Below are 72,089 nucleotides of genomic sequence, written 5' to 3' on the forward strand. Positions count from 1 at the left end.
CAACAGGTGGTGCGTTTTGACCGGCCTGGCACCATCATGACGTGGTACGCCAAAAACTGCAGGTTGACGGGCGGCTGACGGCGGAAACTGCTGCAGGTACCACTGTGGCGTACAACGGTGATGGTAGGGGAAAACTTGGCGAACATTATTCAATGTCCACGAAGGTTTGACAAAAGCAAACCCTGCGTGCCACGTTCACCAAGGATTTCCAAACGAATTTTTTCGTTCTCTTCCAGGCAGACTTCCGCCGACCAACAGACCGCGCTGCAGGGTTTTCCGGGAATTCCGCGGGTACCGGCGGGTCAGACTTCACGCCACCGTACACGGGTGACTGGATTTGCAGCTCAGAAGACGACCGGAAATGTTCGCGCCGCCGTATCGGTAGCTGCAGGACAGGCGTGGGAGTGATCCTACGATCGACGGCCAGGTCCAGCGCGTCAATCAATGAGATTTCCCTGGGTGCGTCCGTCTTTGATGTCACACAAAAATTTGCAGCAGGCTCCGATGATGGTGCAATTATAACTACGTCCTGCTGGTATACGGGTGACTTTATTATTCTCAATTCCGGTGACGACCGCGTTCTCTTCTCTGCGGCGTGTCCGCTGTGCAGTAACGATGTCTCGACCGCGGCTGTGTTCTTGAGGTCAACTGCCAAATCCAGAACATCTACTACGGATCGACCCTCGTTATTGGCATACGACTGTTGGCATACGACAGTTCTCGATGTGGCGTCCATCTCTGTATCGTCCTGCTGGTATACGGGTGAGTTAATTATTCTCAATTCCGGTGACGACCGCGTTCTCTTCTCTGCGGCGTATCCGCTGTGCAGTAACGATGTCTCGACCGCGGCTGTGTTCTTGAGGTCAACTGCCAAATCCAGAACATCTACTATGGATCGACCCTCGTTATTGGCATACGACTGTTGGCATACGACAGTTCTCGATGTGGCGTCCATCTCTGTATATATATGACGTGTGTTGGACGGGCGAAAAGGATGAGAGCCAAACACTTAATGACGGTTTTCAAAAAACTATTTGTTACCGAAAAAAAAAACTATAGTAGTAGACAGTAGTATTATATTGTGGCCAGTATAGTTTGCTTGTGGCCAGCTAGTAAGTAGCAAATAGTTACAATTAAATCATATACTCAAACAATATAGTTTTATCAAGTAAAACCTACGAATGTTTTAAAAATGCTACCGGTTTCGGCGTAATCGGAATCGTATTACATTTTTACATGTACCTATAATACGGCTATGCATGATTTAGATTAATGAAGTCTAGATTAAATATCTACAAACTTTTTTTAAACAATTATATTTATTATTTGTAGATATTTTAGAAGCATAATATATACGAGATATTTTAATACAATTGTATGTACGCTGTACGCGCCTATCAAATAATGTTGACGTGGAATGGTAATTTCTTCTCTGTAATAATACAAATATGTTGATACTTCAAAAGTATGTATCATGATACTGACCAACTCTGAAAATTAGTAGGTAATTACTAATCGTGAGTACGCGACAAGCAGAAAATTAATTAATATCTAGTTGAATCTATATTATACATATATGTTCACCTAATGGCTAATATTATATACCCATTACCTAGGTAAAATTAATGAACTCTATATACTACTCTATGTACTATATACATTGTCAACTAAATAATGTGCAGTTCATTTTTTAAACATTTGACAATTTTGCAATACATTTTGATAGATTTGCCAAAACTCAAAAGTCAAAAGTTATGAAATCTAAATCAATATTGTTTTTATATTATTTCTAGCTTACCTATAATTATTTAATTTGTGTGTTATCAAGTATGTGATTGAAATACGCATAGACGTAGAACCAAAATTTAATTTTAATAAAATATCTTAAGATTGTAATTCCATCAAGAATGTAGCAATTCAGTTAGCTAAGTAAAATTGTATTAAATTATATAAAATAAATATAGTTTATTTTATACATTGTGTACACTGTACGTATAGGCAAAAATTTATTTAAACGTTGAAATTTCAATTGTATGAAAAAAAAGTAAATACGTTTGTTCTAATTATATGTTAACAGAAAATATATTAATACCAATATTATGATAGTGGTTTAGGTAGGTTCATTGACCAGTATTTTTGTTGGTTGCAATGAATTAATACATTTATACATATATTATAAGTAATGTTATCTGAATTAGATTTCTACTAAGATTTGCACGTTTATCGGTTAATTGTTTTTATCTTATATACTTAGTATGTACCTTCACTATTTACGTTTAATGTTTCATTTCAAGTCATATTAAATATTTTGACATTCGTCCATATTCCACTGAACAAGTGTTTCATTCAAGAATCAAGATACTTCGATTCATAATTAATTTTCGTATTTCTTAATTCTTTGCGTTCTGTACAATTAAGGTTAGTACATAAACTGGTATATATATATTTTTAATAATTTTCGTATAGAATTAATTTGTTTTTAGTTTTGTAATAAAGAATTTAAAAAAAAATGTTAAATTAATATTATCTTAATCATTTTTTAAATTATCAATCTTAAACGTTAAAATATATTCTATGTTTTTATTAAACTATTGTCTATTAATGGACAATAAAAATAAAATTTCATATTAAAATATTCCGACCGGGGCATGGCAGAAACCTACAGGTGCCCCATTAGAAATTCTGCCAAACACAACACACACGTGTAAAAACCCTATTGTTACAAACCCTACTACCTACAATCATAAAAATCCCACAATCAGCTAATAGCCATAGTCGCCGGGCTTAAAGATAAAAAAAAAAAAAAAAAACCACTGAAAATAAAATCCAACAAAGTCTAGGAGTCTTAGGATCAAACAATGTCCAATAAGTTGTCAACAAATTTCTTGGATATATCCCATAAGAGTCTGTTATGGTTATGCAGCTAACTTTAAGTGGGTGAGAACTTTGAGGATGTGTTTTTTAAACAGAAAATGGTGTGAAGTTGGTACTAATTTAGTACCAAATTTATGATTTTTTATAATACCTATGTCTAAGATTCCCATTCAAAATAATTGATTTTCCTTTGATACCTATTGATTTTATGTTCAACATTATGAAACTGTTTTATTAATTTAGTTAATACTTTTAATCACCGCGAAGATTAGTGACTAACCAAAAATCTGAAAAGACAAAGTATAACCTACCAACGAATTCTATTTTAAATTTTTATCTGTTCTTTTTCCATGAACTTTAAATTTTTACTCTTCCAAAAATCACTTCATTCAATTTTCTGTAAGTGTAAATAAGAATACTAGGTTTAAGAACTGTAGGTACTCCTATACTGTTATAGTGTTTCGTAGAAACTGACAAATGTAGGTACCTAGTGGCTAGTATATTATTTCTTAAATTCACTAATATGAATTACAATGAAATTGCGTATTTTGTATACATCGCTAAAGGTGGGTACTACGCTAATCAAAATACTTTCACTTAAAGCTAAATTAAAAAGTAATTATATAGCTGAGTTAAATTCATATTTTTTCAGGTGTTAACTTAAAACTTATGAGTGAAGTATAATGATTATTAAATCTTAACTTATAGTTTTCTAAATGTTGACTTGACTTAACTTAACTACCTAACTAAAGTTAATTTTTGCTCACATTTGCAAAATGGGAGTATAGGTACCAAATATTTGATATAAAAACTTATTTTCAATATTATGATATACCTATACTTTTAATACTTAATTTAAATGTTAATAATGTAAGGTAGTACGTATAACATAAAGCACTTAATGCCATAATGGTAATATGGTTGTATAGCTAAACAGCTTAACACCTTCATTATAATATTATGTATGTCATAATTATAAAATAGATAAATATTATTATATAATATTATATTATTATTTATATAAAACTATTAACTTAACTGAGTTGAAAAAAAAATTACGACACCTAACTATTAACTTTAAATTTATTAAAACATTTTCAAACAACTTAACTTAACTCAATTAAAAAATATTATCATTAACTTGCCCAGGCTTACAGTACGATCATCGCTTCTCGCGTACTTATTGACAACGTGCCTGAGGTTAATGCGATATATTACTGCAGTAGCCACAGTGATCTTGCTTCTCTGGCCTGACCTATATTAATAATAAATTAAACATCTTAAGATGTAACCCACCTTATAATTTTATATTGATGACCGTCTATAATATACCATTTTTTTGTACGTAACGTTAATTCGTTCATATTAGTCAAATGCGTATTGTACGTAAAATGTATAATTGTGTACAACATAGGCCATAGGGTGTACAGGAAGACCTGACAAATGGAATAACTTTTGTTCTTATCAATATTTAATGATTTATTTTGTATTACATCTTTAATATCTTAATACAGTGAAACCTCCACAAACGGACACCTCTCAATAGCGGACACCTCCCAATAGCGGACGTTTTTTGGGGAACGGGGACATTTTCACTACTTTTCAATAGGAAAACCTCCAAATAGCGGACTCTCCGAATAACGGACATTATTTTATTAGGGAATTTTTAAAACAATGGTAAATTCCTAATCATTATTTGAAAATACAATCTGTAATATGCCTATCTGTTATACGTATTCACATTCGTATGCGCTCTTGTAATAATGTAACATAATTACGATAACATACTCGTTATGAGACGATACGATTATGACAAATTCGGTTATCGGTGAAGCGATTATGTGTTATGACAAAATTATGTTAGTTAGTGACGGTTTTCGACGCGATGACTACGTTAAAACAAAAGCGGTTGTCGCTTCGCGAAAAAATTGACATTTTAGATTACCGTAAAAACAACGGAAACGTAGGAATTCGTGCACTCGCAGAAAAGTTTCAAGTTGGAAAAACACAGATCGCAGATATTGTTTCTAACACAGAAGAAATTTATAAAGCGTGGGTTGAAAATGGAAATGAAGAACGAAAATTAACGAAACTAAGAAAATGTGAAGGCAGTGTGATTGATAAAGAACTTTTGGTCTGGTTTAGCAAAACTCGAGAAAAAAATTTACCAGTTTCCGAACCAACAGTACAAGAAAAGGCTAAACAACTTGCTGAAGTTCACGGATTAAACGACTTTAAAGCTTCAAAAATCTAAAAATGTAATAATAAATAATAAATAATAATTTTTGATTTTGATTGTAAAAATATACTTTAAATAATAATATGTAATTTGTAAAAATATAAAAATGTAATAACTTACAATAAATAATAAGTAAAAACATTACATATATGTACATACATAGTACATTATTATACAAATAAATTTCAAAAATTTATCCCCTCTGAATAACGGACACCTCCGAATAACGGACAAAATGTTGGTGACCAAGAGTGTCCGCTATTCAGAGGTTTCACTGTATAATACAAATATTACTATTTAATAGCAGTTTACAACATAAAAAAACATAAATTAACAGCGTCTGTGACTCGTAAAGATTTGGCTCTATGATTACGTATGCTTCCACGTTTTATATTTTTTAACATAAATAATAAAGTATAAACGTTAAAATAATAAAATGTTTTACCTTTAATTTATTTTGCAACTAACTTAGTTACTTTTTTTCCATACATTTTTAACCATAATGTCATAATATAATATAAGTAGGTACCAGTGGTGTAACTAGAACTTCTTTTGCCAGTAGCAAAATAATCCAGCGGGCCTCTTGTAATACAAATGTATGGGGACATCCCTTGCAGAGTTATAATAATCATAGTTTTTTTATTTGCAAATGTTTTGATTAAAATCATGATCTTGGATAGCTGTATTTACATTTTAAATACTTCCAAATTCTTAATTAAAAAAATTATTAAGTAATACTATAAAAGTAATGAAATACATTTATGTAACAAAATACTTTACTACGATTACAGCTTATTATGAATATTATGTGCAAAAATATTTGACATTTTTTTAGTCAATATTAGTACTATATTAACAGGTAGAGAAAATAGATTTTTAAGGCTTTTATCAAAGAATTAAAATATGTGTTTAGTAAGTTATGATTAAAAATTATATAAATAGTTTATTTATATCAAAACAATCGTAATTAAATATTATGAATAGTTAAACAATAAAATGTTCAACAAACTTATATAAGTGCTTATCAAAAAATTGTATATATTTTAATGATTTACGCGATAAAAAAACAATTGTTATACTGGTTTAATTTATATACGACGACGATGTTCATGGTTACTTTTTCAGCGCCCATTTTTGGTTTTTGGTTGGTTTTTTGAGGTGTAAAGTGAAAACTGCAAGTAGACAAAAAAAAATTAAATTAAAAATAGAAAACACGAACAATTTAAATTAATATAAAGATCAAAGAAATTTTGTTTCTCGTCAGCTATATACTCACAGAATATTATATTTGCACGAAAATTGCGTTATGCCGGAACGAAGCTTTTATACATCAGTGGCATAGTGTGCAGAGCACACTGGCGGGGTGGCGTGACCATAGCTCTGAAAGGTGATTCGAGTAACTGATTTTGTACCTACGTCGGACGACGTCAAATATAACTATTTATTTACATATTTTACCATTTAACTTTGATAACATATCCATCGAGTATTGTGTAAACGGCTCAATTAGTATAGCTAAATCTGCTTCTAAAATATGTCACTAAATAATAGTGGGAAAATAGTGGACATTGTGATTCCCATATATTCCAATTTTGGTTAACGTCTACAATATATTATGCCCGTCAAGTTGACTTAAATCATAAAAATGTTTATTGAAATATAGATTCCTTTATAAAATATTCCACCAAAAAGTATTAATTAATCAGTTCCTTGGCTTGAATTATAGTTATTTCAAAATCCGATTTGAATATCGATAAAAATCATTAAAAATCAAGTGATATAAATTTTTTTTAAATGGTATCCAAATGTCGAATTGAAATCGAAAACAATTTAAATCGATAATTTATACCAAAATAATAATCGTCGTGGTTTCTTGTAGTTAGAAATCAAAATTTAAATCGTTAAAATGTAAAATTTATATTTTTAATCGAAAAAAGTACGTTTAAAATCTAATAAAAAATCTTTATACAATAAATTAAATCGACCACGTGAAATAGTAAATAAATAGTTAAATTATAATATTAATATGTTTTTTTTTTAATTGAAATCAAAAAAAGCAAATATGTATTTATAAGTGAATTGAAATTAAAATTGAATATTTTGATTTTGATTTCCATCACTGAATAAACCACAATACAATAAATATGAATACCTTAATATTTTTTTTTTTTTTTTTTTTTATTTAAATAAACAAATATACAGTTTTACATTAATTGTACATTTGAATTATCTATCTTCAGTAAGCTAGGCTTGTGGCGAAGATAGAGAGTTATAAATTGATACATATCATGCTTAAAAACTAAAAAAAGGAAAAACTAAAACACTATTATTGCGTAATTATACAATACAAAAAGAGATAAATAAAATATAATACAATAAGGTTAATCTAAGTTTCATTTAGAGATGCATGTAGCCAATCATTAATTAATTTTTTAGCGTTATGATATTTGTAATTAATATTAACATTCTTCTTTATAGAGAAAGGCATAGAATTGTAATATATAGGACCTAGATAATCAACAAATTTTTGACCAACTGATTTTTTACAAAGAGATGTTTTAGCATCAAAAGATCGAAAAGCTCTTTTGTTACTAATTTCATTTTTTTCTACCCATTGATCTAAGTGTTTGATCACCCACATAATAGCCATTTTTTTGAAAACAAAGTTAACTGGTAATACATTGAACTCTTTAAAATTAAGACCAGTTGAACCAACATAGTTTGTTTTTTGTAAACATACACGCACTATCTGTCGTTGATGAAGCAGTAAAGGTTTTAGAGCGTTATCCGAGAGCCCTCCCCAGATTAACAATCCATACTGAAATATTGCTTGATATAGAGCTAAGTATACAATTCGCATGACATGAACGGATATAATTTTACGTAGCTTATAAAAACTGTAATTTAAACTTCGTAGACGCATAACTATGTTATTCACATGAAGATTCCATCTAAGGTGATTGTCAAACGTTAAACCTAGATATCGGGTACTAGATACTCTAAATATTTTTTGACAGACTGTGCCATTACACAAAGTTCCATTATCACAGAAATGTAACGTAAGTTCATCAAAATTATCTTTAACATCATTTATCGAAAAGTTCATAAACATAGTTTTTTTGAAATTGATAGATAGACTCCTAAGTTTTAAAAATTCCACAACAATTTTGGATTCTCGAGTTGCTTTGGTACTAACATCGCTCCAAGAGTCTCCACAATAGAGTAAGCAGGTGTCATCTGCATATGTAACTATTCTTCCATCAATGTCCAAATTACACATATGATTTATGTACAAAATAAATAAGAGTGGACCTAAGACACTTCCTTGAGGAACACCGCAGTTTATAAATAGATCATCACCTGTAATACCATTAATACGAACAGTTTGCTTTCTGTTTTCCAAGTAGCTTGTGAACCAAATTAAGCTTGTTACAGTGATACCAAAATTAGGTAAAATATTTATTAATTTTTTATGATTAACAGTATCAAAGGCTTTGGACAAATCAAGAAAAATCGCGATTACTTTCTTACTGTTGTCTAGAGCGTTTTTTATAAAGTGTGTTGCACTATATAAAGCATTCTCCGTTCCCAAACCGGGTCTAAAACCAAACTGCTGTTTCGAAAGGAGTTCATGTTTTTCTAAAAATGTTATGAGCCTGTTTTTAACGATTTTCTCTAGAATTTTCGAAAAATTGCTAAGCATGGAAATTGGTCTATAATTGTTTATGCACGTTTTATCCCCATTTTTATATATTGGTTTAATTATAGCTAATTTAAGTTTCTCGGGAAAAATACCATTTTTAATACTTAAGTTATATATATATATGTCAGAGGGCTTATAATACTGTCTATTACAAGTTTTAAAATCTTTACCGAGATACCATCAAAACCCACAGCAGTATCATCTTTAAGTTTATTTATCATTACTCGAACATCAGATTCTTTAATGTTTTCATTAAATGTACTGTTAAATGATATAGGAGTAATGTTCTCCTCGAACTTAAATGTTGACTCCTCAATATTACAGGCTAGATTGTTGCCAATATTTATAAAGAAATTGTTAAATGTATTTGCAATATTTAGAGGCTCATTTTTGACATCAAGAGTGTAATCATCTATTTTAATAACTTTAACATCATCATTCTTATTATTATTCTTATTTAATATCTCATTAATTACCTTCCAAGTTAGTTTTGGACTAAACGAGAACTTCTGAAATTTGTTTTTATAATAATTTATCTTTGCAGCTCGTATAATAGATGTTAATTTATTTTTGTATTTATTATAATATATAGCAAGTCTAACATTATTTGGATATTTTCTAACTTTTAAAGATAATTTTTGTTTAAAGTGCACCGAGCAAAGAAGACCAGCTGTCATCCATTCTCTAATCCTATTATTTTTAGAGTTGAAAACTTTTTTTGTTGTTGACATTTTGACAAAAGTATTAATTTTGTCTAGGAAAATATCCATACAACTATTAACATCATTGCAGTTAAAAATATCCGCCCAACATTCATTTTTAAATAACTTTTCCAGATCATTATAGTTGATTGTCTTAACATTGCAATTAAAGACACTCTTTTCTTTACTAATTTCAATTGCCAAAACCGTGGAGAAGTGATCGGTAATATTTGTCTGAATAACACCTGCTTTTATTTTGGAGTTCAATGCATTTCCCGATTTAATAAAAATATGATCCAAGCATGAGTGTCTTTGGCCAATTGGGGTTCTAGTATAAACATTAATTAGTGACCTAAAACCTTTTTCAGATATAGTATCAAGGTATTCATTTTCATCACAATCAGAGCCAATAATATTTAGATTGATATCACCAATTATTATAACATGTCCATTTATACACTCATCTTTAGACAGAATACTATTAATAATGGTCAAAAATTTGTTCTTATCACCAGAGGGAGATCTATATATACAATAAACCCTAAAAAATACATTACATAACTTAAACGCGACTTTCATAATATTAGCCTCTATGTATTCGTATTCAAAAATATCAGTACATAAATGAGTTTTAACAAAGATTATAACACCATCATTCTGGTTTCTTTTAAGTTTAGAAAAGTACATATTATACCCTTGTATAGAATAATTACAAAAATTAACATCATGCCAGGTTTCAGTTAAAATAATTAAATCTAAGTTTTTACTATGTATATCATTTTCCAAAAATAACAAAAATTCATCAAAATTATGCCTTACACTTCTAATATTGCAGTTTAGTACATTTAGAGTTGTATTATGAAATAGATTGAATTTACATATGAATTCAGATATAGAATTAAAATATTGCGTTTTATAATCTAGAAAACGATTTAATAAATTAGAATTAAACATTAGCATAACTAAAAGAAAAAAAAGAAAATATATTAATATATATGATTTAGGAACTATAAATTATTATTATTATTCTTATATATTATAATTTAATTGTTGACAAGTCAGTCTCGTCGTATATAATAGTGGCTTTCGAGGTTTCACTTTTTTTGATAAAAATTTTACAGTCATTATACCAGACAAACTTAAAGTTATTTTCTTTAGCAAACATTCTACATTTAAAAAATAGATTACTATTATATTGTGTAAGATAATTATTAACAAAAATACCTCCATTTCCCCAGCTTTCATTAATACTACATGCCTTTACTTTTTTCTTTTTTGCGGACTCCATGAGGGTTTTTTTCTGATGCGTTGATGAGAGTTCAGCTATGATCTTCATCGGTTTATTAGGTATTTTTGATCTTATACTGAAAGCCTTGATTACTGTCACTGGTTGACCCATTACAGCTGCAATATTTTCAACTACTTTTTCGCAGTTTTCATTTTTCAAATCTGGTACACCAATTATCTCAACATGATTTAAGATTGATTTCTGTTCAAGTAGATTTAGTCGCTTGGATAGTTTGTAGATATCAGAGTTCAACTTAATATTATTTTCCTTTAACACATTATTCTCTTCTTTAAGTTCTTTAATTTTATGTAGCACTTCATTCAGCTGCTTACTAAAATCATCAAATTTAGCACTCATAAATTTAACAGAATTAGTCAAATCCGACAGAGTCTCGTTTGATCCAACAAAAACGTCTTCATTTTTAGATTTAGTATTGCTAGTAAGACCCACATTAACTTTACATTTTGCGCATGAAAATTTTAGTTTGGCTTCATGTGTTAATTTCCTAAATGCCGTTTCTCTAAAACTAGCACATGAGAAGTGTAAGTAGTCTTTACAGTTTTTACATTTAATTTCATCACCGTCGTAGATTTCATCATTACACACTAAACATAGCATTGTAATAACGAAATGTCGATAACGAAATGTCGATAAAATCGTACTAATATTACAGACTTAAACACGTTAATTAAATACAATGCGTAAAAACACAGATAAGAGAACGACGAAGACGCAAAAACGACCGTACAGGCCAACGAACAATCGATAACTATTAATATTATTATACCACTGTAGTGGTATTATAAATATTATTATACCACTTTGTGAAGAGAACAAATTACTATTGTTACCATCATTATATTTTCCATGTCATATGACCACTATGAGTGTATTATTATTTAATTCATATTATTATGAAATTTTCGTTTTGTAATTTGTATACAGGGTTGATAACCAACCGTTCTATGATTTTTAAATTTTAATTAGGTTCCTCCTGTAACGAACCCAATAATAAACATACTATATTATTGTGATCGTTTCGCCTTAATGTATATTAGATAACATAAATGTTAGATAAAGAATAGTATGTAATTTAAATCAGTGCCATTAATCTTATTAAAATACGCTGTAGATATACAACGAGAATGCCTTGGTGGTGACGATCTACGACTAGATGGCCGAGCACACATAATTAATATTTAGAATACATTAGTTAAACCATAGTACGCATTTCTGAACAACTATATAAAAAAGCCTACAGTAGAAATATGAACAATATCATAGTCATGTGAATATAATATATAATTTTTATTTATAATTTATATATAATGTATAGTATCTAAATATTAATGGAAGGCGTATACCATATATTGTAAATATGATAATGGGATACGATTCTTAGAATAGACAGGCCTAGGAATGTGAAGTGTGATCCACCGTCGAATGACGTTAAACCGTAGGTATTGGTGTTAAATAAGCAACACGTAGATTACGTATACTAAGATTACCAATTTATTAAATTAGACACTTGTTGTAATAATGTATATAATGCTTTTATAAGTTGATATTAATACTAAATATTTCAATTAAACACAAAAGAATTAATGTATATATAATTAATGTAATGAATCTATATAAATACTGACACTGAGAGAGGTTCTGATTAAAACCATATGAGGCTCTGTAATAAACTATAAAAGATGCTCTGACCAGTAACACGGGTGTTACTCACTCTTTCGACCTTACACGACTGCCGTCCGCCGGGCGAGGCCCGCCGCAACGGTCCGTCCAGGCCTCTAAGAATGTGCTGACCCAGCCCTTTCGGTCACGTAGACCATCGTGAGAACCGAATCGGTCACACACTCGTCTTACCCCGAGTCAACACATTAATCCCTATATATGTATTACATACATACATATATATACATAGTACATACATACATACATACATACATACATACATACATATACATACATACATACGCGTGCATGCATATACAACAAATGCATAGATAATAATTTGAATCACGTCCTGTGGGGTCCGCGGATATATCGATGGACCAGGGGGAAGGTAAGAGAGCACTAGGCATTAAACAACCAGACTTAAACGGCCTGTAGATTAGACGTGATTTGCCATCGTACATGCGAGCACCTTCACGAGAGACAGTATAACGATTTTGACTTAATTTTAATCAATTTGGACTAAGAGTGTTTTATGAAGAACAATTTTAAATATACAACTTAAACTTTTCAACAAAGTTTAATTATTTATCAACCTACCTAAGAAATCCTCTACCAACGGTCTTGCTACCTGCAACTTATAAGCTAAGCAATTAACCCAGTTGCTAGTTTATAACACTCCCTATATTTTCAAAAGTTTGATATTTATCCGATGTCAGTCGTAAACTGTGCTGTAATAAACTCCCTTTACTTAACGGTCTTTACTATTTTACCAAACATTTTTTATTATTTGGACTTAATTCACCAATAAACTAAAATGAAAAAAAAAAAAATTGTGTTGTGAGTTAAGAACCAAGAATTTGTATTTTCAAAATGTAAAATGAACAACGATTTATAAAAAAATTAATTAATAAGATAAACAGGTACTGTTCTAGCAACGACGTCTATAAAGAAAGTTCTTTAGATAGGTCTTGATCAACTGAATTTAGTAGAACCTTAAGCCTTTATGGGTCTATATATGAGGCCTTTATGAGTACCTAGAACAAATATTTTGTGGATCAAAAGTCCTCAAATGTGTGATATTAATATTGGACCAAATTATTATGGAAAAAAAGGTAGTGATCCGTTTAATATAATACTAGCTAAATGCCTTGAAAGTAGAAAATTCATAAAATAAAAATAGAAAGATAAATATTTCATTACTCATTTCATATTAGATTCTGAGCAGATCGATGAATGTATTGGTTGTGCATTTGGTATGATGTGTTTTTGAATATTTTTGTCAGTCATCATATTTTTGGAATCATACAAATGCTATGATATTCAAGTTTAAAAATTAGTTCAACCTACCATATCAATAATAGAAAAATAAATTTCTAATAACAATAAAAATATATAGTAAAATATCCTTTGAAATATAGGTAACTCGACTTAGAATCGTTTTTTTGTAGTGTATAATGATTTATCATTGAATTTTAATTTAAATTTAACACATCCATTACAATCTTTTACTCGATTACCTAATTTACTATAAATCATAGCAAGTTCTCTTTTTCTTAGTTACTAGGGTCATTATATTCATAGAAATAAAAAGGTTAATACTTTTTTCATATAATAGAAAAATGTAATAAGCTTTTTTAACACACTGACTACCATGTGAACTTCACAGTCATTTTTAATTCTAACTCTATATGTTTAAAACCTCTGGCGCCTATAATCAGGGATGATAAAATAAAAATCATGGGGGGGGGGGTCGTAATCTTAAAAATTACCGACTAGAATTTGAAATTCAAAATTGTTGCTAACTATTAATTGTTAAGTTATTTTTAGTTACATGCTATAAATTTATAATTTCTTTATTACCTTATGTTTGAATTTTTAGTTTGAATTAAATTTGAAGTTGAAACTTAGAAATACCTAACTTATTATTTTTAATTTATATCAGAATGAAATAACGTCAACAAACATATGAAATAGGTAATAATTATAATTCATCACTTATTGTTATTGTTGCCAAATCATTATCTACATTACAAGAATCGTCCTCTTCTATCATAACCTATATAAATGTAAAATAATCTTAATAATTGTATTTGCATAAAATGTAGGTACCTAATTATTTACTAATGGTTTTAATCTAATTATTAAAAAATGTCATTCAATTTAATAAAAAAATATTAGATTCTGAGTGAAACGCGATGTGTATAATAGTTTTATAATCTATATTCTTTATATCTATATTTAATCTATATTTCGTATATTATAAAAGTGATAAATCATATAATGTAGATATAAGATATTTTAAGCCTTGAAATAAACACTAAACAGGGTAAGTTTTAAATGAAAAATTACAATTTACTCGTGGTACTTTCTAATAAGCTTTGCAAGCCTTGCAGTGGCGGATCCAGGGCTTAATTTTGGAGGGGCATGGGGAAGGGCAAAAGTACAAGTTCCGAAATTGGTTTCAAAATTGGCTAAACATAGTGTAAAACAAAGGAGAAAACTCCAGTTATTGGTTAGGGGGAAAATGCCCCCTTGTCCTCCCCCTGGATCCACCACTGAAGCCTTGTACCAAAATTAAGTGTTGTATAACAGAGATTGGGTGGCAATCAACGCCAAATCTGAAGTTCAACCTCACCAGCAGCTTACCCGGACCGGAATCGTCAAAAAATTGTGATTCCAAGGGTTTGTTGGACCGCTGACTCTGTGTATCAACGCCGAATATCCCCGTACGTCCGTATTTAGCTGGCGAGACAGATGCAGAGATTAGGTGGCAATCAATGCCAAATCTAAAGTTTTCGCAGGTCACCAGCGATGTACGGAAACCGGAAAGTCCGAGACACATGACGCAGTACGCAGCGGCCACCAGTACAAAGTACAGGTACCGCAGCGACCAGTCTACACTTTTCGTCAACCGCCACTACGGGCTACAGCGATACAACGCCAACTCCCCCACCGCGCCACAAAGGCACAAGGTGGGATGGGAAGGCGAGTCGCGTAGAACGAGTACCGGCCGTCGTAAACTCGCTAGTGTAAAACCCCCGTTTCGACAGCCTTCCACGCGCCGTGCGCACGTACCACGACCACCAAAAGATACCTATATATATTTTGTCATAGACATACCTCCGTCCGTTGTTTCTTTTTTTTTATATTCTTTTTTGTTATATATATATATATATATATATATATATATACGTGTATCCCGTACGGGGTAAAATAAACGCAAACCTCCACCACCTTAATTGTGTTTGTTATAAACTTATAACGAACGAGTGTGCCATCCAACACACCCAACCAACGACCGGCTCACCGCGGATCACCCGACACCACCGTCGTAGCCGCGTCAAATTGGCTCCCCGCAGAGGAATCATCGCCTCAAGTCAGCGAAAAGGTAAGAGTTTTTCACGCTGACACATACCTCGGTAGATTGCTTATATTAAGTTAATATTAAGACTTTAGCCAGGAGTGTGTTTGCCGGTTAACTTAGGATTCCCAGTGAACATTACGTAAGAATTATTTCTAACACGTAACAGGGAATTCCGCGCAGCCATGCATAACCGTGATACGGATTGGGAAGTAGTTATATAACAACCACCACCCCTCCGTAACACCTACTTTTCGTCCCGCGACATTACCGTCGATAACAGCACAGCGCGCAGGCCAAAACCGGTTTCAGCCGCTGCAGCCGTCAACTGCCGCCGCCGAGTACGTCGACCCAGTTCTGCTATTCTTGGAACGCAACGGCGGTACCGTCAACAGCTGACCTATTAACGAAATCGCCAATAGAACACGTAAACTTCCGTAAACAGCGCGCAAAATTTACGTCAAAAAAAAAAAAGTCTCTAAACCACGTACACACACTAAACACAAGCTACCTCACCGACCAACAGCTTAACGACTGCATTTGTAATTTAATCGTACATAATGACTAGGTCCATTTCAATGGCCCCCCCACTTTCGAAATTTGAACTTCTGACCACGCCAAACGTTTGTGCGTCGTTTGTGCAGAAATGTGCACCAAGTCCAATCGTTTGTGCACAAAAACTGAAAGCTCTATCCCTAAAACAAAATGGGGGGGGCATTGAAACGGTAGCCCCCCACATTGAATATTTGGATTTTTGAATGTGCCAAACGTTTGTGCATCGTTTGTGCAGAAATGTGCACCAGGTCCCGACGTTTGTGCACAAAAACTCCCAGCGCTATCCAAAAAATAAAGTGAGGGGTATTAACACGAGGGTCCCTCTTTTTGGAAAATTGAAATTTTTAAGGTGCCAAACGTTTGTGCATCGTTTGTGCAGAAATGTGCACCAGGTCCCGACGTTTGTGTACAAAAACTCCCAGCGCTATCCAAAAAACAAAGTGAGGGGTAGAACAAAAATCTTAATTTAAAATATCTAAAAACATAACTACCGCTTATAAATTATAACCACAGGTTAGCAATACTAACTTAAAAATAAAAAGTTATAAATTAATACAATAACTGCTTAAGTCGTATACAACCGAACGCAACTTAACCTAATAACTATTAGTTTTTACATCTTATAATACGTATTTTGGGTATAACATTCAATTTTACACTTTTAATTTAATTCTGAATTGAAAATGTATCCCTCATACAGTTTTTTACTGTTACTAAAATAAACATTATTATTTATATGTAATATTATACCCACTCAGCACTCAATATTTTTATAATTGGCAAGAAAACATACATTTGCACCAATAAACACATTATCTTTCTTGAATTACTGTTAGAAGCAATCATAATAAAATATACAGCAAGTTTATAATTTAAGTTAATTTTTTTAAAAAATATTAAAAATATTATCGATTTCTTGTGTTAAATTAACAAAATTGTTTTAATACTATATTAATTAAACAAACAAATCTGAATTCTTTCAGTACACACTATACCAGTGGTCGGCAACCGGTGGCCCGCTTATATTCACATGAATTGCGTCCCGAAATCCCTTTTCCACATGAATTGCGTCCCAAAGATATTTAACGACTACACGAATTGCGTCCCTACCATATTTAACAACTACCCAAATTGCGTCCCAACGTAAAAACATTATTTTCCTTCCCATTTCATACAGACTTAGGACTGTCGATAGCAAATTACGACTATCGGTAGGTTAAAAATATTGTTTTTTTATCATTGATATGCAATTAGATGTAAGTAAAATAAAATGTGTAGGTTAATAATATAATGATAATATAATAGTTAAAAAAAAATTTATATAAATAAAAAAAGTTAAAATTATAAAATTAAAAAATTGGTAAAAACTTGAATGATACCTTCTTAATATAATCAAGACGGGTTAATTGGCCACTTTCATATTTTGCCATATTTTGTCTTAAATAATTTTCTTTTTCACATACCATCATCCGTCTGTTTTTAATTACATGAATACTTTGTTGTTTAATATAAGTTTCTTTTTGTACATTTTTTAAAACATCTATAAATTGGAATATATTCGGGTGTGCTGAGTAAAACATACTGTTAAACTTGGAGTGGAAGGCTTCACAACTATTCGTAGTTCGAATTATAGAACATGAATACATTGCCCATATAGAAGGCGGGAAGTCACAATCAGGCTTTATGTGTGTATTTAATATATAATCGGAAAATTGCTGTACTTTTTCATTTTCGGGTAAAATGGATACAATATCGTCAGTAAAACAATCCTCTACTTCATCTGGTTTTAAAAATGGGAGACCAAAAAAATATTTTAAAAAAATATTGATATCTGAATTTTTTTTGTATTTTTGACTTAAACCAACCGTTTGAATTTTCCTCCACCAACTTTGGCCTAAATGAAACCTGCATCCTTTCATTTGAACTGATGGCCACACGATTAACAAAGATGTGTGGATTGCTTTTTCAAAATCGGCAAATATTATTTTAGGTGAAAAATGTATATTATTTTTTAGAAATTCAGATTTGAGATGTGAAAATGCTTTTATATAAGTATCTATATTTTTATTAGGAAGTAAAAAAACACTAGTGGTATATAATTATTATTTTTCAAGCCATGGACTGTAAAAAATTGTGTAAACAGTTTTGGGCAACTTTTAAAAGTTCCATCCACAAATATAGTATCAACTTCACTTAAAAAATTTAAATTAGTAATTGTTGAAAAAATGATTATATTATTTTCGTTGTCATTCACTAATAAAAAATTTTCATCTCTGTTAGTCTGTATATTTTCATTCAATAAAACATTGTGTAAATCAGGTAAATTGTCTGGAAGTTTTGGAATAGTCGATGACCGAGCGTGGTGTATATTATTACGAATTAAGGTTAAATCATAAGTTGGAATGTCTTTTGATAAAGCTCCATGAATAAGTTTTGATGGTTTATCGTAAAGTTCTTCTACAGCCTTTCGCTTTAAATTATTACTCAACTGTTGTCTATTAAATACTTCAACAGAATCTTTAATATGATTATGATCATTTGCACGTTCGATAATCTCATTTTCATTATTTAATTTAATGTATGACTTACACGTCTTTTTACAGCAGCTCCAACGTTGAACATCATTTTTTAACGTTTTATGATACCGAAATTTGTATCCATCAATATTAAATAATGTTTTATTTTTTTCGCTTAAAATCACCGAAGTCATTTTATAGTGTTTTTGAGTTTAAGTTTTATTTAACAGAGAATAAATGTTACACAAACGTTTCCACCAACAACACGATCGAAATCGAACTAAAATTATTATATAGGCTTTAACAGTACGTTTATCGTTCATGCAACGTTTAAACAAAACCGGACGCAATTCATGCAGTAGATTAGATAATGCCGGACGCAATTCGTGTACCCGCTTATCAAATTTTTTATTTCAGGACGCAATTCGTGTGTAGCCATTCTACGACAACGACATTTAATCGAATATTATATCAAAAAAATCATATTGTATAAAATATATAATTGAACGTTTCTATCAGTCATATTTTATAATAGTAGATATACCTTGACAGTTACCGATAAGATACCTAGAGTAGATACGACGAGTGTATTTGGATTATAATATTAATTTTCTATTCTGTTCAGTAAAGTAAAACGTTGCGTTTTTGAAATACTCGCCAATCCATTTAATATTGATTATGAAGATGTTGAGGTTGAGCTTCAAATGGAAATAATAGATTTGCAGTCACAAGATATCTTAAAAGACTCATTCAAAGCATCTCCTTTACTTTTTTTCGTTGAACTTCCGGCATCATTTTCAAAAATTAAAAATATAGCTGCAAAATACTTCAGTATGTTTGGATCCACTTACGTGTGTGAACAGGTCTTTTCTCATATGAAAAAAATTAAAAATCCATACCGTTCACGTTTAATTAATGACAATCTCCACCATGTACTTCGAGCCAGCACAAGAAATTTTAATGTGGAAATTTAAAAAATAATAAACAATATCCAACAACAAAAATCAAATTAAGCCTAAAGCAGTTGTAATTTCCATACTTGTATATTATAATTATTATATTATTAAAAACTGTAATTTGTATGCTCTATTATTTTAAAGTTTTAAACAGTTATTTTTTCCTTTTTACCTTCTTCAAAAGGTTGCCATCCACTGCACTATTGTATATGAATAACTATCAGGCACATCATATTAAGAACTTTTTTTCAGGGTGTTATGAGTGGTTCGGATACATTTTGTACATGAACAATGCCACAACAAACTGTAATTTTCTTAAGCTACAGTGATTACCAAGATAAATAATTTAATTTATTTTAACACAACATAGGTAGAGTAGCACTGCACTTACTATGGTTTTAAATTTATATTTTAAGTTATAAATGGATATTATATAATATGAACTTTTGATGAATTAACATTGTTTAAATAATACTACCTATATGGCTATATAATGTTTTTTTCATATAAATAAGGAAATATTTTAACACAGACGTTGAACGACTACATTAACAATGAAGTATAATTTTGACAATTTTATTTTAAATATTACTACTGTTAATGTAAATTTTGAAAACAGTTAACAAATAAGTAATAACAATGGTTATGATTTATTAACATAATTTTAAATTAACTCTGTGAATACCTAATTTATCCAAAAGGAATTATTTGTTGACTATAATAAACAAAAAAATCAAATAAATAAATATAAGTCTTGTAAATATATTATAACTTAAAAGTGTAACATAAGTGGTAAATGTATCCATATATAATACACTATATATTATATTCTATATTCTGGAACATAGTTGTTAAATAATTATTTAAATCTATAATCTATTAGAATGTTAGTTTAACAATTAATATAATACTTACTAGAAAAAATACTTTTTAAGAGTATTCAAATACAGATACCTGTTTTGAAAAGAATGTAAAATATGCGTATTCAAGTGATTAAAAAGTATTTGAATACTTTTGCTCAAGTAGGTACTTAATGAGAATTTATCATAGGTGATCTGAGTTCCAAAAATTGAACTTTAGATTTATAGTTTTTTTAAAAATACTTGAAATCCTAACTTCATCAATATTAGTCTTATCGACTTGAAGTCTTTAAGATACAACGCAGTCAAGCCTTTTAAATTGTTTGATATGTTTTTCAAATTCGTATTATATCGAAAACGAAAATCATTCAATATTGGTCGTATCGACTTAAAGTCTTCAAGATTCAACGCAGCCAAGCCTTTAAATCAAATTTATATTCTCAAAAAAGTATCGCCATTAAGATTGACAAAAGAAAATTTCCCGCCAAATTAATTTTTGAATAATTTAAATTTTAAACACATTTTTAAATATATCATGTATTAAAAAACTAAAAACCCAAACAACTGCACCAACATTCCCTACTAATTATACGAATGGCGATACCAATATAAAAATTAATTTATGTAGGTATTCTATGAAAAATATATATTTCCATATTCAAGAATTATTGAATAATTCAAAAAAACTTCAAAATCAATATTTAATATTCAATATTTATAAAGGCAACTGCCTTTTAGGAAACCAAAAAAAAATTTTGAAAAAAATTTATTGTAAGAATACACATTACAAAGTACAAACTAAAATAACCAGAATATTAAACAGAAAAAACTATTTAAAATATTTAGTTCATTAAACAAGGATTATTCAAGAAGTACTATATTGTCAATGTTTAAAATATTTGGCTAGAGGTTAAAGCCTAAAAAAAAAATTGAAGGAGGGTGTTGGCACCCGCAGGCAAATGCGTATTAGGAAACCAAAAAAAAATTTTGAAAAAATTTAATTGTAAGAATACACATAACAAAGTACATACTAAAATGCCCAGAATATTAAACAGAAAAAACTATTTAAAATATTTATTTCATTAAACAAGGATTATTCCTTGAAAAAATATAATTGTAGGAATACACATTCCAAAGTACAAACTAAAATAACCAGAATCTTAAACAAAAAACACTATTCAAAATATTTAGTTCATTAAAGAATGAATATTCATAGGGCACCGAGTTATCAATTTTCAAGTCAATACAAAATATTCAACTAGTTAAAGTACTAAAAAAAAAAAATTGAAGGGAGGTGTTGGCGCCCGCAGGCAAACAGATTTTAGAAAACAAAAAAAAAATTTGGAAAAAAATTTAAAAAAATTTTTTCAAAATATTTAGTTCATTAAAGAATGATTATTCATGGGGCTCAAAGTTATCAATTTTCAAGTCAATACAAAATATTCAACTAGAGTTAAAGTTCTAAAAAAAAAAATTGAAGGGAGGTGTTGGCGCCCGCAGGCAAAGAAATTTAAGAAAACAAAAAAAATTTGGAAAAAAATTTACAGTAGAAACACACATTAAAAAGTTCAAACTCAAATGCCCCAAATCTAAAAACAGAAAAATCTATTCAAAATATTTAGTTCATTAAAGATTTATTCAACGGGTACCAGATTGTCAATGTTTAAAAAAATTTAGCTAGAGTTAAAATTTAAAAAAAAAATTGAAGGAAGGTGTTGGTGTCCACCGTCAAATGCATTTTAGAATACAAAAAAAAAATTTACAGTAGAAACACACATTACGATGTTCAAACTAAAATACCCTAAATCTTAAACAGAAAAAACTATCAAAATATTTAGTTCATTAAAGAATGATTATTCATGGGGCTCCAATAGTTATCAATTTTCAAGTCAATACAAAACATTCAACTAGAGTTACAGTACTAAAAAAAAAAATATTGAAGGGAGGTGTTGGCGCCCGCAGGCAAACAGATTTTAGAAAACAAAAAAAAAATTTGGAAAAAATTTGACAGTATGAATACACATTACAAAGTTTAAACTAAAATGTCCCGAAACTTAAACAGAAGATACTATCAAAATATTTAGTTCATTAAAGAATGATTATTCATGGGGCAACAAGTTATCAATTTTCAAGTCAATACAAAAAATTTAACGTATGAATACACATTACAAAGTACAAAATAAAATGCCCAGAATCTTAAACAGAAAAAACTATTCAAAATATTTAGTTCTACAATACAAAATATTCAACTAGTTGCAGTACTAAAAAAAAAATTGAAGAGAGGTGTTGGCGCCCGCAGGCAAATAGATTTTAGAAAACAAAAAAAAAATTTGGAAAAAAATTTAGAAAAAATTATTCAAAATATTTAGTTCATTAAAGAATGATTATTCATAGGGCTCCAAGTTATCAATTTTCAAGTCAATACAAAATATTCAACTAGTAAAAGTACTAACAAAAAAAAAATTAGGAAAAAATTTGACAGTATGAATACACATTACTAAGTTCAAACTAAAATGTCCCGAAACTTAAACAAAAGAAACTATCAAAATATTTAGTTCATTAAAGAATGATTATTCATGGGGCTCCAAGTTATCAATTTTCAAGTCAATACAAAAAATTTAACGTATGAATACACATCACAAAGTACAAAATAATATGCCCAGAATCTTAAACAGAAAAAACTAGAGTTGCAGTACTAAACACACTAACAACACCTCCCGTTGGCGCCCGCAGGCAAATAGATTTTAGAAAACAAAAAAAAAATTTGGAAAAAAATTTAGAAAAAATTATTCAAAATATTTAGTTCATTAAAGAATGATTATTCATGGGGCTCCAAGTTATCAATTTTCAAGTCAATACAAAACATTTAACTAGAGTTACAGTACTAAAAAAAAAAAATTGAAGGGAGGGGTTTGCGTCCAGAGGCAAATAGATTTGAGAAAACAAAAAAAAAATTTGGAAAAAAATTTAGAAAAAATTATTCAAAATATTTAGTTCATTAAAGAATGATTATTCATGGGGCTTCAAGTTATCAATTTTCAAGTCAATACAAAATATTCAACTAGTTACAGTACTAAAAAAAAAAATTGAAGAGAGGTGTTGGCGCCCGCAGGCAAATAGATTTTAAAAAACAAAAAAAAAATTTGGAAAAAATTTGACAGTATGAATACACATTACAAAGTTCAAACTAAAATGTCCCGAAACTTAAACAGAAGAAACAATCAAAATATTTAAATCATTAAAGAATGATTATTCATGGGGCACTAAGTTATCAATTTTCAAGTCAATACAAAATATTCAACTAGAGTTACAGTTCTAAAATGAAAAATTGAAGGGAGGGGTTGGCGCCCGCAGGCAAATAGATTTTAAAAACAAAAAAAAATTCGGAAAAAAATTTAGAAAAAACTATTCAAAATATTTAGTTCATTAAAGAATGATTATTCATGGGGCACTAAGTTATCAATTTTCAAGTCAATACAAAATATTCAACTAGAGTTACAGTACTAAAAAAAAAAAATTGAAGGGAGGTGTTGGCGCCGTTATATATGTTTTAGAAAATGTATAAAAACGAATGTAATTTATTTATAAAGGATGCAAAAAAATTAAATCAGAAAAAGGTCCTGCACGGACTCTATTATGTGATTGTAATTTATGAAGGACATAAAATAATGTTTAATTTAAAATAATATTGTGTTTGGCTGGGTCTACAGTCAATATTAAATAACAAACTATAAAGTCTAAATGCAAATAAAAACATAGTCAGATATCTGTTTTAGTCTTTGTAAATATGTGCGGAAAAAAATTAGATTTAGTACAATGTAAAAAAATGTGGAAAGAAAACCCTGAGAATTCTTTGACAGTGTAGAATAATAAAACACAATACTATATATTAAATTAAAACTATTGATTTTATACATTTTCTATTTACAAAAGCTCATAAGTATTGATAACCTTATAAAATCCTAAAAAAATTATATTTTGTTATATATTAAAATACATTTTATAATTTGTTGTGTTAAAAAAATCATTATTTAATGTTGGCTGTATTTAAGTTTTTAATAACTCTACTGGTACAACTCTAGCTGACAGTCTTTAAGACCGTGTTAAAAACTATAATAATTAGTTAACGTCTAATTGACTGTCCTATCCTAACCTAACCTAACATAACCAAATTAATAATATTTAAATATTTTCTTTCATTGTTATGTTTACAATATCGAATACCTTTATAGTTAGTAGGAAAAGATCATCGCAAAGCTCACGACCAGTGATTGTAGTCGTCCATCATTACCATAGCTTCAACTAACCTTAAGTTTACCAAACTAGCCTTCTTATGACTAATTACATTAGGACACTTTGAATAAAAAGTTCCTGTGTTGAAAGTTGCCGAACTTATAAGTGATTGATTATCAAGTTGATCCTTAGATTGTTGACACCTTAGTTCCCCTCGAAGACCGCTGGTAAGACTATTACCATATACTATTATGTCCTATCCATTATTTTATATCTATATTATCTATGATGGAGCCATACCCAGCACACTCGTGTAAACAATTTGAAGCACATAAAAGCGATTAACGATTCTCTATTAATGATAATATGAAATCCCAGACCTGTCCCCCATACTCTGATATTAAGAGCCCAGCCCACCTTCATATTCTCTATGCAAAAAGTAAATTTAAGACAAATTTGTAAATCAATGCACAGTCTCTCTATTGTACTAATATTTGTGATTTCATTAATTTTCAGTATTTTGTATTATTAGATTGGGAAAACATAAAACAATATAATTCACACAAGACTGTGACTGACACAATCATACTTTGATAAAAGTATATGATATAAGTACCTTCTATATTTGAATTAATCGTTTTTTTTTCGGGTACTTTATTGGTGGAAGGCACTTTAACTACGGTCCCTAAACTTACTGAGGCAACCTTGAGGCATTTCCTTTTAGGAAATTAATTAAATCCTCAAACATAACTCTTAATTCAAGAGTTTGTAACTAATACAATCATAATATAATACGAGTATAGTATATTTCGTAATATTTTTTTATAATATTTACTGTTAGTGAAATATTAAGTTTGTATTTCTAATATATTAAATGTTATGATATTTATGGACGACACTTGCACCATGGCCCCTCGATATAGTAATGTGGCGACCCGGCACATCTCTTTTAGATAAATGATTAAATACTTAATCAAGTCTTCCAATTTACTAAACATTTATGTTTTGTAGATAATTTGAAGAAGAATTTAAAATTGAAAAGAGACTGTGTAAATTAACAAAATTTGTGGTATGAAATGTTTATTTGAACACCTGTTATAATGTATTAACTTAAGTTAATTTTTTATAATGTACTATAGTAAACATTTGAACGTTTATTACAATATACGTATATTATACATAGATTTCAAGTATGATTTTTTTTTAGTTTTTTTTTTTGATAGTTACCTACCTACTACAATACAAGACACTTTATTTTTATATTTTGAAGCAATATTATATGTTTTGGATTATTTAGATCTATATAAACTAAATTTCAGACCCCTAGTTTAGTATTTAAAGTTTGTATGATCAAAGTCGTGGAACCAAATTTTATCAGACTCTACTAGAATGTTGTAGTTAAATTAAACTATAATAGGTATGTGGAATAACAGTACCTAACCTTCTATTATAATTTGTTATGAATATAATATTTAAAGTAATAACTCAAATTTAGCACTTTTACGGTACTTAATACATTTTCCTAATATTTTAACAGAAATTATGGAGCTGTTTTCATGATTTCTTCGTATTTATGCTTATTTTCTTAAAATGTTTTTATATTTTCGGTTCATTCGTTGCCTACCAACCAAGTGTTTAAATAAAGAATTTTTTTTTTTTAAACCAATTTGAATTATTATTTATTATTTTTAAAAAAATTTAATAAAAATGTTTTCATTCAGTATTTTTTTTTAATATTTTATTATTTTGAATATTTTTGAATATTTCAGTGCATATATTTGCCTGTTTTTAGTGCATACATGCAGGCAAATATTTAACACTTAAGAGGATGTCAGATTTTTAGCGCACCATTTATTTCTCTCTCCGACCCACGTACAATCATTTTAGTGTTTTCTTAATCGTACATTTGGTATGCTACGCGTGGGTCAAAGATGGAAAACAAATAGTGCACTGACATCCCAACCAGCAACAAGTTTACACGAGTGAGCTGGGTATGGCTCCATCATAGATAATAAAGATATGGATAGGACATAATGGTCTTATCAGCGGTCTTCGTCCTTCGAGGGGAATAATTGAGACCAAATAAAGTGTACTCATATCGAGTATCGACTATCAATATAAAGGAGCCTCAATTGCCTTCCCCTCCGGGAACGCGGCCTCAAATGTATTTAACATAGGCGTGGACTATCCATGGTGTCAACAATCAGAGGATCAACTCGATAATCAAACACTTAAGTTCCGCAACCTGCAACTCAGGATCTTTTTATTCAAAGTGTCCTAATGAGTCATAAGAAGGTTAGTTAGGTAAACCTATGGTTAGTTGAAGCTAGTAGTAATAGCCTTTGCAATTCAAGATCTTTTCCTACGTATTCGGCATTGTTAACATAACTATTCTACCTTTACACTTTTTCTTCCCCCGTCTCTCACAGCTATATACAGGTTCAGCCACTCTCATTCCACACCTCCATATGATCGGTATTCTGTCTATCCATCTCTTCTTCAGTCTTCTCGCCCATCATTTCTCCGTTAAATTAACTTCTATAGCCACTCTCACTATCTCTTATCATACAGTGACCGAACCACCTAAACCTATTCTCTCTTGTTTTCACTACAATATGTACACTACCCTACACTACCATTAATTAATTAATTTCTTATTCTATCCTCTTTTGTACCTTAACACCTTACTTATTATTCTCATATCTGCTACTCTCACTCCACTTACCTACCCTAACCTTACATTTCTTTTTCATCTTTCCCTTTCATACACCAAAAATTCTGAAATCCTGTTGACCCATTTCCTTATCTTCGCCATATCACACACTTCCTAATTCCTATTCACTCAGTCTCTAGTTACCTACAAGTCATCGTACTTGATTATCGGTGAAAATATTTAAATATCATTGAGCGAATTCCCTACTCGAAAGAATTGCTTAAAAAAATATCATGCCTCACCAATTTTCTAATTTTAAACACGACTTTATTGATAGCCCGAATAGTGGTGTTATACCAGTATAGTTACAATACAAATATTGAAAATTTTCGGGCAATACATCGCCTGATCAATTAACTATAATAAAAAAAAAACCTACTGAGAAATAAGAAAATACATACCCCGTGACGGAATCGAAATCTGCTACGAAAATTAGTCTTCGAAGCACTGAAACGTTCACACATTTAAATCTGCTTATGATATAATATTATTCCCAGTTTGAAAATTTTCACTGACGAATACCATTACTGAAATAACACGCATCTTATGCAGTAAAATGTTCTACAATATTCTAATGACCTATGCGTTACAGTCTACGGATATTATATAAACCTACCAATAAATACCTAATATTAATTTTTATTACACAGAGTTTGTATTTTTAAATGTTGTATTCAAGGATTTATTAGTTTTATTTTTATACCTAACAAAAATTACAATTATTCACAAGTCAGTTATCAACAAGAACACGACTACGAGTAAGACAGCGTTTGGATTGTTCGGACTAGGTACTTGTCCAATACTCGACTACCAGAATTTAAATTAAAGAATGTTATATACCTAGGTAACCTATCGATCGATTCTAAAACAGAAACTTAACCTAGGTACAAATATAATATCATAATATCAAATAGTGAAATGTGAAAATTTGAAGAAAATTTCCTATAGGTATATCCCGTAAAACCCCCAAAATAAAACGTACGTTTGAGGTGTTCTCTTAAAACCCAAATGTTTAATACCCGTATCCCGTATGCGTAGAAAATGTATGTTTCACATTTAACGAAAACTAAAACTATCGTGACGGAACGGAATTACGAAGAACGTATAAGACAAAAATAATCGTCACCAAGTGGTAGGTATAATCTGCTATGTACTTACAAATCATATTAAATAACATTAATCATTATGTACCTATTTTCTTATTTTATTAGGTAGGTATAAAAACCTACCTTATTCCTACTTATAAAAGCATTGCCTAATCATTGATTTCAAATTTTAAAAATTATTCTACTATAACAATAAATTAACAGTTGTAGGCAAAGTATTATTATTTAAGGTATTTTTCATAATATCCTTATTTTTGTACACCTATAACAACTGGATTTTAAAAACTACTCTACGCCAAGTGAGTATATAAGTTTGTCTGACAATAAATATTTACATTAAGTCTACCGCGTCAACAGAGTAGAAGGCCAAAACTTACGTAATTATTTATTCTTCCGGCGACACGCGTTCCCTTCGAGTGTATAATATTGTCTAGTGTCAGAGCTGTGCATCTCCGCCAAGGAAAATGCATATCTTCGATCCAAAAGTTCAGTCTGGAAGTATTGAGATTAATGACATTTATAAAAATAGGCACCTAGCTCATAACCAGAATGGAACGAAATATGAGAGTACGTATTGGAATCGCTGTTCGTCTCAGACGATTGTCATTTGCCATAGATTATTTATAATTATAACCTCACCGTCCTAATCATAGAAAATATATATATGGTCCTAACCGATTGATGATGGATATTTTTACATTATCTTCAAAAAAACATTTATTTTTTTCTATGCGGTAAATTGAATTCAAATTTACAATATAGATAACGGTTTTTTTTACTTGGTAACCATTTATTTATTACTTGGTTTATTAACAAATTCTAATTGATATAAAATAGTAATTAAATAAAAATAGTTTTATTGATCCCAATACTTAAAAATAATGTTTCAAATAAAATAATAAAAAGAATTTAAGAAATACCTATTAATTAATATGTATTACCTAAATAACAAAATAACTAAATAAATTCGTGTTTCTTTTTAAACATTTTCACGCCTCCTCTCTTACGAAATTGTGTCACTTCTCCTTAGAGTAGCATAGGAGGTTATGAACACTTGAAATTGTACATGTTAAAAAATCAGCCATATCCTCCTCCCCCCCCCCCCCCTTGACAAAATCATTTGACTCATTTAGCTACTTTTTGAATTAAGAACGTTACATTGAACATACAAAACTGTACCTACCTACATAATAGTTATCAACCTATTAACCCATCAATAATATTATATTTTTTATTGTGTACACTAATCGATTGGTAAATACAATATAACGTTAAGTTATAAATAGGACGTGGATTTAAATGCATTAAAAACAAGAAAAATGCCTTAAAATATTTAACTTCAACCCATATAAATGTTCTAATTTCATTTTTCAATTCGTTGATAATATATGAAACGAATTCTTTGCTTGGAAAGCAATGTCATAGAAAATTCAGAAAATGCAGTTTATATTTAAATTCGTGGCCTAATTATAAATAATAATATCTGATGCATTGATGCTGAAGAGTGAGGGCGGTGGACAATCAGCCGTACCGAAATCTAACATCTTAAACACTTAATATAAACAATTTTTCACACACGCGTCATGGTATGAAAATAAAAAATCTTTATAATTCATATTTATACAGATTTTCTACCGATTTATGCCGATCTTCTATATTAATAATAATTATAAATATATAGCATTAACAAATCATTTTTGAATAGCGGCCCACCGGAAAGTTCCTAGTATCCCGCCGGCTCAGTCCGCCCCCGGTTCATATTGTAACCAAAAAATCTATTATAAACACAGTTACTTTTTACCGATATTATAAGTTAAAATTTGGACGAAATTACATATTAAAACCAAGAAGAACGATTATAGTTATTTTGTTATAATTTAAAAATAGTAGGTATTCGCGGATTTATGAAACTTTTAGAGTATATTATTATAATTTATATACACGATGACACTTTCAAATGTAATATTTTGGGCAAAAATGACTTTAACCTACTATATTGTAGGTACTAATGCCTAATAGTAAAATAAATTATTTTAATCTCAATATTATTTATTAGTTAACGATGTCCTTGCTCAGAATCGTTTTTCGTTTGTTCGTTTTGTATTTTAATAATTTATCCATGGATATATTATTATTACTAATAATTATAGTAGGTGTGTTTGTTCTATTTCATTAATTAATTTAATAGTATACCAATAAATTATATATTAATTAATAATTTTTGAAACATTGTGTTCGAAAAAATTAAAATAAATGTGATTTTAATTAGAGTCTTGTAATGTAACCTACCTATATGTAAAAAATAAATAAATTTAATAATAACTGTTGAACTCTTAGGGACATAAATGGTAACACATTCGTGTATGTAGTATTACACTATTTATATATAGGTATATTTATATACCTATACGAGTATATGAGTAGATACATTATTCATTAGTGCGCACACTGCGCACACGGCAGGATAGGCTGCAGTTGACTATTTCGTGAATATTACTTTTATGTGTACTTGGTTATACGTCCCTAATCCCTATGATATAGAATATAGATATTAGGTGAACAATAGAAGTTAAGTATGTGACACTAAATTAATAGTTACCTATAACTTATAATAACGTTGTATTTGGAAAAAAAAATTACCATTTATTAATTAAAATTGTATCTTATGACTATTATCAGTTATAAGTCATAACATTTATTTCTATAAATTAAACCAGAACATATATATATATTAAGTACCTTATATAGGTAAGCTCCTATTAATTATAATTATTCTACGAACAGGGACTGGAAAAACGACGACGACGTTTATATCTCGTGTATTTTATACATTTCTGGTTCGAAACTAAAATATGCGCATACAACACTTGGATAGCACATTTTTCGTGACATTAAATATTTATTTTAAGTCTTAAAAGTAAATTTAAGCCCCAAAAGAATATAAAAACAAACTTACTTTAATTATCGACTCTTTCGTCGGAATCCGTGACGTGTATGAACTGCGACGCCCATGAGGAAACGCTCCAGATTACAGAACTTAGAATATTGTAATTTATGAAAAATAAAATTATACGAAACGCAGTAAGTTTTTTGCTCATATTTTCTTTGCTTATTGAAATTTTAGAATTTTTAATCGACTGTGTCTTCTGCAACGACTTTGAGATTTGCCATAGATAAATAAATAAATTATATAGATATTATACTAGGTACGTATGATGAATCCACGGATATAATATAATGCAACTTTTTATATCAAAGACTTCCGTGTTGAGGACCAATTTGTTTATTGAAATTTGATATGACAATAAAACCAAAATAGTTTATAATTTTGAATTTGAATTATAATAATATGATATAGGTATTACTTAAATTATTATTTTAGTTTATCAATTTAATTATTGATTAAGGTGGTGAATAGATATCAGAAGCACAAGAATTTTTTTATAAGAGTATATTGTATTTTATGAATTATTAAATAAAAATGTGATTACTGGATTTTAGAGTTAACATAAAGCCATAAACGTATACAGTAAATTCATCAAATACCATAATACCAACTAGATTTCTATAACTCCAAGTCTATAATTTTAGATTCTGAGCGGATCGATGACTGTATTAATTTTATAACGATGTGTTCTTTATTTTTTTAATATTTTCAATTATTTTTTCTTGTGGTCTGTGTAAATATATTTTTGGTGTTTTAAGGCTGCTGTCAGATCAATTTATGAGAATCCTTGCATTAAATTGTTAGGATTATTTGATATGAATAATTATTTTATAGAAGGTACTTATTTATAGGTAAGTCGATCAGAAACTATATTTACACTGAATATGTTAATAGTAAAAAGCTATTAAAATATCTATTATTTGTATTTATTTGTTAATAACAATTAAAACTTAAATATTAGCAGTAATCTTGTTCCTTTCACAAAATGTTTTTTAATTATTTTTAATTTACATTTACATTTATACGTTTGGCATTTATCCCAAAGTTATCTCTGAATAATAATTCAATGATTCAATTTAATAGTTACATTATATGGATTATAAAAACTACAGTTTCCTGCTTCTACTACAACATTGTTTTATGTTTTTAGTTTTTTAAATTCAGTCTGCACCTTGTGTCGGTGATTTTACACGTAATATAATAAAATTGATACTAGTGATGAGTAGGTACCTGATTGTTTAATCAAATTATTTACACGATTTCAATAAAGAAATATCTATGAAGTAAAACATCCGCATTTTTTATTAACTATAAATTCATGATTGTATGAGCTATATATGGTACATATATTTTTCGAAAAAATTATTTAAAAAAACAAGAATAATTCATATTTTATGTCAAGCGGCCACACGGGTTAGGTTTTATACATTTTATACATTGCGCTTTTGGGATTAAACTTTTAAATGCTTCTACGTAACCCAGTTAACAGATTGTCCGTGACAATAAATATTTAATTTAAGCCTAAAAAGTAAATGTAAAATAGTAATAATATGAAAACAAACTTACGCGTAAGCATCGACTCTTCCGGTGAAACCTAGCTAGAGTGCCGCCGTCGCCGAAGAAACTATCTTTATCCATCTTCATCTCGCTCGTGAACTGAAACTTGAAAGTATCAAAATATATTATGAAAATAACCTGAATATCTGATCATAACAAAATGTGTGAGTTTGTGTTAAAACTTACATTATAATGTATACGGCTTATAATTGTCGGTCTATATCGATGGCTTATTACTTATTTGTTCACTGAAATTATTAAAATTGTTTATCGTCGCCGAAGAATGTCGACAATTGACGATTGCCTTAGATATTATAAAATATATTATTTACTATGATAAATCCATAGAACTTTATATTATACTAAGTATCTATACAGTCTATTGATAAATATTAAATCGTATGTACTTTTACAGAAAGTACTTTGTGATCAGCAATGTACCTATTCTGGTTATCTATTTCAGTTATAGTTCGCATGCCAAATTTAACTGTGCGAAACTGGTCCGCAAGTTTATAGACATTTTATTATTCGAATGCATTATCCCACCAGTTCTTCTAGACACAGTGTTTGAGAAGTTATATTTTTTTGGTACCTACTTAATTAAATTACAATATGAATTATTATAAGTTACCTATGTAGGTACTTGTCCAAAACTCGACTACCGGGATTTAAATAAAAAAATGTGATTTATAAGTAATCTATTGGCTATTGATCTATTATAAAATAGAAATTCAACCTACCAATAATATCACGTTTTAACAAAATCGATTTTAGTTTTTGATGTAACTTTAAGTCAAATGATCGTAGATAGCTAAGGTACATGCAATTTCCCCTGATTGTTTATAATAGCATTTTCTATACACCACCAAAATATTTTGACTTGTTTTGCTGTTTGTGTGCATTTTCAGTTTCCATTTTTTTTAGTTTTATTTTCTATGAATGTCAATAAAGTTTTAGTAGTGGGGTCAAAAAGCATGAACATTTAATAAAAGGCTCCTGATATATTGTTACAATAACAGGTGAAATTTTTTAAAATAAATAGGCACAATTTATGAACTTTAAAATTGAAAAATGATATTTCAACTTTTATAGCTAAGGTTTGAAAATTGAAAACAAAGTTCCACGTAAATAGATTATTCTGTAACCAAAAAATCAATTTTTCTTATACCTAGTTATTTTATATTTTTATGATCAAATTGGACGAAATCAGATATTTAAACAAAGAACGATTTTAGTTTGTGCTATACCTATTTTAAAAATATTATTCGTGGGTAATTGAAACGACTAAATTATATTATTATATACAAATAATAATAATTCAACTTAACCGTATCTATTCATACGTTGCAGATCACAAAGATTTCTGTAAAAGAACACACAATTTATCAATTGACCATATAGGTACTGAGTATATAAGTTTAATGGATTTATCATAATATACCTAATATATTTTGTATCATCTATGATAATCGCCAATAATTATCGACATTCGTCGGAAACGGTTAACAATTCTATGATAATTTCGGTGAACAAAAAAAATAAAATGAGCCAACAATAGATGGACAGTTTGTTAAGCAGTAGGTATATATAATATTAAAATATAAGTTTATACCACGAACCCGCACATTTGGGTGCATTCGGGTTATTTTCATAAAATAGATACTTTCAAGTTTCAGTTCGGAGTACTTTTTAAACTTGAATTATATATTTATTGCCACCGACAATCTTTTTACTGGATGACGTATCGTCATCTGGTATATGGTGATGGAATCACTAGAAAAAATTATGTAAATAAAAATTTAAAAAACAACAAAATACCTAGGTACTCAATTTGATGCTTCTAACGCAAAGACCATACTGTGTCATCCTCTGACTTCCGTTGCAAGATACCTAGATTGCATTGCTATACACAACCCAGACAGCCATGCCGGAACATATAATGCTTTCATAAAATTCTATCTAGTTTAAAAGTTAAATATTTAAAATGTAATATTATTTTAATTTTTTAACATATTTATAAGACTAATATTGTTTTTTGAAACATTAGTTTAGTTTTATAATGGTGTTTCATTTTTATTATTACAGTGAAAATTTTACAGGCATATTCAAGTAATATTATATGCATAAATTCAAATAATGTTTTTCGTCATACATTTCCAAAAAGTTTTGACTTACTTAGGTTTTCAAATTATTAAGGTTTTAGAAAATAAAATTCAAATTATAAAGAAGCTTTTAAAATAGTAGTTATATTTTTTTGTTATTGATGTTCATTACTATATTATTATAAAAATATATGTGTAATACAAATGTTCAAATATGTCAAATATATATAAATGTATTATAATAATATGTAGACAAAACAAAAATTTATAGTAAATAGTATAATAGTTTATTTTAATAACAAGTATTTTTTGCAAAGATAATGTGTTTTGCTTATTCAGACATTGATACCACAAATTTGAAACTATTATATGCCATATATGTACATTCTTAGTTCTGACGTTCATAATCGAGTGTAATCACTTTAAAAAAAAAAAATTTTTAATTTTTAATTTTAAAAATATTTATTTTTCGATGTTTTATATTACATAGGTAATGATTAACAAAAATACACGAATAAAATAAGAAGTTTTTACTTTACATTTGTTGACGATTTTAAATTATTTCAAGTCATTTTTTGCATTTTATGGTTTTTGGGGCATTTTGAAGTTTTTTTAAAATTCAAATTTGAAATTTTATTTTTAAATGTGTACATGCTTCTGATGATTTTTATAATAAATATTATATGAAACCAATACTAAACCTATAAAAAAAAGGAATAATTAATTTTTCAGATTAATTAAGTCCAAAAAGATCAGTTCTGCGTATAAAACTTTTCACAATCTTTTAAATTTTAAAATGTATATTAAAATTTATACCAAATTTATTTTAGACTTAACAGTTTATACTATAATTTAGTTCCATAAATAAATACAACAATTTAATAAAATATGCTTATTTATTATAAACTACAATTTGAACAATCACTTTATTACATGTAAAAATAAACATTTAAATTATAATAGAACTTTATACTATATTTATTAACTAAATATTTAGCTGTTTATATCTTGCTAGTTTACCAGACTTACTATATTTTTTCAAAACTACTATGTCTTAATGTCTTATACATTGCTAAATATATTTCTTAATGAATCACTGGTATATTAATATTTCAGTTATTTTAAATGCAGCAAAGCTCACTCACATTTTTGTACCGGATCTTTAAAAAGATTGCCGAATGGGCAAAAAATTGTACTCAAACCACATTATCACGATCCATGTGTAAATGAAAATTTAATTGAAAATTTCCGCGAAGTGTTAAAACAAAGAGCTTCTACAGAAAATGGGCTGTTAAAAAATTTATATGACGAAGAAGCAAGAAGGTAAATCACTATAATTTAGTTAACATTTATAACAATTTGTTAATATTATTATCAATTTCATCTGAAACAGGCATATGGATGCAGCTGCATTGTACCCATGGTCTACTGCTGAGTCTATCATGCGACATAGCAGACGAAGTTCCATGCCTGTAATACCAAATTCTTTGGTAGACTTGGCGGCACAATTTGAAAATGGAGAACTTCAACGTTATTCTTGTTGTAATGCTCCGTTTTTTAAGGCATGTGTACAAGATGTAGATGGTAGGAAAAACGTTGTTTTTGCCTGTACTAATTTAATCCAAAATGTAGTAAGAGATGGCATTTCTGAAATACATGCAGATGCTACATTCAAGGTGGTACCCAGAAATATGGGCTATCAATTGTTAACTATACATTGTATGATTCAGAACTATGTAAGACACCTATATAAAATGTATAAAATTAATTTCAATATAAGTACATAAGTAATTAATTTTGAATACTTACTTACCTATATATTTTCAGTCCATACCCGTTGTTTATGTTTTAATAGAGAGTAAAAGCAGGAACTCTTATGATTGTGTTATTTGGTTCATAAAACATAATCTGGTACCAAATTTAACTCCTGAAATTATAATAACCGATTATGAAACAGCTTTGAGGGATGTGCTGATATCCGTTTTTCTAGGAGCTCGGTCAGTTGGGTGTTGGTTTCATCATAATCAAGTAGGTGGTACCTATTTAAGGGATACAAACAAGTATGAATTTTTGTATAAATATTGTATTAACATTACACATGTTTTTTTAGGCTGTTTGGAAAAAAATGCAAAAATTGGGTTATTTACACCATGTTAATCGCAACGAAAATGCATTAAAAACATTAAAATTACTATTATGCTTACCATTATTGTCTGCCCAAGACATGGATGCAGGATTTAGATTAATCCGAGCTTTTGCAGTAAATCATAGGGTACATCTGGAAAGATTGTTTAGTTATTACGAAAGGTAATTCATCTTGTAAATTAATATATTATATAATTAGTAATTATACAACAATTATCTATTTCATCACTCTAACATAATAAAAGTAGTTTACAATATTAATTTAATGTGTTCTATCCTATGGACTATGGGGCAAAAAATAAAATAAATATGTATAAGACATTTTAAATCTTAAACATTCAATGAGAACTATTTTATTATTTTTAATTTGATTCCCCAGAATACAAAGTTCATTGATTTAATATAAAAATATAAAATATAATATTACATAATAATATATATGTTTCAATAAGTAATCACAATAAGCCAAAATATTGCAGCATAGTAGGTAACATTCATGAAATACAAAGAAAACATTATTTATTTTTTTTTTTAAAGATATTGGTTACAAAATATTGGGCCAGATATTGTGTCAGTATATGGTTTACCACGACGGACCAACAATAATATAGAGAGTTTCCATAATGCATTAAAATTGAAATTCACAGTCTCACATCCAAGTTTATGGGTATTTTTAGGTAAACAAACTATTTTAATTGTTAATTTTAATATAAATGTATTATTATCAATATATATTTTTTTAAATATGAACACAATCATGCAATAAAATATTAAAATGTTATGTTATTTGGTATTATATTTATGTGGAAATGCCAATATTTAATTATTTATCAACTTGGTACAATATTTGGATTTATTACTAACCCTTTCAGTGCTATGGACTGATACTACTGATAACTATAACTGAGTATATACTCGTAATAGTCTATAAAATATTATCAAATTTAAATATCATAGTGACTAATTCAACATCATAGAATATACCTAATGTTCTATGTCAATATTGAATAGTTTTAATTTTTGACTTTAACACATATTTACTTTTGAATGATTTCAAAATTTGGAAAAAATATATATTATATGAATTGTCTGTAATACAGTAGGGTAACAGTATACAAAAAAAAGCAGCAATGAAAGGGTTAGTATGTTTAGTTATTAGTTTAGTTTGGAAATAAAAATTAATTACTAGCTAAGTATAAATTTATTTATAATTACTTACACTATGTAAATTCAAAAAAAAATTTTCTTTTCATAGGACATTTAACCAGCACAAGTAGTAACTACCACATTGTTGTTCAGCAGCTACATAACAACTTGCGTCCCACTAGGTATTTGAGAACCAAATTATTGGCCAATAGTAGACGAATTAAAAATGCTTCAGAGCAGTATGATTTGAGACTTATTTCAGCATGGCAATTCCTTCAAATCTGCTCACATGTTACTGGAGCATATGAACTGAGACAGCGAAATTGGGCTTTATGAGATAATGCTGATCCAGGACCTGTTCTCCCAGCAGGTCCAGCACCTAATTCCTAGTTCCTATGGTTGTAAATCCAGTACCTCATAATGTCCCTGATGCTGTAAATCCGCAGGCACCTATTAATCAAAATCTTAATGTAATAAGAGACATTCTAAATGAATTGGAACACGACAATATACCTGATAATCAACTGTTCCAGAATCCAGATGCAGTACAAAATATATAACAAGAGAACATAAATTTGTGTATGACTTGCATTGGTGAAAGCGATGAAAAATATATTGTGCTACCATGTGGTCATGCATGGGTGTGTGTTGTGTGTGTTACCCAGTTGCAACAGGAAAATACAACATGTCCTATGTGCCGTGCTAGAAATGTTACATTTCAAAGAATGTTCTTTTCTTAAAAATCAAGAAAATAATTTATCTTTAGATAATATTTTGAATAGGCTAAATTTCTATATTGAACAAATATGCATTATAACCCAATAAAATGACCCAATAATGCTTAAAATGCTCTAAAAATGAAATAATGTTAAAAAATGCAAAATAAAATTTGTAGCATTCAAACCCTCGTTACATGAAATGAATTATGTACTTATAAAGCATTGTGTATGATCAACCAAAAAAATATGCACTTTGCATTGAAATCCGGGCCCTAATAATAATTAATAATAGTGTCAAATTAAAATATTAAAAAGGTAATTTATTTATAGTTAATTTTAATAAGAACATCTAATTATTTGAATTATACCTTTTCCAGGATTAGGTGTAGCTCCTGAAGCACAATTACTATCCTACTTGTTTTACTTCTACGCTGGCGTAAATCTTGGTGTTTAAGTAATCATCATCAATACTAGATATGGGTGGGCATGTCCCAAGTAGATTTATATTAAGACATATTTTGATTATCTTCATCTCAAGTAGTTCAAAAAAATAAGAGATTGTTGTAATTTTGTACAAAACACCAATCACTTGGCTATATTATTGAAAATGTTTACAAATAATATTTATAAATGACAAAGATACGTAGGCAGGTATTTAAATATTGAAAAAAAAAATGTATTTTAAAATTTAATTTACGTTTATAAAGTGAAATACATGAATAAATTATTTATTCATATTATAACTTGTTTTAATGTAAATATAGGGAAAAAAAACTCTAATCGGGCCTTGTTTGATTATGCTAATTTGCTTTAATATTAATTATAAGTTAACTGTAGTAGGAATCCAGTAATTAGATTTTCTAACACGTGTGTAAGACAAAAACAACACATGTGGGTGTAGACACTAGGTTCTAGGGGCGATTGTAAACTCGGCCCGGGGAAAAAAAATATTCAAAAGGTCTATTGTAAACTCGGCCCCAGTTTTTTTCAGGTAAAAATTATTTAGGTGTAAACTCGGCCCGAGGTTTTTACAGGTAAAAACGATTGACATGTAAACTCGGCCCGGATTTTTTTCAGGTAAAAACGATTGACGTGTAAACTCGGCCCGAATAAAAATATTATACGTATGTACTTATAATATTTTTGAGAACCATTTAGCATTACCCAGAGGACACCACGAGGAGGTGATTCTCATTATCCTCCAAAAATTATTTTCATTTTCATATTATTATTCATAGTATGAAATGCGTTATATAAATGTAAAATTGCATGTGTAAAAATTTAAGTAATATGTTTCATATGTTGTAAAAAATATAAGTAAAATGTAATAATGTAAAATGTGTAAAAATATAATAACTAATAATAGGTTATAATATAAATTTATTTTTTGAAGTGAAAAGCCATATGTTTGACGTATTCAGTCACCGATATTTCCTTATTTTTATATTTTGTAAGTGTTTTTTCCAATAATTCTTTTTTTTTTTTGGTTTTTGTGTTTTGAAACTGAAATGGTGCATTTAGGCTATGACAGAATATATATTGGGGTGAGTTGAATTGAAACTTGCATTAAAATGTGCATGAAATGATTCACATGCATTGGTTGTTAAATGCGTATCAACTAATGCACAGGCCCACACATCAGGCGGAAAAATAGCGGTTTTCCACGTTGGGACTCAACTATGCTTGCCATCGTGACGGTTGTGTAAACACTAAACACTAGTGAAACGTCGTTTCAAAAGTCCAATACGAAAATGAAATTATTTGTCTCAATGTTTAAATATATTTTAGCATTCGAACAAAATATTGTTCACGATAAGATATAGATAAGTACGTTATTTATTATTTGCAGATAAAATTATGTCGTGATAATTATATATTATTGATCAAAATTATCGGGCCGAGTTTACAACCGGACCTTTTTTATTATCTTAAATTTTCCGGCCGAGTTTACAATCTACCTATTTTATTACCTAAAATGTCCGGGCCGAGTTTACAATCGACCTATTTCACTACTTAAAATTTCCGGGCCGAGTTTACTACAAAAAAGGTAACCGCGGGCCCAGTTTACATTTGCCCGGTTCTAGACACTTTTAACTATTTTTAATCTGAGAGTTCTTCAAATGTCTTTAATTATTTGAGTATTAGCACCTGGTTCTAAATTCACAAAATTCTCAGTGATAAAATTAATACTTATGTCTGTATGCATATGCAATGAAAATGCATTTGGACATAAATCAACTCAACTGTTACATATAAACAATTTTATAGCATTAGGACTGAGATATATATAAAGATAACACGTATACTCAGTTATTTTAAATATTATAGTGAATTTACCAGTTATTAAAATTAAAGGTAAGAATATTATTTAAAACCCCAGTTCCCCACATTAGGTTTTTTTGCTACTTCATATTGTAAACAAGGTATGAGTAGGTATTATAAAATTGACAAAATTTTAGAATGTTAAAATGCTCATAACTTGTTCAAAAAAACCATACGTAGACAACAAAATATAATATAATAAGTTTATAAAAATGTAACCATATTCTAACATAGTTATTAGTATGCACATGCATTAATATCATTCATATATAATATTATCAATATTAATGTAGGTAATCGATTCAGTTACAGAAAACTAACTATTTCATACTAGTACAATTTTAAAAATCCACGAGGTCCCTTTCACTCACTCGAAGACTGTTAAAAAAAACTCACCTAATTGGTATATCTTGAAGTCTGACATTAGGAGTTGAAGGTTCATCTTTATTTCTAATATATGGTGTTTTACTGGATCGATGATCACAGTTAGATACCACATTTTCTTGTTTTTTTATAATAATATGGTTAATTTTGTTGGTTCCATTTATCACTTTTGTTACCTATAAAAGAAGTATAATATGATAATTTAACTTTAAAATGTTTACTAAACAATCATTACTTACTAGTTACTAATCCTCCTCAAACGATGACGTTTCTGCTTATCTTTAGAATCTGAAGATGAATAATTTACACTACGGTTATATAATTTTTTCAATATTTCTTGTCTTGATAACTCTCCAGCGTCTGTTGCAGTTTCTTCAAGAGCAGATTGATAATGTCTATCCATTACCTATATAATATTAAAATATAAAATTAATATATTTACCACACAACTTATTGTTAAGTCATAAATTCTTAATGGCTTTTGATTGTATGTTTTAGATTGCTTTTTAAAATTGTCTCTTTAACATCTTGTTCTTCATTGTCGTTATCTGTAAAGAAGTGTCAAGTCGATTTCTTGGTTTACTACAATTCTTTTTCCAACAACTTTTGGGCTGAAAATTATTATACATTTGTAATGGAATTTGGTTTGTAAATAGTTTCTCAAGTTATAATATTGTATCAAATACAGTGGTTAATAGACTACTTACCAACCTATTTGTCCAATCTGAGCAATGAACCTTTCGTTAAGTGAGGTATTTTAAAGGCTGTGTCCGACCATGGTCGGTATTATAATGTACGCCCGACCATTTCGGATATCCAAACTGAACCTCAATAACTTAAATGCCACAGAATAAGAAATAATAATATAATCCTTTAATTATTCCGTTCTTATACGTACCAAAGAATCTATTTTTTCTATTCATCTATTCTATGGTTATATCAAGACAAATCAAATAGGTATCACCACCATTATGATGACTGCGAATGAGCGCATTTTGAAAAGCTATACAGCACGAACAGGGTCGACGATATTATGTCCTAGTATGGTCAAAATTTTAAGCAGTGACAACAAAATACGTTGGGTCGGTGAAAACAGCAAACACTGGTACGGACAAACAACCGGCGATTGTAGAGACGAAAATCAACAAAAGCCGAGGTCGAGAGTAGCGTAAAGTTCGAGCTGCGAAACAGTCGTCGTTCGTATAAAAAAACGGTCGTAGGTACCTACTTCGTGACGGTGCGTGAGACGTTGGCCCTTGGCATGGCGGTCAGCTGATCGCGAAGGGAAACTTGGAAAAACGTTTCGCAAAATCCACTGTAAAATACAACAATATTATAACATGCAAAAAGGCGGAAATTAATAATTATTAAATTTTTCAGGGTTTTCTTTACGATTTATGATCATATTATTATTACTGTATGATCTGAAGTCCGAACCTCCGAAAAACACGAGCGTCTCGGGAGCAAAATTGCGCCACCAATCAGAATCGTTCACATTTGTTATCACTATTTGTGAAAATCACGTTTCTTATCATAGATGATAAATAATAATATATATATATATATAAAAAATAGAATATAATAGTTACAGTAAAATTAAAATATGTCATCATTAAATAAATAGGTATTAGGTACATTAAAATATTTGTAATAAATTTACAAAAAGATATTCTGTCTTCAATCTCATTTTAGTACTCAACAAATCATACTGTTGTTCTGTTTTATGATTTTATAAATAATAAAAAATAAATAAATAATCGTTTTTGGTATAATAATTATTAAATATAACTAAAGGCAAAAAACCACAACATATTAAACATTTTATGTTTTGTATTTTCAATGTAAATAAATATAACATATTAACACATAAATAATACAGAGTGACAGTGATTCATTTTTCATTTAATATTATACTTTACGTTTGTCAATTTGATTTTATATGATTATATAATTATATATAAATATTTATTAGCCCCTAGGTTTAAAATATTAGTCACAGTTATAAAATGTAATTAATAATGAATTGATTCAGTGATTCAATGACATTTTAATGAGTTGAATCACATGAATCAGTTCACTAAAATGAATTGAAAGTACCCATCATTAACCTGTATGATTGATGATTATTATATTATCACGTTATAATTTTTATAAAGGATGATAAGAAACGTGATTTCCACAAATAGTGATAACAAATGTGAACGATTCTGATTGGTGGCGCAATTTTGCTCCCGAGACGCTCATCGAAAAACATGGAAACGAGCTGGCGCGGGCGCACTGATATGACGTTAGACTTATGTTCACCCGATAACGTTAACTTCCACGGTTGGCGGACAGTCTGTATACGCTTGATTAGTGGGACGTCCTAAATGTTATCAATCCTTATCAAAATTTTGATTTTTATCCAAACAAATAATTTAACAATAATTTAATATAGTCACTGCTAAATACCTTCATAATTCGTTTTAATTTTTTTAATTCAAATTTAAAATTGAAAGAAGAAACTATTATTATTATTTTAAGTTCTATTTGCAAATAGTAATGGCTGGAAATCATTTATTATCAATTATATCAATGTTAGACTATTTCAAAATTTAATATCAAGCAGTCCTGTCAATCACAGTCCATGGTCACCGACTGCCGGCTGCCGAGTTCCATGGAATTCATTTATTTCATTTATTTACGGTTTCATTGTACAAGTAGAAGGCGAAAAGTAAGTACTCGAAAAATTTGATATTCGATCCCGGCTGTCGACAATCCACGCCGTGGTTTCAGGTAACCTACCTATTATAATATTTATAGTCTCGTTAGGCATTTGCCATGTTCAACAGAATATTTTGATTGAGCAGTTCGGTTGGCCAAACTACAGTTTTGCGAACTCTCGTCGCCAAACACCATAATCGTGACTACACTGTCGCAAAATCATGTATGAAGAGTATGGTGATCCCATGAAAGTCGTAAGTCTCGTAGAGCAAACGCTACCCGATAAACTCTACGACGAACAGGTACCTATTGGCTATGATTCTACTGACAGTCTTAACACCAACAACTTAATAATATATTTACTTGTTTATTCCTAAGGTCTTGGTGAAAATGATTGTTGCGCCCGTCCTTCCTGCCGACATTAACCCTATTCAAGGTGTGTATCCCGTGAAATCGCCGTTGCCTGCTACTGGAGGCTATGAAGGAATTGAGGACATATTGGTAGTAGGATCGTGCGTTAAAAATCTCTGCCCTGGCGATCGAGTTAGAGCTGATGGTGCTATGGGTACTTTGTGTACAACTGGCATGTTCGATTCTAGACTTCTAAGAAAAGTTAGTAGTATAATAAAATATGTTTATTTTGATTGACTTGTAATGTTACAAAAATAAACATAACAAAAATGATCATATTATTTAAGGTAATTCACAAAACATGCTCATCCCCATTTTTCCTTTAAAAATGAATTTATTCAATTTCTTATTTTTGGAATTTTTAAATAAACTTAGGTATTTTATAATTATTGGGATGTTTAGTACTACTTAAGGAGTGTCCTGTACTGACACAAACTTCTGTTTTTCAAATGATAACCCCCCAGTAATGAGTTGTTGTAATTAGTAAACAAAATTATTTAGCTGATAATTTTTCTGAAAATGTTGACGTATAAAATCAAAATTTGAACAAGTAGGTTGTTTTTGAGTTATTTAACTTTATATACTATAGATAATGGGTTTGGAAGATATAATGGCTATAGAAATTTAAAAATGTTAGTAATTTTATCAATATTTATAATTTATAAAAATTGTCCAAGTACCTATCTATAAATTATAATAAATATTAGATATTACATAATTTATTTTGTATTCGTGTAAAACCATTTTTAAGGACTATTATCTGTATTGGTCTGACACACCAAAAGCCCATCATGGTCCATGGATCAGTTTTTTTTAAGGAGTCTCATAATGAAATACAAAATTTACTTGACATTTTGGTGAAAAAATGCTCACCGCCTTTTCTCTTTTAAAAATACATTTGTTCAAATTCTGATTTTTAAAAAGTATACCTAAAGACCTAAATTGCTTAAATTTTTTGTACTACTATTAAAGAGAGTCATGTGGCGATGCAAACTTCTATTTTTTCAAATGAGAATCTCTCTTTTTTACTGCAAATTATTTAGCAGATGATGTTCTTGTAAATGTAGATGTATATAAATCAAAATTCGAATAAGTAGTTGATGAATTATTAAAATGTTTATACTAAAGATAATAATCCTTAAATATGGTTTTACAATAAAAAGTCATAAGTACCTAATATTAGATGTAGTATCTATTCACTATTCACCAAATCTACTTAGCCAATTTCCATATACATATAAACCTTAATAAACAAAGTTATATATTAACTAAAAAACTACTAGTTCAAATTTTTATCTAGGTGCATCAAAATTATCAATAAAAAATATATGCTGAATAATTAAAAGTAAAAAAAGTGGATTCCTGTTTGAAAAACAGAAATTCGTATTGTAACAACATCCTCCTTAAATGGTATAAAAACATTTTAAGTATTCAAAAATCTTTAAGTGCGTTTAAAAATTTTAAAAATTTTAATATATGATTTTAATGTATAGTTTAAGTAAAAAAATATAGTGAGCATGCTTAAAATATCACTCTGTATAATATTAACGCAAAGCCTGATTCCCCTATTTTTCCTTTAAAAATGAACAATGAAATTATTGAAATATTGGAAACAGCAAAATAATAAATAATAATTATTAATTACACAGAAACAAAATTACGAAAACCTAAAGTATATTTATAATAACTAAATAATTTACATTAAAAATGATGGTCCTCATTTGTGAAACAGAAATTTGTATCGCCGCAAGACACTCCTTAAGCGTACTACAAAAAATCTCAACAATTGAAAAATATTGCCTTTAAAATATATTTAAAAATTTGAAAAATGAGATTTTAAATTCATTATTAAATAATAAAATAGGGGTGAGCATGCTTGGTGAATCACCCTATATTCGAATATGTATGAAATACAACAATATTCTAAATACATTTTCGGGTACATTATGATACGTATATCCTATCATAATTCTTGATTAATAATTATATTATTATGTTTCAGGTAAGTAAAGAAATCATTATGTATGCATTAAGTGGTATTTCTTCTAATCCGTGTGCCATGTATAGAATGTTACATGATTTTGTTTCACTAAACAAAAATGGTATTATTATACAAAATGGAGCAAACAGTGTATGTGGTCAGAACATTATTCAATTGGCAAACATTTTTGGCTATACAATTGTAAATATTATACGTAGTTGACCTGAACCAGACTTGGAAAATTTGAGAAAACATCTTAAGTTTCTGGGTGCCTCATATTTACTGAAGAAGAATAAATTAAGGTAAAATAGTAATTATTATATTTCAGTTTGTATTTTTGCATTTATATGATCAATCCAATATATTAACATATACATTTTTCTTATTTAGGACTACGGATTTGTTTAGAAGTGGAGTTTTACCCAAACCACGTTCAGGAATAAACAATATAGGTGGTAAAAGTTCCACAAAAGTTTAACGTACATTGAACAACGGTGGTGTGATGGTGACTTATGGTGGTATGTCAAGAGAACCAGTCATTGTTCCAACCGCTTCTTTTATATTTAAAGACATTCAACTCAGAGGTTTTTGGATGACTAGATGGCGTAAAGAAAATGTTAACACTGAGCAATACAACCAAATGTATGATGAACTTTTGTAATTTATGAAATATGGCAAGTTAGTTGCACCAGCTTACAGAACGTCATCATTAAACTCATTCAAAGAAGCGTTAAAAAATACTATATCCAAGGGCTTCATAGTCATAAATACTTTTTTAGTTTAAAAAAATAATTGCTGCTACTGATACATATAAGATATCATAAATATACTTGTTTGGTTCAATAATATACTCTTAAAGTTTCAACTAAATTGTATATTATAGTGTATATATTATTTATATATATTTCTAAAATTAATCTCTGTTATAATTTAATGTTAATTAATTTTTAAATAAATTTTTTTGAATTGAATTAAATAAATTAAGGTCTTGGTTCACTTTTAAAAATATCTTGCTGTTATGTTAAAATAATCAATAGTAGTACCAAATGTTTTAAATTAATTTATTATTATTTTTATCCTAAAACAATTTCTGATAAAGTACTTAAGAAATATTATGTAGCAGGATAAGTTGTAATGATTTCCTCAGTATGCACATTAACTAAAATGGAGTATTAAATTACACAAATTATGTAACCTGTTAACTAGAAATATATTTTTAATTAAATCTTATTAGATACTAAATATGAATGTGTAGACCCTTAACAGACAACCAGCCATTTCTTATGAATCGTATATCTATATTATATAGCATAGGCGCAACTAGAGATACATTAAGGAGTGCTAAAACTATATTTTATACTAAACAACCTATTACAAATTTAAAAATCATTTATAACAAAGTTTTGTTATAACTCCAACTTAATTACCTATTTAATTGAATAAATTATATTATTACCTACACTTACAAAGTAAATAATTCTCTTATTATTATAATATAATATTTTACAAGTTACAATCATATAACAAAAACGTTTGATATTGGTTAATAAGAATATAATGTATTATTTTAAACCGGTTTTCTTTGTTTTTGTACCGTAGGTAATCCAACATTGATTCGGTTTTTATGCTATTTAAAACATCCCTCTAAATATTTACAATGGACAAGTCAGTAAACCATTGCTGTAACATACTTGTCCTCAGACCTCAACCAATATTTAATTTGTTGCATACTAGAAAAACACTACGTTCACATGAAACAGTACACAAAATTTATTGAAATTGTAACTGAAATTTGAAATAAATAAATTATGTTAGAAAACACTCTTTTTGAATTGTTTTTTTTAATAAAAACTTCAAATAAAATAAAATATATAAATTAAGGAAATTGTTTTTTTGTCACATAATGTTTAGTGTTTTATTACAGGGGCTAGGAGGTGCTGAATTAGAGATTACCTCACAGCACCTCCTTAGTTGTTCTTATGTTATATATTCAATATAGTGGTTTTTAAACAATAAAATTTAGTGTGTGGTGGGGGCATGGGTGTCAAGTAAATGTTCTCTCTGTATATGTATATTAAAAAAATTTCATAATCATTATAGTTATTTTTATTTTTATTATTCGTAAGGTAAATTTATATAAATAATGAATAGGTATAATATTATATATTTGAAGACATTTCAAAGTGAAAACTGACGTGTAGTTATAACAGCTGTAATTTATAAGTACTTAAACCTTTAGGAATCAGACCAATATCAGGTGTTTCAAAAAATAAATAGATATTCATAAGTTCACCATTTAAGCATTGATGTACGTCAAGTAGGTTTTGCTCTATACCACATTACCGCTCTCTGTATCTATTTGTTAATACGATTCCTCAATGTATATCTAGAAAAGCCTAACTGAAGACCATAAAGCAATACTTACCTAGTATTTAATTAATGATTATAAGCACTTCTGGGCAGTAACTAGTTAAAAAGTTAAAATTTTAGTTATATGAGAAATCAAATGAATATCCAATATTGTAAATATTAAACTTCAAACGCTCATAGAAATTTAATTTGACATTTTTTTTTTTGATAAAGGTAGACAAACTTATAAAGAATCTTATATTAAATGTTCAAATCTTAGATTTAAAAACCAAAATTTTTACGTATTTTGTCGAAATTTGAAAATCGAACTTTAAATGCTAATAAAAAAAAATTGTGGTCATGTATTTTAAATATTTTTCAACTACCATTGTAGCAATATATGAGGATCCTTGTATTCAATTTTCAAGCGATTTAATCCAACGAATAGAATTTTATTGACATTTATAGAAAAAAAAAAATGAAAATTTATCATTGTAAAATTAATATACATAATATACTTTGCTCCGCTCAGAATCTAAAAGTGACTATTAATTTAACGCTGTTAACATTTCCATTAAAGTTTGTTTATATTTTTAAATACCTAACTTAAACTTTACTCAATTAACTATTTTTTTAGGACAACTCAACTCAACTATTTTGGAAAATATGGTTAACATGCCCTGCTTTGAGTATAATTTAATGAAATATCAGTTCCTAATAATTTGAATTAATAGGTAGGTTATAGCCCGTAGGTACCTAGTGATTCCGAGTATTTAACTCTTTAGACTTTTTTCAATATTTATAATCTTACAACCATAAATCATATTTAAAATTATAATCAAATAGTGCATGTTAAAAAATCGGCCATGTCAGCCCCCATACATAACAAAATCATTTGACCACCACTTGTCACGGGTTAGTGGTGTATAATATGAGAATAAGTAAAGGAGAGTTAGGCAGAGAGAAAACTGATAGCCATATCAGATTTTGAAATCGAGGTATAGGTGATCAATATCACTGATTAGTACCTAGTACTTACCTACCTTACGAAAGAATTTTACATTTTATATTAGGTTTGCCTCTGAACTGTTTTAAGTTCGTGACGTCATCGGGAAAGGGCGATCCTAACACCTCCTTAATGTTAGTAAGTCTAATTTTTAGTCAGCATTTTATACCAATGCTCAAGACGTATAGTAAGTAGGTTCTACTTAAATTGTAGTAAATCGTATTAGCTGATAATTTTCGATACATATTATGTTAGGTACCTAACTACCTATGCTTTTAATCCTTATGCATAATAATATAATATATTAATACAATACAATATAAAAACTATCAACCATTAATAATCATTATTAGGGCACGGATTTGATGCCTCAACAATTCTACAAAAAGCATTAATGACATAAAAAACGCAAAATGCCCTAAAAATAAAAATATTATATATTATGTTTATGACTTAAATACTTAAAAAAAACGCTCATAACACTATTTAAAGTTAGGTAATAAAATTTTTTATCAATTTTAAAATTAAAAATTACAATTTATAAACATACCTACGTGATTTTGATTTAAATTTGAATTTTAAAACTGATTTTAATCTGGAATACAATTAAAAATGTAGTTTTAAGTACTTTTTGTAATTAAATTGTTTGATTGGTGGAAAATAAAACATTGACAAATAATTTACTCATAATTTTTATCTGAATTGTAATAAATGCTCTACATCTTTAAAAAATATGATCTTAAAAGTCACAAAAATGACCTAAAAACGTGAAAAATGCATAATTAAAATTAGTTGTACAGATTCGGATGTTATTGAAAACATAGTGTATGTTTGATTTCGAAATACATCGTCAATTTTTAATAATTTTAAATTTGTAATATGTTGTAAAATACACCTTAAAAGATGAAAATATTCAATCGTCACAAAAAACATAGGTACTTTATATAATAGGTATTAGTTTGAAATGCTACCTATAATTCAGAAAAAATATGCAGGGATCAAGGCTTTGATAGTTTTTAAATACAGTGAGGTCACTGATTACTATGAACACAGTTAATTTTTTCAATATTCAATTTTATTGCTATCGAAAACTGTAAGTAACTAGGTACTTACAGCCTACAGGTCATACTAAGTATGTGGTAGTCGGTAGACTGGTACCTATATGTATGTGCAATGGTTTATGTTATCCATTTTGTCCTGTAGAATCTACCAAAATGATTACTATCTATAGAATATATTTATTATATTTATATATAGATAATGAGTTGTCCTGAGTGATTCATCATCGCCTAAGCCTAACCAAAACCGCTGAAGCTATGAGTATGGAATTTGGACAGTAGTTTTGTTTTGTGATGTAGACCAGGGACTACCTGCGGTTTCCATCGGTGTTTGTTAATATGCGTTTGCCCTCGTCGTCGTCGCAGTTCCTATCCGCTTGCACACGCGGAAATAACGGACGCGAGTCATCTTTTCGTTTTCACGTCTCGACCGCGCGAAAAAAAAATTACACGAGAGTGTGCAGACGGCCGCGTCGCGTATAACACGGTTTAGGTATAAGTTTTGAGGTATAGCGCGCCGCGTACAGTCTCGCCGACGCCGTCGCCGTTTCCATATTGATGTTCGCAGCCTGCACGTCGACGGATCGCCTCAAAATTTAGAATCGAAAATAAAAGGTAGGTACCTGCTTACACTTGCTATGCGTGTACAGCGCGGAGTTATATAACTATTATACAGGGTACACAGCGTGGACTTTACGCTGTATAAGGTATGATGATGTTAAATAATAATATACGGTCGCAAATACATATAGGAAATAGGAATAAATCAGTTGCGCGTTGACTGAATATCAAACGAATCCGTTCGATCGGAGTATAGGTACCCACGTGCCACACACTGACACCCCCGCTCGCCTATTATATTAGATAGGTCGTGTAATATTGCATTTATTATAAATTTAGTATCATAAGTATTTAATATTGGGAGCTTATAACCGATGGTAAAACGTCGGAAACCCGGACGTCCTGCTGTAGTATATTATCAATTATCATATCTATTATAATGATGATGACTTTATATACCTACGCCAATAATTTCGAGGAGTATATTACAATAATAATATGATAGAGTGCGTCATAATAGCATAAATATAGCGGAGCACCCCTACTATTTTTATTTTTTTTTTTCGCGTACCCCTGCTATTTTTTCTATGGTCTGTGTTGATTAATTGAGCCCTTGGAACGCAGTTTTTAAATCGTTAGAGCTCCTCTACTTAATTTTTCCCAATTCGAGCACTGAATAGACGTTGAACATGCGAAAGGTACTATTATAGTATTCAATATTCATAAATCATAATATTATATTGGTATAGCGTATCGTCAATTTTCACGCGAACTCAAACTTGAATCTTATTCGAACTTTTGAAATTTTGTTATAAATTTAAATTGTATATATAGTGTAATTATACGGGGTAATTCAAAACGGAGTTTGTCGTTGACGCATCATTTATCCTCCGGGTAAAAAAATTGGTTGGTAATTTGTGCATCGCACGTGTCTTAAGTAGTCAATTTAACAATTTAACAGTAATGAGTTAATCATTACTAATGACCATGAAGACTAGTTTTAGTAAGTACTGTACTGTGGCTTGAACTGGCAATACCTAACGTAATACCAGTATAATATCTCAAGTTTAAAAATATTTATATTTTAAATAAAAAAGAGGTCATTCGTAAGCACCTCATAAATGGGCGATTGCAAATTCCGGTTAAATACCGGTAATTCTTGTTTCACACCACACCGCTCATTTGATGAGCCAATATTATTGTAGTCATGCCTATTGGACTTTGAACTATTCGAACGGTCGGGATATATTGTAAATAATAAATTGTAATAATGGTAGGTACATTTTGGTTGATGGTTTATGGTTTGTATATCGGTTGTGTGTTCACTCGTCCTCTTTAAATTTATACATTTGAAGTTAGGACTTTGTATTTCAAAATGTATTGCTCATAATGATAATATAGTATAAACATTTTAATGTATTTTACTATGACAGATAGGCCACGCACATGTATAATATTATAATGCAGGTTGTGTTCTATGTGTAGGTACATAGTGTAATATTCCAATGTTTGGAAAGTTGGACCAAGCAGGAAATAGATTTTTACCGATGTCGATCATATAATAAATATAATAACCAGGAATTCCAAATTACGTTAAGATCGTTCAAACTATAATAGTATACAATTAATATACAATTACATAAATCAAATCGATATTATATTTTGGTCTAAAATATTTACTCGTCTAGTGCGTTAAAAGCTGTTGAATAACGAGAGTGTTAAACTGTTATATACTTACAGCTATGTATTAAAAATTCTATAGTGCTTGTGGTCTGTGGAAATAAATAATATAACCTATGTTTATGTTTGACAAACGAAAATAAACGATTTTTAAATATTGAATCGATGCTCGATCAGAACGATTCGAAGGTTTATCGTTTATGATAATATAATGTAGGGTTATTTTAGCTGCGTTTGTTTTGTATTGCTTTAAAAGACGTCAATACTTCTAGTCTGTGTCGATATTAATAATATTATCGAATTGATATTTAATAATTATTTGAAACGGATGTTTACTGATAAAATAATCACCCTGCTATTAGGTATACGTAGTTATTAATATATATTACCGCAACTTTTAATACCTACGATGTACGACAAGGTTGTATAAGTTTTCACACCACCTGTTGGCTTGTTAAACGACAAGATAATATAATATCATATCGTCCATGTTTAAGCATGAGGTATTACACGTGGCGTGTTTTTCTTATTGTGGTATCCCCGGTAGGCCTAATCCACATCGTAAGAGAAAATGCGCGAACGCCGATCAACTACAATAATAACATTAATTAATATAGATTGGAATTGCGAAAACTGTACTTTACGCTAATAGATACATTAATTCAAAATATGATAAAATTAAATACATACCCAATGTTTCATTGAACATAGATTTCAACTTTTTTAACTTTCACCCATTTCCAACTTACTTGTGTTGAGTTTAAGTGCGTCACGGCCACTGGAAAGATAAGCGAGGTGCTGCAGGCGTTGGGGGAATTTGTATTTGTCACATGGTGTTATATAAGTCCAGGTAGTCAAAACGAGTTAAAATGTTAAAATGTTTTCGGGTTTCGTATATTAGAAAACGGGTAAAAAATGTTGCGCGCGGGTTAGGGGTTTTGGATTCAAAACCGGGTAAAATTGTTTGCAGGTTTCGCGTCCGAAACCGGGTACAATTTATTGTTAGTGATCTTATGGTATGGGGTGCATAGGTGGGTTAAGTTGGACGCGGGTTATGAGTTATGGGTTTTGCGTTCAAAACTGGATAAAATTGTTTGTGGGTTTCGCGTCCGAAACCTGGTTCAATTGTTAGCGGCTTAGGGTATGGGGTGCATGGGTGGGTTAAGCTGCGCGCGGCTTATGGGTTTTAGGTTTTTCGTTCAAAACCGGATAAACGCTCCAGATACTGAACTGAAAATATTGTGATTTATGACAAATAAAACCATACGGAACGCAGTATGTGTTTGTTTATGTCTGCTTTGCTTATTGACATTTTAGAATTTTTAATCGACTGTGTTCAACAATTTTGGAAAATGCCATAGAATATAAACGATAGATATTATACTAAGCCTATATGATGAATCCACAGATATAATATAATACAACTTTTATATCAGAGAGATCCGTGTTTAGGAACCATTTGTTCATTAAAATATTATATACCATTATAACCAAAATAGTTGATAATTTCCCGGAATTTTGGGGTTTCTATAATCGGTTACCGTTATTATAAACCTATTTGTACTCCCGGTTATCGGTTACCGGTTACCGTGACAATTGTTCAGCTAACATAAACCGTTATAATAACTTAAGATGTTTTAACCGGTTAAGAAATAGGTATGAAATATTCTGGGAAATTCAAAATCTTAATCTAGTGGCTAGTACCTGTATAAATGCATAACAGACAGTGTTCACAAAACACGAAAAAAAGTGGGTAAATGGATGTCGCTCTGCTGTACAGTAGATTACAAGTGAGTCAATGTATAATGGATTGTATTAAACTTGAATTAAATGATATAATATCACTGTATAAGAAAAACGATTCTGAGCAAAGACGATTTATCAGTCAGGATTTTTTAAATTTTTATTATAGCCTTTAAGTTAAATTAATATTGTTAAAAGTGACGCTGGACGGACTAATGACTTCAGTATTAGTATAAATGAATAATAACGTGACAATATGATTATGTATAAGTATAATATATAATAACGTACAACTGGACTATTTAACTTTGACAGTACACTCACACCGTATACGCACTGTACGACGGCGCCTGTGCAAGTGAGTATTATATACTTCAAAGCAGGGCCTTGCACCCGATTTAACCCGAACCCCTAACACCCCTAAACACCTTTAAAAAATCAAACACCCGAAACCCGTATAACCCGAATGATTCTGTTTTCAAAACACCCGTGTTAACCAAAACCCGAATAAATATTCGGGTTAACCCGAAATACCGAATAATTTTTTTTCTCATTCTTCATGCGACATATCATTTCGTATGTATTTCTTGTGGTGAGTTCGATTTTGTAGAGTTAAATAATCAATAATAATAATAACAGGAACAATCTAACAAACAATCATAGGTAATTTCTTGAAAATAAAATCCATTAAAATGTTTAATAATTTAATTGATTCTGATTAAAATATTAAGTATTTAATTATTTCTCATACCTATTATATGATATAATGTATTACTTAATTACTTTATTCGTAAAATAAATCCAAATATAGCCAATAGCAATATAAAATAGACGTGGTCTCAACAAAACTGAATGTATTGACAGCCGTGACCAATAACTAATAATAACTTGTGTTATTTCATTATTTGCGACGAACTTTCAAAGCGGAATTACCTATGTCCTATAATATCTAATTTAGTAACTCGAATATCGTAATACGCGGCTATATTTATTATTTACCAGTTTTTCGGTAATCACGAAATCATAATTTATATTTTATTTTATTTGTATATGGCTCAACAGTCAGCGCCCCTATGGCCATCTATTTTAAACATTTTAATATTTTATTATTTGTTAAATCCATCGACTTGGCATGTGGGAAATTGTACATTTGTAATTTGTATCACATTCGGTCTACGAGTCTACGACGCGCCTCTCACTACGTACCTACTCAATTTTCAATTTTATTATTACTTCATCGTACAATTTGTGAATACCTATATATTTTTTATACCACCTTTTAGTTATAGTATAATAATATTATTCATAATATTTATAAAGATTAATTTTTTTAATTTTTAAGTCATCACAAAATAATCAATACCTATTCTGTTATATAACAGGTACGTAACATTATGCAAAATTAAAATATCAATCTGTTGTAACTGTTGATTTTGCAAAATATACCTATTCATTATGTTTTCGTATTTACTTTTAAATGGGATTAGGCTCTAGCAAGTTAACTATTTTTTGACCACAGAAAGCCTTGTAAACATTTTGATTTTTGATGACTATTTTTTGTTTGCTTATCAAATAAAATTTTTCTGAATATTTTTAATAAGTACCAACAATTTTTTTTTTAAATATGCTAGTATGTTATTTAATTCCAGTACCTATTTAGATTTTAGACATGTTATATAGTAAAAAAAAATGAGTTACGTGGACTCTGATGCCTATAATAAAACGAATAGGTAGTTAAATAATTAGTTTCCCTTTGTCTTATTTCTTATAGTTCATAGAAAAAGGTAACTACTGTACATTAATTAACCTAGTTTAGTTAAAAACAAACGTTGCGAATTTGGGTAAAACATTTATATTTTATTATAAATAACATAAACATGAACACTTTCTGTTTTTTTTTTTTGTTGGGGGGGGGGGGTCATCAAAAGTTCTGTTTTATCCAGATTTCTCAGCACCCATATTAACCAATATTAACCCGAATAATAACGGTTTTGAAAACCCAAATGTTTGTTTAAAATTTTTATTCGGGTGTTTGAACACCCGAATACATTCAGCACCCGAAACCCGAATAAATGATTCGGGTGCAAGGCCCTGCTTCAAAGGCTCTGTATATATGCACAACCGAGGTCGTGTTACATCCGTAAAGAGAGTGAATCGTATACTCGTATAACTAGATACTAAATTGTACACACGTGTCAAGGTTGACTACTAATATTAATTGTATATTTCAACAAATATTATAATATTATAATTTTTATTCGTTACTATGGTGATAAACAAAGCGTTAGAAATTAAAATTCCATTATAAACCGTTTTTCGTAATTTGTCAGTAGTTTTTCCCGTGGCATTAAATAACTATTGAGGAAATCGAAAAATGAAATCTTTAAAATACCATCTTGATCCAATTTGCTAAAAGATAAGACACTATATTATGTTTGAATCGAAGCACTCCTTCTAGTATATATTTTGTAAACAGGATAATATGTAAAAAAAAAATTTTTAAAAAAACACAATTGTAAAACCACTAGCTTCCTTGCTCCGCTCAGAATCTAAAATATATCATATACTAGAGGTAGGTACATATTATAGTATAATATATACCTAATAGTATATAAATAACAAAATATAAGTAGAATTCAATTTATATTTATTGTATCTACAGAGAATTATATTGTCTAACCGTTATATTCACTGAATATCAACTCTCATTTCATGTTCGGATATTTCTAAAATATTAAATATCATAAGTATCATTAATCGTTTAATTTAAAAACCGGTTGACCACTAAGCAAAAAAAAAAGGGTTTCGGTTTTGGTTACCGTTCAAATAATCATGGGTTTCAATCTCGGACATGAAAACCACTCTCTTGTTTTATTGCTGTCGCTCTGGTTACTGTTAAGATAAATCATCAAAACCGATTATTAATTCGTCCCTGATATATATATACACATAAACTTTTCTCTTAAATCACTCTATAAATTAAAAAAACCGCATCAAAATCCGTTGCGTAGTCTAAACCGTAAAAGTTTATTTTTTAAAATACTTTAAAAAAAGTACACAAACAACTTATACCTTAATCGTGTTTTTAACAATTTTAGTTTCGAAAATGACCTTTTTCGTGTCGCTTGTGTCAGAGGCAGAGTCAGTAAATATTATAATATTACTTATAATATTATTATATATTATAATGATATAAAAAAAGGGGAGAGGGACGCTTATTTATCAATTGATCATATGGCGCACCGGGAAAATTCCCGGTGTCCCGGTGGACCAGTACGGGCCAGTACGGCTAAACTAGTATAATTAATATAAGCACAAACATAGATTCAAACACGAATGTGTAATATTATTATAGTTATAGGTGTCAAGATATTTACACGCTTATTATAATATAACATAATATTATAAATTATTTATTTAATAATATTTCATTAATAGTATTACGGAAGCCGAAGATTTTTCGACAGTATCATAATATTATGTGACCGGCAGCTACAATATACCGACTATAAATATTATAATATTATAGTTGTTGACCGGATCTGGCTCGATCGATCGTGATTCGTCTCGACCCTTAGCCGGAACCGAATCTTCTTTTACGTTTACACGCACAGTGACGCATGGCATCGCTGTCCTCGGTGATCTGTGCGTTGGATACGTAGTTCTGAGTTCGTTTTGTTCTCTGAGTGCAGTGAGCACCGTTCTCAACAATGACAAAGCGTCGCCACCGGACAGAGGCTTCAACAGTACATCCGACTAGCCACTAGCGTATCCGGTAAATCGTGCATTGTTTCTTCGGATGGATTGACAGTGTTCAAATGCGGTCGATGTTCAACACGTTTACAATACGCCATCATTATTAAAATTTTGCACTTTCTAGGTGACCGTACAAAGTGTCTTACAAGCCTTACTAATGCATAACATGGCAAATTATTATACGCAAATAAGACGTTACACCCGCATGCGTTGTCTCCGCGGTCTTACAAATGCACAAAATAGCAAATTATGGTTTGCGCGGGTCAACTATTGCTCCCTCTGTATTTTTCAATAGAATTACCAAAATTCCACAACGCATGCGGAAGAACGGAAGAACTTCATCTGTTTCGTAGAGTTTTTATTATTTGGATAATATACAAAGTATAAACATTACAGTAAGTATTTCCTAGACAACGAAGAGAACATATTGTAGCCGGTCCATTTAATTTCAAAATATACCTACATAATACCTACCAACAAAATTAACCACTCAATATTTTTTTCGAATACTTATTTTAAAGATATTTGAGTAGAAAGATACAATATTCAATTGCCATTTGCACTAATTTCTGATCTTTATACATTATAACTAGGACCCGGGTTTAAATGCCCTAAATACTATAGAAAAAATGCCCAAAAAAAATGTATTTCAACCGCAATAATGTCCTTAAAAAATGACTTAACAATTGTTGTAACACTCACATAAGATACCATGAATAATATTACAATTTTAAACTAAAATATAGGTGTTAATATCACTGTTAATTATTCAGCGCAATAATTTTTCAGACTGATGTTTTCTCTACAAACAAAATTTAATTTTTTGTTCATTTTATCTGAGATAATTTTTCTGACCCCAAAGTGTGCCACTGATGTAAATTTCCTATTGCCCCCCCCCCCCCCCCCCAACTTGCAACCGGCCCTGTATGCATATAATATTATTATAATCTGTAAATAATAGGCTAATCAGCAATAAGCTGTTTTATTTGTTGTGCAGTGGTTTTCAATATAATTTCATTTGGGATATTTTTCAGTATCTGCCATTGAATAACTCCCCCAACAGCAAAGCTATTATCTGTTATTTAGATTAAAAGTGAAATAGGTACACCGTCTTTTATATATAAATGTGGTTACAAAATGTGGTTACAATGACATAACATATTCCGATGATTTTTTCTTATATATTTCGCTTGCATATATACCCAACTATTATTATATTATCATTATCAGGGCTAGGATTTATATACCAACAGGATGTTTTTTTTGCGACTTCTGATTATTGATTTTGACAGCAATGTCCAAGAATCACCTCATGATGAGATAAATGGTTGTATTTTTATTTTGCATATTTTGGATGAAATGTATATATATTGTTGCATATATTGAATAAAATGAATATTATTGCGTATTTCGATTATAAGAATGTGAAAAATGCATGTTTTATAGAATATTTCTTAAAACTTGGTTTTATTGTCAAACATAAATTTTATTATTATGAATACAATCCTATGGTAAGCTTATAGGTATGCGATAAATATATATTAAATAGTTTGACATTAATTTTCGAAAATTTGAAAAAATATGTCGTCGTAGCACGTAGCACACGTAGTAAATGTGAATTATAAATTTTATTTCTAAATTTATTTATTTTTTCTTAATTATATTATACTAAGACAAACAGCCAATCACGGATTTACTTCAACAAATAAATATTTTTTTTTGTAACAATATTTTTGTGTTTATCTTATAAAAATTTTAATGCATATTTTTGCATAATTTGGTAAATAAAATGCATATTTTACCATTTTTTTATTGCATACAAAAACTAGCCCTGATCATTATTATATGCGTTGTTTACAAAAAATAATATACATTGATGTTATTTAAATGATTATATACTGATAGCTTACTGACACATACCACTCGAGACTTTTCGCAAATATTTACAAAACATAATATTATATAAGATACCTAACCAATTTGTACAAACAGCTGGTTTCGTATGTTACTTCGCCAGATATGTTGTTGAGTCATTGGTTTGAAATAAGAATCTTAATATCTTTTCGGCGGACCTAAGACGAAGCGGACTATAGTTAGTATAACAGCCACGGGCCGGCAACTTTGACCACCGCGGCGGAAACTGTTACTCTTGACATACAAGCGCATCAAAGCGTGTCAGTAGTTTATTGGCTCGCATACGACGACGTTTCAGACAGTCTATATACACACCGAATTATCGCCAGACGGCGACGGCACTGAGATATTCGCACTGGGGCGGTATAATCGTGCTACCAAGGTATATACGTACCACAACAGTGCACCGTGTAGCGTAATATTGCCCTGGTGTACCTCTGTTTAACGCGGTGTACCTATTGGGACGCTCGCAATGTGAACGTGGTAGTGCACCACGCAACGCATAACCTGGTTCGCCATAGTCATGCACCCTTGTATATACAAATAGTGTACACGGTTGCCTCGCACTTATAGTGGATAGCGATCAGATACCGGTCGGTAACCGAATTATCACCTAGCGGCGACGGTACTGATCGACTCGCACGTTGTGGCGGCCAAATTGTGCTACCGAGGAATACACCAAGCCTTCAGTGCACCGCGAAGTATATCTCGGTTACCTCTGTTTGACACGGTGTACCTATTGGTGCCCACATGGTTAACCTGGTGGTGCACCGCGTAACGTATGACCTGGTTCGGCATATAGTCTTGTACCCGGCTTACAATAATGGTGTACACGATTGCCTCGCACCCAGTTGACAGCGTTCGGATACCACTCAACGGAAAGCCTGTCAGATTCTTTTGTCGGACGGGTCAAAGACTCTGAACTACGGAGGTTGATGGTCGAAGCGGTCAGAATCCCAGTTTCCGTTTGGCCCGACGACACAGCTTAGGACTTCCTCTGAAATTTGATATCTTTAAATATTTATTTTACAGTAGAAATTACCTAATATACTGTATAATTAAAAAAAAAAATACAAGAAAAATGTTTTCAAATTTACATTAGTGGTGGTGATGAGGCTATCGAAATATACGTAAGAATGTATGTTATGTTTATTATATTATATTTAGTGTTTATTTTGTTAGAAATAAACATCTATTATTTTAAACACGAAAAAATGCTTTTCTGCTCTAACCCTCACATTTGTGTAGGTAAATAACTATCAACTAATTGCCTGATAAATATGTATTTTGAGATCTATTTAAAGACTAACCATCACATTTGTGTGGGTTATTCAGTATAGCCCCAAAGACCTGAGATAAGTAAAGTGTTTCTGACTTTGTGATATTTTGTACATACACTTTATTATTTATATAAAGCTTCAAAAAATTATTAAAAAAATTATTAGATTTTTATTCAGTTAGATATATTACCCACACATTTGTGTGGGTCAGGTTTGAAATACTCATATTACATGAAACACAAATATATTGTTTAATCTTTAATTAAAAAAAAAAAAACAAAATTATCATTCATAATACTTTTATACAAATTTTAAGTTAACTATTATACTTTAAAAACGAATTATTACTATAGGTATCTTCTTAATAATAATAATTTAAAAAAAAATGTTTTTATGTTTTATGAAAAATTGTAAAACAATTTTTTTTAGCAGTTAGACATAAATAAAGATCACATTTGGTGCATTTGATTCTTGATCTGCTTTTACATCTCTTAATCCTACAGCATTTTGGATTCGGTATGTTACATACTTCTGGCCAATGCTCGAATCCATCCTTCACTTCGGTTATTGGCGGGACTGGTGCCCTATAGTTTTGAGGTCTCTGTGTTGTCATCTGATTTTCCTCGGTGTCAGACGAATTTGATTACGTAGTAATTTGACGTAGTAATTACGAAATTTTTTAAGCCAGTGGGTCGTGGTTTGTTTTTAACATATTGTCTGCTTGGACATCGACCAGTAAACGGAATCATTTGCTCATCCACCGAGTAACAGTCAACTAAACGGGGAATAATTTTTCTACACGCATTACGAACTTGATCAATTATTGGTTGAACTTTCCAAAATCGGTTATTATTACCAGCCGGACGATTATTAATATCGACATAGTGCAAACAAGAGCGCAATTTTAAAAATCTGTCCCTCGTAATAGCTGGTGAAATAGGACCAAAACCCATGGCTCTACTATCCCAATACATTTTTAATCGAGGGTACTTAAACACACTCATCATAGCATGGACACCGTACACAATTTGTATTTCATTTGCAGTAGTTTTCAGTTCTTTTTCCGTTTTGCTCATTACATACATATTTGTATACAATGCTGCTTCCTCAAAATGTTTATCAGGAAGATATGTTTTGACATAATCAAATGGAGTTTTGATGTTAATCGGTAAATAAGGCCCAAAATTATTACCTGGTAACGGTTTTCCAATAAATGATTTTTGAGTCCAACCAGTATTCAGAATAGTCGCATTTGGTAATGGATTCTGGTCTACTTGTTGTTGTAAGGGCGATGATGGTGAAAGCGTTTGATTTTGGCCTGAAGTAGAGACAACAGGTACATTTTCGGTTACAATGTCTTCTTCGCCTGAATCTGAAAAATCAGATGCACCAATAATTTGAACTTTCTGTGGATGCCAAGTACGGTCAGCATCTGAGTCGTCACTTCCATAATCTAAATCCGACCAATTAATGTGGCCAAAATTTCAATAGCTTTCGCGTTCAACTTTGAGCGACGCATAATTGAATAATTATAACTCAAATAAAAACAGAAACTGTAGGCGAAATAACGTATAATAATCAAAATGTATGACACAAAATCCGAACGGTGTGGGTAAATTAAAAACGATATAACCGCACACAAATCGGGCGATAACTGATTAAAATATGCGACTGATCAAAGCATTATAACATTTTAAGAATATCATGTATAATACGTAGAATAATATAATAAACCCAGTGACTAATTATGGACTATAAATGTACCATATTGAATGCATATCCGAACAAAGAAAAAAAAACCCATGATATTATCAATATAAATTGTTGAAAATAATTTTAATCCAAACACAATAACACGCACAATCGAGTGGGCTAGGTCTAAACACTGATTAACTCATTCCGTAAATTAGGTACATTTTTCAACCAACCATCACGTTTGTGTGGGATAGGTCATAATAGTACTTCAAATAAAATATCCTTGGGTCATAAGTGGTACACGTAGTAACAGTAGTAACACACACACAAAAGTGTGGGATAGGTCAATAGTATTAAAAAGCTTATAAATATCTTCGGGCTGAAAGGGATATTAGGTACCTACTATTTTGGATCTATATTGAACGGCACTGTGCTAGTTTGAGCATTTCCTATTTATCATATATGATTCAAAAACAATTTTTCTCAATAATTAGTTGTTTATTACCATAAACATGTGTGTGAGGCTATTGCGCACGGTCTTCGCGCAGGCTACCCAGGTTACGAACCAAGATTCAATTCTAGAATTATTGCGTGCGAAACAATCGGAATCGTTTCTAATATTCAATTTCAAAGCTTGAGAGCTCATAATAACGACCTAACTGATGCTGTGACACAGGAATGTACTTTTCTTATGCTCGGTGAAACGTGGATTAGAAATGACGAACATATTTCAATTCCAAATTTTGATTGTCGTGTTCAATTCAAACGTGAAGGTGAACGAGCTGGTGGTGTCACAATTTATCAGAAGAAAAATACTTCTCATATAACGACACCAAACATGGACATTGAATATCGCCAAACAACAGGTCTAACAGTGACTTCAAGACCGATTGGAGACTTATGTGCAGCCGAATGTATATTACCGAACGGGCAGAAAGTTCTTTCTGTCGTCGTCTATATATCGCCCAACCGACATATAAACGATATCGTAAAATACTTACACTTAGTTCTACTTCCATACACTCTGGGAGGAGCTGCAGAACTTGGAGAAGATTACGACAAAATGCCAATGATACTGGGAGGCGACTTTAACATAAACTTTTCATCAGATGAGGCACAACCGCTGATTTCGTTTTTAGAAAATATATTAAATTTAAAGATGAATACCGCTCGAAATATTCCGAGTACCAACTACAAAACTACACTAGACGGTGTATACTTGCGATTTTATAATGTTATAAAATCAGAAATTTATATATCTTATTTCAGCTACCATAAACCAATAATTACATGTATAAAAGATACTGAAGAAATATAAATTTTAAAGAGAACGCGATCTTGTATGATTATTGTTACCTTCTTATATAAATTCCCACTCAAACCATGACATTATATTCCCCAATCGAAGTCGTACTACAGCTAAGATGTTTACACATCATTCGTGAGTACAAAGGCACTCACATTTATTTTTTTTTTATGTGCTTAATCATCACAGTGAAATAGATCGAAAGGAAAAAATTATATTTAACACTTACCTACTCAAATTGTAAATAATTTAATCAAAGGAATAAAAACGTTTTACAATAATTTGTCATAAAATGTATATTTAGATTGATGAATTTGAGGACGATTTTTTGTAAAATGTTTGGACCAGACTTGTTTATACTTTTATTAATAATAGGTGCCTAAAAACTATAGCGTCTATAGGTAACGAAAAACAGAGGTAAACAGAAATATTTAGGCAACACCAGTTTTGAACTAAATTTTTTTTTGTTGTACCTAATTAAAAAAAAAATTTAACCTTAATACGAGTTAAAATCTTAATCAAATACTTAATGTACCTAACATTGTATAGACCTGATATAATGTTTAAAATATTTAAAATCTTTTAGAATCTGCCCAGGTACATAATAACTAGAGACCAGCTTTTTATGTTTTTACTTATCTTTACTTATAGTATGAAGCTCCAATTGGATAAGCTTTCTCAACGATTCATTTACCTATGAACTGATATATAAAGTTTTTTAACGCATAAAATAGAATATTTTTAGGTCAAAGAATATTTTGAGTAAAAAACATGTTTTAGGAATATATTACCATGTTGGGTTAAAATTTGAATATTTTATAAAAATCTAATAGATAATAAAAATTTTTTATTTTTATTATTTAAAACTTGTTATTATTATTATTTGTTGAGTTCATATGGCTGAATTATTTAAGTTATTTTTTTAGTTATTTTTCTGTTCAACTGTATGCGTGATTTTTTTATATTTTTAAAATTATTATTTTTTTGAATTCATAAGGCTCAATCATTTAAGTTTGAGTTTGAATACATAATATTATTCTGTTAATGAACTATGTGCAATTCTTTTTATTCTTTAATTTTAAATTTAGTATTATTTTTTTGTTGAATTTTTAAGTTTTTGTTACAACAGTTAAATATAGGTACACCAGTATGGCAGTATATCACCATATTCATTAAATATAAATATTTATTTTTATAAACTGTTACTTTTATTTGTTTTTCAGTGCTTGATACATTTTTATGTAAAAGAATATTTTTATGTATAAAAGATTATTTTGAGGAAATTATAGAGCATAGAAGCATATTATTTTCAAGATTTTAAGCACTTATAAATTCGGTCTCTAATAATAACTATATACCGGTACTTACTTGAAGATACTGTGATTATAGAAAAAATACAACATAATATACATAGGAGTTTACCATAAATAGGTATATAAATTTTTTTTTATGGATTTACCGAATTCGTTACCTATTTTTCATATATTTGTTTACGTTATTATGTTGTGTTTATAATGTAATATGAATTTTTTTTCCTTTTTTTTAATATATTTGTGGTTTTGTAGGTATATTATATTAGTACTTTTATTATTGACATTTTAAAACCGGATTCGACAAGAAGAAGAATATTAAAATGCACCGTTTCTCAAGTATAAGTAACGCCTAAGTATAGGTCTTAGGATTTGAATTTTTAAAGGAATTTTTAATTTTGTATAAATTGTAAACATAATAAACGATCCCGTGTGCCTTCGGCCGGTAAATTATTTAACCAATAGCCAGGTTTTAATGATTCTGGCTTATCGAATCCATCTAATTTTAAGTACGTTGAGTAATATTAATTCATGTAAAACAGAATTTAACTACAACCATACCTTTAGCATCATAGCTTCGACCTGCAAGCCACATCTTAATATCGGTGTTGACAGAATATCACTTCACCCGTGAAACTTGGCGCACTAAGTACTGTTTCAGCATCTATTTTAAGTATAGGAAAAAAATTAAACTAATTGAAAACATTACTTTACTTTAAACACTATAATATAAAAACCAAAGTTAAAAACTTATTGGATACAATTTTTAAAACAATTCACTGTCGAAATATTACAATATAAATCAACAAATTGTATTCGATTAAACTTTTACAAAATGTGTATCGTCGATTAAAATAAACAATATATTCACCGGTTTTCTATTATAATAATAATAATATTTATAGCCAGCATAGTATATAATTTGTTTATTTAGGTACTAGCCAACACAGTATAATAGCAATTGTACATATGAGGTAGGGTTTATACCAGTGCCGCAACAATAGGGTAAGCAAGGTATGCATTGCATTCCCTTGCTAGATTTTATGTTCAAATGAGGGGCCCATCAACAAGAAAAAAAAATTAAATAAGTTATTATTCGAAAAAAAAATGGAAAATATACCTTCTATAATATATTGATATTATTTTAGATATGTTTTATTATTTTGATATTATTCGAAAAACAAAAAATCAAACAATTAAATAATTGACATTTTTAGATTCTAGCGGAGCGGCAAATGTATTGATTTTATAATGATTTGTGTTTTTTTTTTCATTTTTTATTTTTTATTGATTTTAGATTCTGAGCGAAACGATGAATGTATTGATTTTACAATGATGTGTGTTTTTTTTTTATTTTTGTGTCTGTCATCACCTTTTAGGACAGTGCTTGGATTTTCTTCAACAGTAACTTTACTGATAGGAAAGTGAATCTAGTTGGTACTTTGGGGGGGTCAAAAGTAAAAAGTAGTCCTAGTAGTTTTCAAAAGCTACGTGAAAAACAAAAGAAAAATTAAGGAAAAACGGGAATTTTTACGCAAAATCTGTTTTCGAGAAAATCGATTTTGGTTTTTGGTGTAACTTTAAAACAAATGGCCTACAAACTAGGGTACATGACATTTCACCGAATGTTTATATTAGCATTTTCTATACACCATAAAATTTTGACTCTTTTTGAGCTGCTTACGAACATTGTCATTTTCAATTTTTTTAGTTTTTTTTTCTATAAATATCAATAAAATTTTGTCTGTTGAGTAAAAAAGATTGAAAATTTAATAGAAGGCTCCTAGGTTATTGTTTCAAAGGCAGATGAAAAAAATTAAAAATCCTTAATCACATTTTTTATTTATAAGCATTTAAAGTTCAAATGTTGACAAAATACGGAAAACTCACGAAAATTAGCAAATTATTTTGAGTAGGTCCATTTCAATGGCCCCCCCCCCCCCCCACTTTCGAAATTTGAACTTCTGACCACGCCAAACGTTTGTGCATCGTTTGGGCAGAAATGTGCACCAAGTCCAATCGTTTGTGCACAAAAACTGAAAGCTCTATCCCTAAAACAAAATGGTGGGGGGCATTGAAACGGCAGCCCCCCCCACATTGAATATTTGGATTTTTGAATGTGCCAAACGTTTGTGCATCGTTTGTGCAGAAATGTGCACCAGGTCCCGACGTTTAGCACAAAAACTCCCAGCGCTATCCAAAAAACAAAGTGGGGGGGGGGCATTGAAACGAGACACCCAATTTTTGGAAAATTGAAATTTTTAATGTGCCAAACGTTTGTGCATCGTTTGTGCAGAAATGTGCACCAGGTCCCGACGTTTTTGCACAAAAACTCCCAGCGCTAACCAAAAAAACAAAGTGAGGGGTATTAACACAAGGGTCCCCATATTTTGAAATTTTAAATATTTGTCATATTAATAAATGTTGTTTACGTACCTAATAGGTTTATTAGAATTTTACTATTGCCATGTAAACGTATGACAAATAAAATCTTCAAATATTTTTAATTTATCAAGAAAGCATTATCTTGTTCTAATGTTTTTGATTTCAAAATTGTATGAATAAATACAGTTTTTTCTTTATGCATTTCTTTATTTTATATTTTATATTATATTTTGCTGATGAAAATGTGTTTATGGACAGGTACCTCAACTCGACGTTGCTGTATGTCCGGTCCAATAATGTAAGTTATAAGTCATTGTGTATATTTTAATACAATAAAAGCATAGTAAAAAAATAATTAATAGACTATATTAATATAGTACCTACTTAATTAATTTAATATACCTAACCGTACCTATATACATATAAAAATATTATAATAATATATTATTTATGTTTGAATTCATTAGAACAGTGGCGTATCAGACGTCGCTCCCAAACCGGTCGACATCCATCTGCATAACTGTGAGTTGAAAACGTCTATATTTAAAAATTGTTATAATATAATATTTATCTAATAAATGAATTTTCTTTAGCATTCCGCAAGAATGAGCGGTATAGTTTGAAAACTTACCAAAGTTATCTGGTGGATGTCGATACGTTGGTGAGCAGCCGTCGCACATAGGTCTGATGTACCTATGGAAAGTTATTATTGGATCGGTCATAATATTACGTTGAGAAGTTATCTGTCCATAAACTTATTTTCAGATTTGTAGGCCAATTCCGTTGCCATTTTTTAATCATTCTTTGTTTTTATTAAGGTTGAGGTGTAACAGCATTTTAGGGGCTATTGTAATTCCCACTTCCAGGACTTTATCATACATACAGCCGACAGCCCGATGACCTACATTTTTGTGTATTCTGGTCTACCCTATGATGGCCGTGAAGTAACGATCACGTCACCGTTTATCAGATTGCCCAGTTTGAAAGAGTCTCCAACAATTTCATCGGATAGGTACGCCATAAACCGTGGCATAGCGCTGGGCCAGCATCATTTTGTCCGGATCAATATCTACAAAAATGACGTCCCAATTATTAAAAGCTAATAATATAGGTACTTAATATTTATTGTAATATAATATAATATTAAACTCATTATACCCAGTTATTACGATTAAGTAGAAATAATATTTTTCAAATAATATTACAGTGTCTTTGTCGAACAGTCAGCTGTACGAAGTTTCCGCTGTGCCACAAAACGGGTCGACGCCGGTCGCTGAACATGGGAAGTCCTCAAGTCCACCCAGCATCGTATTGATGAATCAACAATACATCTTACATCTTACATCTTACATCTTACATCTATCATTGCAATCTTATAATTATTCACCTGAATGCATGTAATCCTGAATGTACAGTTAATTTATTACTACCCATCTACAAAGTCAACACTGTATTAATAAAAGTATTTATTGTTAAAATAAAATTGAGTTCTATATTATTTGTAGGTACTTAAAAATTATTTGGGTATAAAGGAAACTTATTTTAATCATACAAAATTAGATAAACTAAAAGACAAAAATAATAAGTAAATACGTCGTGTTAAAAATAGTTTTTAATTAATATAGGTAGGACAGGTACCTATTATGTAGGTAGGTACTTATCCAAAACTCGTTTATCAGGAATTAAATAAAAAGGGAGGTCAATTAAAAAAAGGTGGGTAAGTGGATGTCGCTCTGCTGTACAGTAGGTTACAAGTGGGTCACTGTAATGGATGGTGTTAAATTTGAATTCAATGATATAATATCATTGTATAAGAAAAACGATTCTGAGCGAAAACGGTCCGTCAGCATATGATATTACCAAGTATATTTGATGATATTATAGTGAATAAAGTAATTTATATATAACCTATTTACGTGGAACCTTGTTTTAAATTTTTAATCCTCAGCTACAAAAGTTGAACATTTTATAAATTTTTAACTACAAAATAATTATTAAATTATAAATTTGATAAATGTTGTCAAAATTTTAACTTTAAATGCTTATAAATAAAAATTTAGCCTATGTATTTTTAATATTTTTCAACTGCTATTGTACCAATATATCAGAAGCCTTGCATTAATTTTTCACGCTTTTTTACCCAACAAATAAAATTTTATTGATATTTAAAGAAAAAAAAACTAAAAAAATTTAAAACTCACAATGTCTGTAAACAGCTCAAAAAGAGTCAAAATATTTTCAACATTTTATGGTGTATAGAAAATGCTAATATAAACATTCAGTGAAATTTTCAAGTATCTACAGTCATACGTTTTTTAATTACAACAAAATAAGAAAATCGTTACATGAGAAATCGAGTAAATATCAAATGTTGTAAAAATATGAATTTCAAACGTTCATAAAAGTTTAATTTGACTTTCTTGTAGACATTTTTTTTTTTGATAAAGGTAGACAAACTTATGAGTAATCTTATATTACATTTTCAAATCTTAGATTTAAAAAGAAAATTTTTTATGAATTCTCAACTCAAAATAATTTGCTAATTTTCGTGATTTTTCAGTATTTTGTCAAAATTTGAACTTTAAATGCTTATAAATAAAAACTGTGACTAAGGATTTTTAATTTTTTTCATCTGCCTTTGAAACAATAACTTAAGAGCCTTCTATTAAATTTTCAAGCTTTTTTACTCAACAGATAAAATTTTATTGATATTTATAGAATTCAAAATAGTCAAAATATTTGGAAAATGTTATGGTGTATAGAAAATGCTAATATAAGCATTCAGTCAAAATTTAATGTACCTACGGTCATTTGTTTTAGAGTTGCACCTAAAACCAAAAT

General features: G+C 29.6%; 3 protein-coding genes, 1 long non-coding RNA gene and 1 pseudogene across 4 annotated transcripts; 4 read left to right on the forward strand and 1 right to left on the reverse strand.

Moving 5' to 3' along the window:
• Positions 1-4,759: 4,759 nt before the first annotated feature.
• On the forward strand, positions 4,760-5,128 carry LOC132947670 (major centromere autoantigen B-like). The gene has a single exon (XM_061017938.1). It carries the CDS (start codon positions 4,760-4,762, stop codon positions 5,126-5,128), a length of 369 nt encoding a protein of 122 aa, XP_060873921.1.
• A 1,098-nt stretch (positions 5,129-6,226) lies between these two features.
• On the reverse strand, positions 6,227-11,423 carry LOC132947671 (uncharacterized). The gene is made up of 4 exons (XM_061017939.1): positions 10,742-11,423; positions 8,987-9,240; positions 7,622-8,894; positions 6,227-6,285 (listed from the first exon to the last, which is right to left on the reverse strand). Exons 1-4 carry the CDS (start codon positions 11,421-11,423, stop codon positions 6,227-6,229), a joined length of 2,268 nt encoding a protein of 755 aa, XP_060873922.1.
• Positions 11,424-37,085: 25,662 nt separating this feature from the next.
• Positions 37,086-39,021, forward strand: LOC132947672 (uncharacterized). Its single transcript, XM_061017940.1, has 5 exons — positions 37,086-37,130; positions 37,222-37,422; positions 37,505-37,701; positions 38,077-38,216; positions 38,795-39,021. Exons 1-5 carry the CDS (start codon positions 37,086-37,088, stop codon positions 39,019-39,021), a joined length of 810 nt encoding a protein of 269 aa, XP_060873923.1.
• A 5,909-nt stretch (positions 39,022-44,930) lies between these two features.
• Positions 44,931-47,997, forward strand: LOC132947673 (enoyl-[acyl-carrier-protein] reductase, mitochondrial-like; annotated as a pseudogene).
• Positions 47,998-69,710: 21,713 nt separating this feature from the next.
• Positions 69,711-70,666, forward strand: LOC132947839 (uncharacterized). Its single transcript, XR_009664940.1, has 3 exons — positions 69,711-69,770; positions 69,842-70,359; positions 70,456-70,666. It is a non-coding gene; the product is annotated as an uncharacterized LOC132947839 (long non-coding RNA).
• The last annotated feature ends 1,423 nt before the right edge of the window (positions 70,667-72,089 follow it).

Source organism: Metopolophium dirhodum, chromosome 6 (genome assembly GCF_019925205.1).
Source record: "Metopolophium dirhodum isolate CAU chromosome 6, ASM1992520v1, whole genome shotgun sequence".
NCBI lineage: Eukaryota > Metazoa > Arthropoda > Insecta > Hemiptera > Aphididae > Metopolophium > Metopolophium dirhodum.

Bases quoted from the DNA above. Each gene is read 5' to 3' on its own strand.
- LOC132947671 (XM_061017939.1), bottom strand. From the start codon at position 11,423: ATGCTATGTTTAGTGTGTAATGATGAAATCTACGACGGTGATGAAATT. The intron at 8,895-8,986 runs GTAAAGATTTTA...ATTTTTCCCGAG, and splicing joins TGGGTTTTGATGGTATCTCG to AAACTTAAATTAGCTATAAT. The intron at 6,286-7,621 runs GTCCTATATATT...GTCTACTTGCAG, and splicing joins AAAATTTGTTGATTATCTAG to TTTTCACTTTACACCTCAAA.
- LOC132947670 (XM_061017938.1), top strand. From the start codon at position 4,760: ATGACTACGTTAAAACAAAAGCGGTTGTCGCTTCGCGAAAAAATTGAC.
- LOC132947672 (XM_061017940.1), top strand. From the start codon at position 37,086: ATGGGCTATCAATTGTTAACTATACATTGTATGATTCAGAACTAT. The intron at 37,423-37,504 runs GTAGGTGGTACC...ATGTTTTTTTAG, and splicing joins GTTGGTTTCATCATAATCAA to GCTGTTTGGAAAAAAATGCA. The intron at 38,217-38,794 runs GTAAACAAACTA...TTCTTTTCATAG, and splicing joins AAGTTTATGGGTATTTTTAG to GACATTTAACCAGCACAAGT.